This window comes from Gastrolobium bilobum, unplaced genomic scaffold, assembly GCF_033153095.1.
Source record: "Gastrolobium bilobum isolate Gb01-03AN ecotype WA unplaced genomic scaffold, APGP_CSIRO_Gbil_v1 utg889, whole genome shotgun sequence".
Classification (NCBI taxonomy): domain Eukaryota; kingdom Viridiplantae; phylum Streptophyta; class Magnoliopsida; order Fabales; family Fabaceae; genus Gastrolobium; species Gastrolobium bilobum.
The window spans coordinates 201082-272720 of NW_026898706.1; the positions used below are offsets into that span (position 1 = coordinate 201082).

Sequence of the window (71639 nt, forward strand, 5' to 3'; positions counted from 1 at the left end):
GTAAAAAGGTTTGGAATATCGGTAAAATCGTTTTGATGAAGATTTTTTTTTGTAAAAACACAAAATCAAGATGATAAATCGAGATTTTAAGAATCATACATGTGAGTATTAATATATTTAATCGGTCGGTCTAATCGATCAATCTTTTAGTATTATAAAGATAGACCATGTGTGAAGTTGATATATGCTTATTATTGTAGTGACTTCGGCAAGTGCATCGGTCGTAAAAGTAAAAAAGTGTACTGAGTATGAGATTGTTCCCACGAGAATTGGTTTTCAAGCACTAATTCACTAACAACGTTTTAATTGGACAATCGAATTTGAGATGAAAAGAAAGAAAATCAAGAACAAGCAATATGCAATTTCAGAATTTAAAGCAAGCAAAGAAAAAGAATTTGATTTTGAAAATCAAGAAAGAGCGTAGTTAAGGTTTCGATTTTTCCCACTATCATTTTTATGTTATGGATTAAACAATTAAATAACTTCCCTTAATATAATGCCAATTGATTCCTCTAAAGTAATTAAGGTTCAATCCCTTGTTACCTTAATTCTATGTAATCTCGAAAGAATCCTAGTTCCCCGGTTGTTTCCCAAGAAAACATGCATTAACAACAAGAATCCAAAGATTGCATAATTACCCTATGTCTATCCCTAGATCACAAGGGTTATGATGAATTTATCAAATCAGGATTCATGCACCAACATCCTTATTGTCATACAATTCCCCTGAATCAATCTACAAGGAGCAAACTCATATAAAGCATTAAACATAGATAAATTCATTCAATTAAAAAATGGAAATTTACAAAGAGAATTTAATCCATAAACATAATAATTCAATTGGGTTTCATCTATCCTTAACTACATAAAAATCTAGCCTAACATAGCTAAATCAAAGACAAGAGAAAGTAAAGAAAATCTCCCAAACTCCATTGATGTGATGGCATGAAGAATCCTCAAAATCCCTAGCTTGTTCTTGAATGCAAACAGCTCTCGATGCTCCAAAACTTGAAAGACGTGTTTCTCTCTCCAAAGTATGATTTGCTCTTCTCAATTGTTCAAAAGCTTCTTTGTTTCTGAATGAGCCCCTTATTTATAGTACTGAAAGCATATCTTTTAATTTCCTATAATATTTTCAATGGAATCTTTTCTATAATCTCCAATAATATCTTTAATCAAATCTTTAAAATCTTCTATTTTATATTTAAAGGAAACAATTTCTTTAAAAATATTAAAGAGAATCTTCAATAAGATCTTCAATCAATTATATGATTCAAAAATTCTAAACAAATCTTTAATAAATGTTGTTGCCATTTACGGACAGAATAATGTTGTTTATATGAACCATATATCATTAATTTATGTTTTCACTTAAATGCCCATTGTTAATATTCTTAAATGTTTATGTCAATATTTGTTAGGATCCAATTCAACCCAAAATCTTAAAGTATTGGGTGAATGTCTTTTTTAATGATTTATATTATTTTCTAATATACTCCCTCACGCAAGAGCCCTTTAGGCTCGAAGTGCGAATATTGCACAGGCCTAATTTTTTATTTTTCTTGTGCTTATTAATTTCCACTAGAAAGTGGGGAGAGGTGAGGATCGAACTCGTGACCTTGAGGTCACTGAAGCTCTGATATCATGTTAGTAACTAATTCAACCCAAAACGTTAAGGTGTTGGGTGAAGGCTTTTTTAATTGTTTATATTATTCTCTAATAATATTTATAAACTTGTAAAGTTGGACATCAAGCACACCCTCGTGAAAAAAATAAAAAAGAAATTATTCTCTCCTAAACACAAATATGTCTAGCTCAAAGGATTAGTAAGTTTCTTTTGAATTTAAGTGCTCTCTCTAAGATATCTATGAGTTAGATATCCTTGAATATAACTGTGCACAAGTAAGAGAAAGACAGCTTTCGCCAAAGGAGTGATGTATGTGCACAGTGACAATATAACAGTAAAAAGAGAGAATGAATCATACTTGTAAGTTTTACCTCTTATTTATGGAGTTTACTTGTGGGTATGAGAATTCTGGACCTTTTATGTCCCCTGTAGAAGCTCAAGCCCAAGTCCAATGTTGTCGTATTAGGATTAATATTTTAGATTGATATTCTCTTTTAATTATATTAGATTCTTATTATTATTGCCATGTATTGGGCTTTATATTGGATGGATCTCATATATGTCCATAACAGAAACAAAAAAAATAAACGAAGAAAAAAAGTTGGCCAACTAGGCCATCATGCAATCTAAGTAATAGTTGAATTGCCTAGAGCCTGGTATGTAGTAATATTGTTAAAGCAAAAATGAATCAAAAGAACAGATTTTTTATTAGTGCTTTTGTAAAAAATCACTTCAACTCAAAATTTTAAGGTGTTGGGTGATGGGGTTTTTAATATTTTATATTATTCTCTAATACACCCCCTCACGCGAGAGCTATTTGGGCTTGAAACGCAAATATTGCATAGTTCAATTTTTATTTTTTATTTTTTATCTTATACTTATTTAATTCCACAAGAAAGTGGGGGAGGTGAGGGTCAAATTCGTGACCTTGTAGTCACTGAAACTCTAATACCATGTAAATAATCACTTCAACCTTAAAGCATTGAATGAAGAATTTTTTAATGATTTATATTAACAGTTTCCACTCAAGAAGCTCCAATCGAGTGGTATCTTAATTAGAAGATATACTAAAAAAAACCATACGACCAAAATGATTTCTAAGAAGCTGTTGCCGATCTCCTTTATTTAAAGAAGTACTTTTTATTTATCCACAAAAGAGAGAGAGTACTTTTTATATTACCACTTTTGATAGGTCTTAATTGCTTGAAGTTGTGTGGTAGCTATTTTGGTTTTTGGATTCAAATCTTTGATTATCTTTCTTTCTGTTATTTTGTTCCTTAGTGACAAATATAACAACTTCAAAAAAAAATTATCAATGAAGTTACATTAATTAAGCAATATGTGAGAGTTTTTATTTTTTATTTTGTTGAAAAACAATAAAAGATAGAAAGGAACATAGAAAATTAAATTTGATTCCTTATTTCTCCTCTTCTTGTAAGGCATTCTATAAGCATATGTCCTCATTGAGACTTGTAACTTGTTCTAAATTTAAAATGGGATGGCCTAAACATTTCTGTTGAAAATAACAAAGAAATCACCATAAACAATTTTAATAAAAGATAACTTTGTTAGAAATCTCCATGATTCTAATACATTAAAATTTATTTCTGTTTTCTTGATATGATATATATAATTACGTTAAGATTTATGTAGGAAAAAAAATCATTTAATGCAAGATAAATTCCTATACACGCCTCGCCAAATATTAGAGCTCTTCCTTTCTTTAATTTTGGGGATAACATCAGTATATCATAATGATAAATGATACTTGGATCTAAAGCTTACACCGCGGTGAAACCTTTTTGTTTGTGAACACATCCAATCTTCATCAGGCAGGCATCACTCTTCGCTTGAGATTTTCATTCTTAGTTCTATAAACTTCGTCCTGTTTGCAATTAACAAGTGGCACCTTTTCTAATACTTTGGGACAACCGAGATAAAATTGCGACTAAGCTTCTCCACATCTTCATAGATTCCTCTATGATTAAGTTGCTTGCATAAAATGAAAAGGTAAATACTCAAGAACAAAGTTTCATTTTGTGTGGACAGTGGGAATTCATAAAAATCTTTACGAGCTTATCATTTATGTGAATTATAATAGTTAACTAAAATATTACTATTACATCTGGTTTTTCTACACTCTTTGTTTGAAAATGGGGAGAGAGAAATTTGCTTCTTCACCTCCCCTTTTTTATATTAAAGTAAGTGCTCTAAGAAAAACGTGCAAATTTAAATGTGAGTATAATAATTTTAGAATAATTAAGCTGCTTGTTACTTTTTTTTCCTCAAATTAAAAGTTACTCATATGTATTGTGTAAACTTGGTTTTTGTGCTTTCTTTCTATGCCTATATTTTATGGTAAAAAGTAAAACAAACATGCTCTTTATATCTCTCTTTTATTTTCCCCCCATAAAAGACAAGTGTAAAATTGGAATATACTTTGTTTTTTTTTTCTCCCAAAACTCCTTGTGTTTACTAATGTTTAAAAGATTTTCCTTCTCCTTTTTCTTGAGGTATAATTCCTTTGGCTTTTTAATTTCGTTTCTTTTCTTTTATAAAGTTATTAAATACTTTCTGAAGAACATAATAAATACTGGGTTGTCGTCACCCACCAGCACAATCCTAATTGAAAAAAAATGGCAAAACAAGATAATTCAACAGAAAGAATATATGGGACACTGTACTATGCAGTTTGCGTTTCACAATCTACTAATTAATTGAATGTAATTATTTTCACACACATATATATAGAGGATATATATTTTGACTCTAGTGTAAGATTTAGTTGTTTTATTTTCTATTTTAACCGTCGATTTCTATCTATCTAACGGTTATAGTTTATTGAGTTATATCAATTAATTAACTATTAGTTTTAAATAAACTATAATCTTTATATGGACAAAAATTAACGATTGAGACGAGAAGTAAGACTTCTAACTCTTTCTCTAGAGTCAAAAGATTCCTCCTTTTATATATATATATATAGAGGCATGATCCTTTGACACTAGTGTCAAATTTAAAGTTTGACACCTCATCTGAGAGCCGTTAGATCAAAAAAGATCAACGACTCTAATTTGTAAGCATGTGACACCATTGATCTTTTTATATCTAACGACTCTCAGATGAGGTGTCAAACTTTAAATTTGACACCAATGTCAAAGGATCCTATATATATATATATATATATATATATATATATATATATATATATATAGGGGAGAGATCTTTTGACTCTAGAGTAAGACTTACAACTCTTACTCTTCATCTCAACCGTTGATTTCTGTCCATCTAACTGTTATTATTTATTTGAATTTAATAATTAATTAATTGGTATAGATAACCGTTAGATTGACAGAAATCAACGGTTGAGATGAGGAGTAAGAGTTGTAAGTCTTACTCTAGAGTCAAAAGATCCCTCCCCATATATATATATATATATATATATATATATATATATATATATATATATATATATATATATATAAAGTGGATGAATGAACACTAACTGCACCTAAGGATTGGTGCAGTCACACACTTTAACTATGTCTTATCGATAAAACATAGTTATAATATTAAAGTTTTTTTTTTCACTCTTCATAAATTTAACTATGTCTTATTGGTAAGACATGATTATAATATTAAAAATATTTTTTTTTTCTCTCTTCTCAGTAACTTTTCAAAGACTTGTCAACTGACGTATGAGAGAGAAAAAATAACTTTAATATTATAACTATGTCTTACCGGTAAGACATAATTAAAGTGTGTGACTGCATCAATCCTTTGGTGTAGCCATATTACAAATCATTTTGATATATATGGGTAAGATCAACTTACACCGGTATAAGAATATAAATCTTACACCAAATTTTAAATATTGATTCCCGAGAATCTAATAGTTATAATTTATTAAAATCCAATAAAATTGATTTTTTTCTCTCTTTACGTCAACCAACAAAAAATTTCTGAATAGAGAAATTTTTTTTTTTAATATTATAAATATATACTACTCGAAATATACAATTATAGGAGTCACAACACAAAACCTTATATCCCGTGACATGTCAAACAATCATTATACATGCATATCTCTCGTTTTATTTCACTTTGATCTGGGAAGCAAAATAGTACTAGGAAGGAACAATATCAAACAAATGTAAAAAAAAAATGTTTATAAAATTACAAGAAAAAATTTATTTGTTATTGAATTTAATGAGTTTAGATTATAATATTTTGACTTAGAATAATTTGTAAACATTTTGAGTTAGAATAATTTATTCTAAACAAAAACACCCCTGTAAGCAAACTCCCCAGGCAATTAATTTGCAATGCACAGGCAGTGTAAGCATAGAAGGTTGAGACAGATGAGTAAATAAGCAAAGATTCACTTCACCAAAAAAAAAGAAAAAAAAAGATTCACTTCACCATACCACACAGATGAAATTTAAAATACGATATGACATTCTCTCTCTCTCTTTCCTTTTTCTTTTATTTTTCTTTCTCTATACAGCATTTATACCAATAGTCCCTCCATAAATGCTATTACACCCGCTCAATACGCTCTGCAATAACTCCACACTGCCACATCCTCTACACCTGTTCTTCTCTCTTCTCCCTCATCTCACCATCTCCAAAAACTTTCTTTATTCATTTTATTTTATCTCCTTTTTATTCTAGTTTCTTTTTCTTTTTCTCTTTGCCCCACCACTTGGTTCCTCCTCTTAGACCTTATTATTATAACACTAGTGCAGGTCTCAATCAACACTGTCCCAGAACAACTCCTCCAGTTTCCTGATTCACAAACGCAACTTTCTCCCCAGTGACCCACAACCGTTTCATCCGTCATCATCCCTCAGGTTCATCCTTCTTCAACCCACAAGTGATCTTTTCTATGCTTTTTGTTTTGTTTTGTTTTTTTTCTAACGGCTATTTCAGCTTTCACATGCATATATTAAATCCCGGTTTCAGTTACTTGCAGTGAGCGTAAGAGAGATGAAGGGTCAAGGGTTGAGTTCACTCTCCTTGATCTCGCTCACCCAGAGCGTTACAATTCTCTTTCTCTTACTTCAAGCAAGAAAATCAACGTTTCACACTACGTCAACATTTTTTCTATTTTGTCTTTTTCTGAATTCTGCTTTATAAAAATATATATATTATTATTATTTGAACGTAAGAGTTTTAAGTTTAAGACCACCAAAAGTCATTTGTCCCCTCTTGCAGCCTTATAAGAACCTTATTAACTTAATTTGCTCATTGTCCTGTGTGATGATATAGTGGATTTTGAAACCAACTCTCTCCGCAAGCGACACTCTCACTTCAATTTCAGAGCCAAATTAAAAACCAAGCCTAAAAGTCAAGACTCAAAGAGTTATAAAGTGGAGAAAGAGAGTACAAAACTTTTACTACTGGAAGAAGAAGATGGTTTGATCAGTTTAGGGTTTGAGTGGTGGCCGCAAAAGAAATGCATCATCAAGGTTGATCAAAATCAGGTGTGTTCTTCCTTTCTTTAATTTCTTACTCTTTTTCTCCAAAATTAAAATAAATTAAGTACATTATTCTACGCAGATTGAAGCTTGCAAGACTACAACAGAAATTTGAATGGAAAGAAACTTTAACATTCTCATACTATATATAAAAGAAATATTAATAGCCTACCAAAAAAAAATTATTAATAGATATGGGGAGAGAATCTAGCTAGTTCTACAGCATTATATGGAACTTTTTTCTTTTTCCTACATATGAATTTTTGCTTGAGAGAACACCCATCAATTGTAACTGTTGTCATCAAGGATTCAATTGATACTAATAAAAGGGATATTTTTTATTTCAATTTTGTAAAATAAATTAAAAGCTTTTCAAATGAGTGCCCTCTTGGCAGCTAAACCACTATTTATTTTTTAGAGAAAAGTTCAAATTTTTTCAGAATCTAACTATGTTCTTGTGATTTTTTTATCACATATGTCTTTGTGATTTGTAAAATATAAAAAATCACAAGGATATATGTGATAAAAAAATATACCCTTTTTCAAAGTATGTGATAAAAAAAAATAGGCATAGATGATTATGGAGTAAACCACGTAGGCATTCTTAAATTTTTTCTATTTTTTATTGTTAAAAGTAAATAAAATCATTTTCCCCCTATGCTTCTGCACATTTGTTTCAGTTCCAGACATGCATGTATGTAGAGTGTTTTTGACTTCCTTTTTTGGCAGATTGTAGAATTGCTAGACCGTGGCTTCTGAAAGACAAGGATTTGCTGCAATGTTTAACCCAAACGTGTTTGATTCTCAACAACACTTGCTTGATATGTCATCATCTCACAAGACTTCCTCAGAGAGTGATGATTTCGAGATTACACCCGGAAACGACATCATGGAAGCTCCTCCTTCCGGTGACGACCAAGATCCGAACAAACCACCCAAAAAGAAGCGCTATCATCGCCACACACAGCACCAAATACAAGAGATGGAATCGTAAGTGTCACTGTTCTAATGCACCCCCCTTTTTATCTTAATAAAATTAATATCTTCCCTTGTTTAGTTTGCTTACATGGCATTAATTTTTTGAACTCTGCTCTTATCAGTTTCTTCAAGGAGTGCCCTCACCCAGATGACAAGCAAAGAAAAGCACTAGGCCTTGAACTCGGGTTAGAGCCTTTGCAAATCAAGTTTTGGTTCCAAAACAAGCGAACCCAAGTTAAGGTAAAGGACAAAGCCTGGCCTCTAGAACGTTCCACAATATTAATAGTTACATTGGATTTTAATGTACTTATAATTGTTAACATTTTTTTATAATTAAAGAAATATTTAATTATACTTATAGCTTAATTGTCTTAAATAAAATATAAATTGCACCATTATGTAACATTTATTTGGTCATGTGTATACAGACACAACAAGAACGCCATGAGAATAATATGTTGAGGAATGAGAATGAAAAACTTCGAGCTGAGAACAATAGGTTCAAAGAGGCACTAAGTAACGCTACATGCCCTAACTGTGGAAACCCTGCCGCTCTTGGGGAGATGTCATTTGACGAGCAACACTTGAGGATTGAGAATAATCGATTAAGAGAAGAGGTATCCTTAAAAGATCGCTTTTTTTTTTTAATTATAATAATTTTTGTCTTTCCTTTTCTTCTTGGTTGAACTAACTTCTCTCTCTCTTTATTTATTTATTTATTTATTTTTTTAATACCTCAGATTGAAAGGTTGACGTCAGGAATGGGAGCAAAATATGGCGGAAAACCTGGGTCTTCTTACTCTAACATGTCATCACATAATCACATGGCTTCTCGCTCTCTTGATATAGGAGTTGGTAACTATGGAGCACAGTCAGGCATGGTAGGGGAAATGTATGGAGGCAATGACTCTCTTAGGTCACTCCCAGTTCCTTCTGATTCTGACAAACCCATGATTGTGGAGCTTGCTGTTGCAGCAATGGAGGAACTAACAAGGTTGGCTCTGGCTGGAGACCCTTTATGGGTCCCTGCCAACCACTGTAGTGAGATTCTAAATGAAGATCAATACTTGATGAATTTCCCTAGGGGAATAGGTCCAAAACCCATTGGGTATAAATCAGAAGCTTCAAGGGAATCCGTGGTGGTTATCATGAATCATATTAACCTCATTGAGATCCTTATGGATGTGGTGAGTAATATTTTAATTTGTTCCCAACATATATATATTAACCTCGCAATAATATTAATTAATTAATTAATTAACCTCTATGGTTGAGTGACTTTGATGTATATATTAATTAATTTTCAGAATCAATGGGCAACTGTGTTTTGCGGTATTGTTTCAAGAGCAATGACACTCGAAGTTCTGTCAACTGGAGTGGCAGGAAACTACAATGGAGCCTTGCAAGTGGTACGCAAATTTTTTCTCCTTTTTTTGTACTCAAATTTGTTAGAATTGAATTTAGACAAGAGAAAATTGCATTTTCATATCTAACAATTAAAACATGTTATTTCAGATGTCAGCTGAGTTCATGGTCCCTTCGCCACTTGTTCCAACTCGTGACAACTATTTTGTAAGATACTGTAAGCAGCACCCAGATGGGTCATGGGCGGTGGTTGATGTTTCCTTGGATAATCTGCGACCAAGTACAATCTTAAGAAGCCGAAGACGCCCTTCTGGTTGTTTAATTCAAGAATTGCCAAATGGTTACTCAAAGGTGTCATTTCAAATTAAACTTGTACATTGATATATATATATATATATAAATCCACATTAATTGTTGCCGAGAAAATAGAAACTAATTAAATTAAATAATTTTTGAAACCAAATTAATTTTTATTCTTCAGGTTACATGGGTTGAACATGTAGAAGTGGATGATAGCATGGTGCATAATCATTATAAACTTCTAGTTAATTCTTGCCTTGCATTTGGAGCTAAACGATGGGTGGCTTCATTAGATAGACAATGCGAACGTCTTGCTAGTACAATGGCCACCAACATACCACCGGGGGACCGTTGTGGTATATGACATCTCTCTCTTCATTTTTATTTTTATTTTTATTTTTTAGTATTTTGTTCCATTCATTTTTAAGATCGTGTTAAAAAAGTTATATATATATATATATATATAAAGCCTTAGACTCAATTGCATAACTAACTATATATACGACAGTGATAACCAGTGCTGAGGGAAGGAAAAGTATGCTGAAGCTGGCAGAGAGAATGATAATAAGCTTTAGTAATGGTGTTGGTGCTTCTACGGCACATACTTGGACAGCACTATCGCGACCTAATTGTGATGATGTAAGGGTTATGACCAGAAAGTGTTTGGATGATCCGGGGAGACCTCCCGGTATAGTTCTCAGTGCTGCAACTTCTTTCTGGCTTCCAGTTCCTCCAAAGAGGGTTTTTGATTTTCTTCGAAATGAAAACTCAAGAAGTCAGGTATGTATAAATAAGATTACGTTGACAAACCTATGTGGAATCTAGTATTTTCACTAAAACTTTCGTAGAAATAGTAGAGAGTATTTTACATTAAGAGAGAGAGAGGAAGGGTTATCCTTATTATTATTATTGTTATTATTAGCAATTCTGGCTTTGATAAATTTTCACCTCATGTTTCTTGGACAAGAAATCTAATAATATTAAGTTTCCATATACTAATTCTTTGCAAATGGAATGACCCAACAATAATTGCTTGCTCATAATAATGCTTGATTTTTGGCATTGGATGGAAGCTTGGTAGCTATTGTTCATCCTTCAAACTAACAAACTATTTTGATGAATTAACAGTGGGATATTCTCTCCAATGGGGGTCAAGTTCAAGAAATGGCACACATAGCAAATGGTCGTGATCCTGGTAACTGTGTCTCTTTACTTCGTGTCAATGTAAGTTTTTGATTAAGCATGCTACAAAGGTGTATGTCAATTGGTTTAGCATCATAGATTGTACGCATCTCATTAATTAATAAAATAACCTAACATACCTTTTGGTGAATGTCAATTGTAGAGTACAAATTCCAGCCAAAGCAATATGCTTATACTTCAAGAGAGTTGCACTGATTCAACAGGCTCATACGTGGTTTATGCTCCTGTTGACATAATTGCTATGAACGTAGTGTTGAATGGGGGTGATCCAGATTACGTGGCCCTGCTTCCATCGGGTTTTGCCATTCTTCCAGATGGGCCTGGGCTGAATGGAGGGCCCATAGTTGAGGTTGGAACCGGAGGGTGTCTTCTGACTGTTGCTTTTCAGATATTGGTGGATTCAGTTCCAACGGCAAAACTCTCCATTGGTTCTGTCACTACAGTTAACAGTCTCATTAAGTGCACAATAGAAAAAATCAAAGCTGCAGTGAGTGATGGGTGACAGAACAGAAGCTAATTGCAGAGTCCTCCAATAGTAAGTTAATTGATCACTTTATATACCTAATGAAATTAATTAATTTACATTGGCAGTTTAAGAGTGCTGTTCATTCGCTTCAAGTTTGACATATGTTTTATGCTGAAATTAATTTATGTATTATTTTTCTGTGTTGCAGTTAGAAGAAAGGCAGAGAAAGATGACAAGCTGGGAAGGTGGAGCATACTTAAGTGTTAAGATCAAGGAGAACAAGTCAATGAACGCACCTTAGAGTATCCTTTCAATGTTAGAACTTGTTAGGCACTGAAGAAGCCAGAAACTTATGTCAGGATCGTAGGTTCGGGCATTGACTTTCCCTAATGACGACGAGAGTAGTTCCATCAGACCTTTATATATATATATATATAACTTTAAATAACTTCGAATTTCACCTTCTGTCTTAATTTTTGCGTAGACCTTTTATTTGTTGTGTTGTAGACTTGACAAAACTTTCTTCAAGTGTTTTCTAATGTTGAATTTTCTTGTTATATCGTAGACTTGAGTAAATTTCTTCTCCTTTGTTACAACCACAACTGCACTAATAGCTTTTTGTGATGAGTTCGAGCGACCTCAACTAAATTTGTACTTTATTAAACTAAAATTTTGTACCATTGTAATTGGAACTTTTCAAAGATAACTTGATCAGAATTCAATGAGAATGGGCAGGTGAAACCAATCAATGCAATAACAAATAAGATGCAATTAGCGGGCCCTTAAGTTGGGTGGTGTTTATTTAAGAGGTGTGGCCTACCAATGCAAGAAAGGGATTCAGCACCTAAAGATATGGCAAAAGTTAATGTAACTTCTGCCACTTGCCCCAATGATTTTTTACCCATTTATCAAACGCTTAATTTGTTAGGTTAGGTAAAAATTCGGAAATACTTATTTTATTTCCAAAGATGACAAACAGAAGAAATATGGAAAATTATAAGTGTTTCAATCTCAAAAAGTGACGACATGTTAGATTGGAAACTAATCTTTAGTTTCACTTGCTGGTCTATGTGGTTGATCGAATAAGCTAGTTGTTTAGGGAACGTACGGATAATATTGCAGGAATCAATCAAGTGGGTCGATCTATCCACAGCAGCAGTAGATTAAATGTTACGTGGATGGCTATTCTGCGACTAGATATAACCCCGGAATTGCTATAGTGGAATAGATGCAGTGCCCTGCACTGCAGAGAAAGCTCAGATCAAATATTGGAAATAGTACAAAAAGGATGCGGTCCGAAACATATTGGTCCTTTGATTTGCCTTTCCAATTAATGTTCCGGGAGGAATGGCTTTTGATGGAAACTTATTCAATCAGCAAAACCAATATTCATATAGGGAAAGGAAATGTGTGAGAAAGTAAAGAAGTGAAAGAAGAAGAAAACAAGTACTTTTCTATCATTGTTTAAATTTTTTCCTCATTTCATAATTAAATTTTAAATTTCTTTTGAATTTTAAAAAATTCAATTATGATCATAGTGGATCTCTAAAATTGCGCATTTTGTTCTTTGTCTTAAGACTTTGGATGCATCTCACGTGGCTGATCTTTGTTTTGAAGAGATTGTCAAATCTCATGGCATTCCAAAGACCATCACATCCAATCTTGATACCAAACTTATGAGTCTTCTTTGGTGAGAACTCTATCGAAGAAGTCAAGAAGCTTATAGCTATCCTTAATTAAATTCAGTGCCTCGTCTCACTCCCAAACTGATGGGCAAAAACTGAAGTTGTAATTAATCGAAGCTTGTGTAATTTATAAAGGTCACTAGTGAAGGGAAAATTAGACAAGGAGATCTTAAACGGCCACAAGCAGAATTTGCCTACACTCCATCTCAAAGCAAAACTACGAGTAAAAGTTCATTCAAGGTGGTATATGGATTTAATCCCAACTCCGCTAAACTTAGATCATATTCTAACTAACAAAAGAGTGAAAGAAATTCAAAGCCTGCACCACAAGGTTCTAGAGATAGTTTTTCAGACCACCGAGCATACAGATCAATCAGTAGGGAATTGTTTTAAGTTAGTAATTTCGAGTTTGAGTCTCTGGAAAATATATTTGTGTTAAAACTTATTAGGAAGAGTTTTACGGCTCATATAATCCTACCCGGCTTAAATTAAATTATAGTGAGTATTCATGAACCAATTGATAATACTCAAAAAAAAAAAAAAAGAGATAATTTTTCAACAAAATGAAAAGCATAAGAAGTAAGTTGATAATTCCGGGAGCTAGCAAGTTTCACAAATGGAGATCATGAATGAATAACACATTTGTGATGTTCCCTTTTGACTAGCCTTGGAATTAATTTGTCATATGTTTTATATATGAAAAAATACGTTTAATTGTGGTTAATTTCCAATAATCGAAAATTGTGTAGACAGTGAAAATGTCAACAAAAAAGATAAGCCGAGGGGGTTGCACCACTACTGTAGAGGAATTCAAATGTGGGTGAGATGAAGTCTCACACTGATTAAAAAATAGACTAAGTGAGCATCATATAAGTAGAAGGACTCGTGCACCTGATATCTTAAGATTTTGAGTTTAATTATGATGTCTAAGCTCACTTAATCCATGGATGGAAGAGAGCTAATGGTGGATTGACATATGATGATCCAAATATTTAAAAATATGGGAAGCTAAGGTGTCAATGAGTGTAGCTAAACTTTGATGGAAGAGCCAATTGATTATTTGAATGAGTTTTTTGACACGGGCTAAAATTAATGCCTTGAGGCATACCCTCATATGAGTTGATCAAAAGATAGCACACCGCCGAATTGAAACAATGAGTGTTGCTGCGATATCTCACCGTTCCCATTCTTCACTAAGGAAGCGAGCTTCTCCATATATATATATATATATATATATATATATATATATATATATATATATATTCATGATCAGCTACACCGCATGCACCCTCGGTCACAATTTACAATGATATCAGATATATTATCAATGCATTCGTCAAGGTGATGATGGTTAAGATTAAATCAGTTACGTACAGATCAAATCATAGTTAGTTAGCTTCAGTAATCATTGGTGAAATAAAGTTTTGTGGCCAATATTTTATGGCACTTGTACTGTGCTGCTTAATTTCAAAATTGACGGTAAAAGAGAAAAACAGAAAAGAAAAAAGAATAGTACCTTCTGCTCCTTCATCAGTATCACGATGAACGTTGACAATAAGCATGAGGAAGATAAGGCCTCGAGTACCGTTGGAAAGAATTAACAGCGTGTGGTTGATTTGGAATGGCAAAAGTTAATATGGTTTTCTCGTTCTTCTAGGACTTCTTCTGCTTCACCTTTTCATACTTCTGCTGTGGAGGACGGAACCACATATCAAGGTGATGATGGCTGCATAATGCAGAGCCCGCCTTTGGTTTGATGTGCTTTTATTAAATTCAAGAGAGAGAGAGAGAGAGAGAGAAGATGATAAGGTTAATTTGCTTGGCATTTTTTTTTTTTTTTTTGATAACAATTTGCTTGGCATTTTAGGTTTTTCTAAGATTACGACGTTACTCCAGTTACGTCCATTATATATATATATATATATATATATATATATATATATATATATATATATTTTTTGGAATTCTTGAATGAGTCGGGTTTCTTTTTTTTAGTATATATAGATGTAAAATTAATTTTAAATTAAGCGTGGGACAATTGTTTAATTTTGTTTTTTATAATCTATTCATATTTTGATTTATATTGTCACTCGAGTTAACCCTGGCCAATCATATCCATATATATTTAGATCTGATGTTGTAAAGTATCCATTAATTTCGAAAGAATTTGGATTATCTGGTATGAGTTATCTTATATTACCATTTTGAATGAACTTCCAACTATTTGATAATTATATTATACATATCAATTACTTTTTGAAAGCTTTTACATTCTTTTAGTGGAAGGAAGAACTTTTCTCTTACTAGGATGATAACTCATAAGTTTATCTAGACCTACACTAACTGTTATCATCTTCTTCATAAAGGAAAAATTTTCATCCAAAATGAGGAAGAATTTCTCCGTTTTGTATAGTTACTCTTTTAAATGAAATAAAAAATTAGGGCATGTTTGGTGCATAGTATAGGATAAGGCCTGATAGTATAAGGTCTGATTGTATAAGATCTGATTGAATTTTAATACTATCCAGCGTTTGGCACGGTATTATATAAAATAATATATTGTATAAGATAATATCATCTAGTATTTGATAATGCACTGTATAATACTATATATGATAAAAATAAATATTTTTACTAAAAATATCTTTTAATAAAGAATTTATATAATTCTTCAAAAAATGTCATATGATATTAATTTTTATAAAAATTTATTGATCAGTGTGTCCAAAATATAAATTAATTTTTGTAAAAACAATATTCAATATTTTAAAAATTAATATATTGAAAAAATAATTTTTATTTTAATAGATTAATATTAAAATAATACATTAATTTTTGAGAATTACATTGGTAAACGATGTTAATACATCAATTTCTTATCAGGCCTTATCTCTCACTCTTAGGCCGGATTAAGTTATACGTCGTTTTGATGTATTAAAGAATTGTGCTGTATAAGCTTATACTATACGATGGTCACACCAAACAACTGAAAATGTCATAACGTATAGTATAAGCTTATACTATCATGCCTTATACGTCTCACCAAAAGGCCCTTATTTGCACAAAGCATCTGTTGAAGGAGACTCTACATATGCTTTGCAACTATTTCAGAATTGTGAGGAAGGGCATCCGTTATTTCATTTAGTCCAGAAGATTAGGGAGCTCCTTAGTTGGCCTTGGGTGGTTAGAGTTTAGCATGTTCTGAGAGAAGAAAATCAAGTAGATGATTGGCTTGCAAAACAGAGAATTGCTCATGCCACGGATATGCAAATTTTTCTTATTGCTCCTTTGGGATGTAATAGCCTGATCCATGCTGATCAGAGGGGAATAGCAGTTCCCAGACCTGGTTAATTTGGAGTTTTGTTTTTATTTTCTGATGTATTTCCAAAAAAAAAAAGTAAATAAATAATTAACGTCATCGTATGACTTCAACTAATAAAAGTAAATAAATAAATGAAGGAGATAAAATTTATGATACGATATATGTATACACATATATACGTGATAAAATTAAGATTTCTGTATGTATTAAATAAAACATATAAAAGTAGTTATAATTAAATTATAAAATCATATATATATTTATATATAGGGCTTATCATTTCTCAAGTTGCTTGAGATAATTTTATCTCCGATTATTAAATTATAACCGTACAAAGATGGATCAACGGTGATAAAGGAAGAAAAAGAAAATGTGAATCATAACCATTCAAAGGTGAATCAATTAATATAAATACATAAAATGACGTAGTTTTGGACTGACTGGAGATAAATATATCTCAAGTAATTTGAGAAATATTTATATATATATATAGGGGTTTACATTTCTGCAGCAGCTGTACGTGCAGCAATCAAATACTTGTCATATATATGCTTGAAAGCATTAAATGCGGGGAATCATAACCATACAAAGATGGAAATAAATATAACTGTTGGATCAACATAATCGATCTAACGGTGAGATTGATTGGTAGTAACATGGTAGTAACACAACTTGGTTGTTACAATATTTTTTCCTATATATATATATATATATATATATATATATATATATATATATATATATAAGCTCATTTTTTCTGCAGTCAATGTAAATAAGTTATCTACATTGAACCCAAAACGACGTCGTTTTGGGACGAAAATTAAGATATTTTTGTAGTTACAATTTATTTTAGGGATATAATAGTCTTTTTTATTTAAATTTTAAATTTTTCAACCTAAAACGACGTCATTTTGGAAGTGAATGTAGATAATTTATCTACATTCACTATAGAAACATTAAAGCATATATATATATATATATATATATTTATTTATTTATATGGGGTTTGCATTATACAGCTGTTGTACGTACAACAATCAAATACTTGTCATATATATACTTGAAAGCATAAAATGTGGGGAATCATAACCATACAAAGGATAAAGGCATTAACTGTGGGGAATCATAATTATACACATGTCGTTGCTGTACATAAAGCGGCTGCAGAAATGATTTTACCTATATATATATATATATATATATATATATATATATATATATATATATATATATAGGAAAAAATGTGTGTCATTTTAAAGGATTTAAAGTTATGTCATTTTAAGAGAGAGAAAAAGATAGATAAAGGAGGAGAGAGAGTTGACAAAAAAAATAAAGGTGTGAGTCCTACCTCTTTGTGAAAGTAAAAAGATATAAGTTATGTCATTTAAAAAGATAAATATTTTTCTTATATATATATATATATATATATATATATATATATGCTATACTGTTTTTAAAAGGATGTGATTAATTCGGTGAAAGATGTAAGTGGAGAAAGGTTGAGGACTGAGGTACACCACGTGAAGGCTAATAATTTGACTGCAGCTGGTCCTAAAATTTGGGGCTGTAAAGTTAAATCTTTTGATATACGGTTCAGTTGAATTTTATTTTTTGATATCCCTATTATTTGAGCTAGTTTTTCCGTGTCCCACACTTCGGACGGATAAAAAAAATTCACATAAATATAAAAATAATTCCAAATCAAACGACGGGAGAATTATAAGAAATTAAGAATTCTAAAACGTAAATAGTAGGAATGAAAGACGGAACGAACGTGTGAAGTCGCATATCTGCTTAGATTTTTCCTGGGTATTCAGAAGCTTCCTATAATTGAATCTCAATGATTAATGACTATGTGAAAGTACATTTTTAAAAAATCTATATATGACGGTAAAAGGTTAAAAAACCAAAGGGACGAACTCTTTAGATCCAGAATAATGAGTATTTCTGCAAACAGGTATGATCAAGAAGTACGACGCGCTCAGTTTGTTGTCCTGGTAGATTAAAAGATATATCCGTATCACTTATAATATTCATTAAAATTACTTTTTTGGTAATAAAAACTATTATAAACTTTTAATGCTTCAATATAAATTTGTGATTTTTTAGAATATAAGTGACATTAAAAAAACTCTTTTAATTTGTCCAAAATTTATTCGCAATAGCTCCCAGTTAAATTTTATCTATTAGTAAACTAATTCATGTTGTACAGTATATATGGACAATATATCTAAGATTACAAAAGTGAACCAGCCAACCGAGAAATATGTCGTGTATGATTCATTTAGTTCTCAAAATACGAAAATTAGTTAAAAATTGGTAAGGAAATAATCCAATTAGTATAAAACCATTGTTATAAAAACCGGATCGACCCGGCGGGTCGACTCAGAAACCGGTGAACCGGTCACGTAACCGGTCCGATTTTCATATTGGACCGGCCATGTTACAGAACCGGTGTGACCCGGTGCAATCTGGCCAGTTTTTGTAAAAATCGGTGACCCGGCCCGATCTATAAAAAAAAAGGAATTTATTTTCATAGATTAATGTCTTCTTTTTTTTTTACTCTCAAACACAAATGATTTGTTTTCTTGTGAAATATTTGAGTGATTTGTAGCTTATTAACTTACATAGACTATATATCTACAACACTAATATTATCTTGATTATGCAATATGTAGAGAATTTTGATTTGATTTATAGTTAGAGATGTCGTTTACTGAACCTGATACACTAGTATTACAAATATTATATGTTTGATTAATCTTTTGTTGGACAACGATGTGTAATTTATTATTTTCATATTAAAATATTTGAAATTGACATATATTTTTACAAGTATTTAAGTATATTTATAATATTTTTAATATAAATTATAGATTTATATATATTTACCGGAATCATGCGGTTGAACCAGTGACCCACTGGTTGAACCAGTTATCCAATGACTCAGTACCTCGACCGAGTCAATAATCGAGCCGAGTTTAATAATATTTAAACCGACAAAATGGGTAAAATTGACTGTTTATTGGTTTAAATTATTTTTTAACTCAACTAATTAAAATTATTTTTTCAAACCAAATAAAGGCTTAATTAATACTAAACTACAAAGGCTTATATATGATTAAAGCATAACATAACTTGTCTTAGCTTCTTTTAGTTTTATATATTTTGTATGTTTATATGTTGGGAAAAAACAAATATTATGTTGTAAGAAAATAATATCACTTTCTTATATACACACAAAAACACATCGGTCCCACTTTTTTTATTTTTTTTCACCACTCTTTTCTTTCACCTCTTTATGTTTGTGTGTATAGAAAAGGGTTATAACATAACGAAAACACACCCCTTAAATGTTTCATTCACTTTCTTGGTGAGATTTGTACACGTAGTCTCCTCTTAGTTTTTAATATATTATATGCTTCAATATTTTATTTATAGGGAATTGTTTTCTTATCTTACCTAAGATAAAAACAATTTTCTTACATTTAGATATAAAGAAATGGAATTAGTTTATACAATTTCTCTCTCCTATATTCTCTCTCCTCTCTTCTCTATATATGTGTGTAAGAAACTTGTTTTAACATAAGAAAATCATTTTCCTTTATTTATTGTCCAATGTTGAACTTAAAAACTTTAAGCAATATAATAATTATCATTTCTTAGCTTTATTTCATGTGGCATTGATTGATGGTTACTATTTAGATTCTTATTATTTGTTTTTAAATCTTCCAAGACATCTAATACATTCTTTTATATTAATTAAAAATTTAACAATCTAATTTATTATAATTTTGTGTAAATTTATTGCTTAATATATTACAAAATATTAAAAAGAGCGTTTAGTGTTTTCCTGTAATCCCAAAATGATATTGTTTTAAGGTTTGAAAAACAAATGGGAAGATTTACATTACAATTTGCAAAAGAGAAATAAAATTCATATGTCCACAAAAAAAAATAGAGAAATAAAATTCTTAAAATGCTCCCTATGTTTTTTCTCAAACCTCAAAACCATATTGTTTTATGATTTTTGATTGTATGAGATAATTTTATCTCACATGACACAAGAATTTTTTTTTCTTAAAAGTTATCTAGGTATCTATGTATCACATGCAGTTTACTTAGAATTAGACTAGCAAACCGTAAATCAAAGTCTTCACTAGTTTGAAGACCTGGATCATTTTTAGAACGTTAGATATACAATACATAAGTAGCTCAAAGCTGTTAACTGAAAGCTTCAAAGGTGTATGAGTCTGCAATCCCAGTGTGTCATGCAATTGTAGGTGCTGTAATAATTGAGACATGGTCCGCTATTTACTAAATAGTTGGATGCAGCATTAATTTGAGCTCTGAGACAAGGGAAACAGATCGTGCATATGGCGAGAGCAGAGTTAGGACCACACCCATATTGTCCAATAATGGTCACAAAGAGGCTATTGTTGCATGGGTGGTGAATATTGGTGAAGGACGTCGTTCAGAAAAGAAGAAAAGAAAGAGACTGTGCATGGAATATTTCTTCGGCTACCCATTTTCATTGCTTTTAAATCCTTAAATAAAGCGTCAGAAAATTACTATCCCAATTTAAAACAAATAGTGAAATCCTAATTACGATAAGTAGATAACTATCCTAATTCAAAACAAATGCTGAAATCCTAACTACTTTTATTAAAGGGAAAATTTTATTTAGTGGTTTTGTAATTTATCATTTGATCACACGTGATTTTAAACTTATCAGTTAAATCCACTTTGCTGAGGTTTTTTATCATTTAACCTCCTATGCTTAAGTTTTGGACTTATCAGTATTTATAGTTTAAAAAATATTTCAAGGTTTTATTCTGAAATTAATTTATAAATTATCTTAATTTTTTTAAAATATATTTGAAATTAAAAAAATATTATTTAACATAAATTAAATATGTATTATCAAAATAAAATATTTACTTTCTTTAGATAATTTTATAATGAAATCGGATAAAAAATAGGTAAAATAAAATAATATTAAAAATAAGTGAATTTTTTAAAAATTTACTTTTTATTTTTTAAACCCTAAATGCATTACGTGAGGAAATAAAATAAAAAAGAGAGAACATTTATTTTAAATATTTTTTTTTGTAACCACAAGTGATCTAAGTGAAAAGTTTTCTAACCACAAGATGTCTAAGTGAGAGTTTGAAACTACGAGAGTTAAATGACAAGTCTAAGTGATAAGGTTAAAACTACAGGTGGTCAAATGATATATCACAAAATCACAAAATAAATTTTTTCCTTTATTAATTAAATTGTAACTACTGGTGAGGGTAACTATTCAAGTCTATTTAAATATTCAAAAAATAATCCTTTAGTTTAGATGTGTAGGGCTTGCTTTTAAGACGCATGGGCCGCTGCCATGGTCCTGAAAATATGCCTTGAGTTACTGAACCCATATGGGATGTGTTGGCATTTATTGGGCTTGCAACAGGTGGGGACTTGACTCTAATGCTCTGGGTCTGGTATTTGCTATGAATTTATACCAGAAAGGGACATGATGCTCATTGGGGTTGACGTAGATGATTTTGGATTGGAGCATAGAGAAGTAGGTGTTTATCACGGACCTATGAGTGTCAACAATCATGTTTAATGTTTATTCAGATTTCATGTTTCTATTACCTCTCGCTTTATTTATTTTTTTGAGTATATTTTTTTCATATTACATAAGATAACATGAGAGTAAATTTTTTTATATTAAAATTTCTCATGACCTGGTTATATAAAAATTGTGTATCTATCTCTCTCTCTTCATATACATTAAATAAGTAAAATTTAATTATCATTAATAAAAAAAGAAATAAGTCTAGTACAATATGAGATTGTCCCCTTCCTTTTTACCCTAGAATTCGGATCTACAAATTATAAGACCCCACTGCATTACTGCGGGGTAGTTAGTAACACATGTATTTTATATATCAGTTATTGATATTTGTACACCTTATCCTGATGCTAGTACTAGTTTGGTACAGTTTTTTTTTTCTCTCTAAAAAGAACAAGTCGAATCAAATATTTTTTTAAGGGAAAGAAGTTCTTAAATAGGAAAACAGTTTTTTTATGAAAAAAAAAACTTCTTCTAACTTTTTTTTTCTTTTGGTCAAGGAAAAAAATATTTATCCTTTTTTTGTTTTTTCCGTCAATCTCAAGTCAAGACGGCACTGTGCCGGTATATCTTATCCATCTCCTCATAAAAATAAACATCTCCAGAAAAAAAATTTAAATCAACCCCCCTCCCCTTTTTTTCCACTCAACGGTTAAGATTTATTGAGTCAAATTTATTGTTAATTAATTAATAAATTTGACCTAATAAATCCTAACTGTTGATTGACAGAAATCAACGATTAAAATCTAAAATGATATAATGTTATAACGTTAAATCTTTATAAAGGACAAATGTTTTTTCCGTTGGTTGATCACCAGATTCGGACTTTTTTTCTCTGAAAATTCTATCCTTTTGTTTCATAGACCAATTTTTGGCTTCGTTCATTGTTTTCAGGAATGACCTTTTGCCAGTTTCCAAAAAAAAGGGAATAACCTTTTGCCCCGGCGACGATCTCGTTTTGATGACATGATTAAGATTTAATCATGTACCAAACTATTGTCTGTTATCACTATGCTCACCAGAGATGGCGGAGCAACTCGAGAGTCCCGTCTAGTGACTCGTATTCGAGCATGGTTAATGAAGGATTAGGAAGTTCAGCTGATCCACTCTTATAGAGAGAGCAACAGATGTGCGGATTGGCTGTCAAAGTACCCTCTAGATCATCCATTAGTTAATAGTTTTAGTTCCTTCCCGTCCCCTCCCACTAGGATTTGGTTATTGTATTTAGCTTATTTCTCTGAGGTTTGCTCTTTGCGTAGAATTTCCTTGTTTTAGTCTCTGTGGGGTTGTTTTTCTCCTACAGATTACCAAAAAAAAAAAAGTTTGTTGCGCTCAACTCTTAAAAATTCATGATGGAAGAATAATTTAAGCGAAAAAAGAATCATTGCTTATATTTCAAAAATCAACTCTTAAAAATTCATGATGGAAGAAAGGACATAAATATGTCTATTATATCAAAATGTCTTTTTTTTTAAATTTGAACAAAAGAATAGGTATTTATAAAAGGATTTCTTAAAATGTTTTTAAAAATCATGTTATTTGAACGAGTTGTATGTACATCTGTTGTACTTGTACACTTGCACATACGCTGAATTGTGAGTTTAGTAAATTTCACATCAAATTCCGCATGCAATTATTATGTATCAGGAGTATTATGTTGCTCCACTAAAAACATAACATTTGGCAATTCATAACTTAGGTTTTTAATTAAAAATATAATAATATTACATTAAATCTGGACAGTTAGTAAATTGATAATTGATTTCCCTAATCAGATATTAGTTTCATGAGTCTTAACCCCACTCAAGAACTAAATGGGATGATACCCATCAAGCAAGAGAAGGGGTTACCCTGGACTGGGTCCAGAGCTGACTCGTTTAAGGACAGTCCGCATGCCCAATGCCACTCTGCAGTGCTGCAACAGAACAGAAAGCTCGTATGGCCTAAAAAAGAACTCCATTTACTCATTTTCTTTGCCTTGGTCTACCTTAACTTTTTATTAGTGCAGCGATTACAAATGCTCCGTCAACTGGAGTTTTCTTACGCTGGCATGGATACCCTTGCTTCTTACTTATTATACCTAGTAGTTAGCTAAATGGTTGGATCTTGATGTCGTTATACTAATAAGGACAACCCGACTCTTCAATCAAATAATTTGTTTTAGTGCACAACAGAAGTTCCGTTGACACAAGGAACAGACATGTTAAATCTCATCCAACAATTTGACCCGATACATGAACGCAATGGCATCTGGAATCAATCTTCCTAAGACCTTTAAGAACTTCGTCATAAAACTTCAATATTAATAAATATATAAATATTAAAAAAATTAAACATTCTCTCATCGTCATATCAACTCAAAACTATTTTTAATTTCTGAAATAATTTTTCAAATAAAATGAAAGTAATTAACAATTTTCCTTCTTTTTTTCACCTCTGTTTTCATTCCTTGAGACAGCAAAAAACTAAAATGACAGCAATTGAAGAAAGAGGGAAAAGAAATAGATATCAAATCTCTGCAGTCTGCTCTCATCTATGCATGAGTTTGATAAAATACAAACAGTAAGCGCTTACGGATACTAGCTATATGAATTACCCGCTAAATAACAGCAACTGTGGTAATTTACAGATCCAACAGATAGCATCTCCGCTCCATTGTTTTAAAATCCTGTGCCCCATCCCAAGAATAAAAAAGTACTAGTAATAGCTTTTGATCTGAGGACAAAAATGTCGGACGAAATAATTGTAGGTTAAGATGTAACCTTTGGCTGCAAGAAAATATGCATGTTACTAGTCCAACTATACATATACATAACTTTGGTAGGAAGCCATGGTATTGCAAGATTCAACTCTACTTACAACATACACTACTGGAAAATCATAAGTTACAGTGCACAAAACTTGATCAATTTTAGTCAACTCCGCATTCGTTTTCTTTGAGAACCCTCCTCATTGGCACCCTACATATAAAGTAAAAAGAGTAGGAATAATATTTACTGAAGACGGCTTGAAGCATATGTATAATTACCACACGGACAAAAATTAGTGACCAAGGAATATTAAAATGAAACAAAGAAACTAAAGTGGTAGACAATGATCTCGTCAAAATAAAACTGAAGGTAAACTGCATAGCAGAGACAACAAATTTGAGAAACACATACCCCTTCATCCAACCGAAATTCTTCAGAGGGGGCCATACTTGACTCCGATCTGCATTTAGCATGAATAATCGGGCCTAACTGTGACCTTTCCATGCCTGCTGTTGCTCCTGTCGGTGCATTGAGGTATACAGCTCCTCTATACATCCATTCCTCCATTTCATCACTGTAAAACTCATCGAAAGGCTCTCCGCATAATGCACATGTATTCTGGTCCTCTTCTGCTGGCACTGCCAACTCTTCATGATCTTGCTTTTCCTCTGTGGTTTCAATTGGCAAAAAGCCCGGAACTGAATCTGTGCCCAATGCCTCTGCACCACTAAGCCACATCCTGTCACTCACAAACCACTTACGAGAGGGCTTCTGCTTACGACTTTTAGACATCCGGTTCTTAGTCACATGCCAATCCATATGACTACTGTGCTCCTCTTGGCATTTGAATCGGAGCCCACAAGTTGTGCATTGTCTAGGGAGATCGCCATATAAGGCACTGACTGCAGACTCATGACGAACCTTCAGAATATCTGGATTAAACTCAGTTCCAACAGAATCCTAAAAGCAAATGATGAAATCTTGGGTTGCAAAATCAAATCAACGGAGAAAGGAAAAAGAAGACATAAATGAACTTTTAATAGATATTTATTAGATACCTGTACAGGGGACTGGTTAGCCAATGAGATCACCCCTTTCGACATAAGTGAATTGATTAAATTAGTATATCCAACAGTTGGCTGTTGGCTTGACACAAATGGACTAGCATTTGGATGAGGCATCATCTGTGATGGAGCAGGAGGGCGACCTGAAGGTAAAGGTGGAAGGGCTCCCCCCTGTAAATGTAAAGGGTTATTTGCAATACTTCCTGGTAAAGAGAATTGTATAGCAGGTCGTGGATTTGACATAGCTTTACTTATAGAAGCACCATGCCCTTGCAAAGAGCTCCCATGACTAAATTGAGAGGCTGAAGGATCCTGAGATGGAAAAAACTGTAGTTGTGGTGCTTGGCCACGGTTCCTCTGGTTGGACGAAATCAGTCCAGCAAACTGATTAGGCAACTGATGTATCTTTGCTTTACTTGCATCCTTGTTCTCAATACTGTCAAACGACTGTTCGGGCATAAACGAGGGTTTATTTGGACCATGATTCACAATAGGGTTACTAGTATTTATAGCTTCGAGCTGACTCCTAACATGTTTTTGCAAGGGAAATATTGGATTTAAGGTGGGAGGATGAGTGGCAAGCACATTTACAGAAGGCCTTATTTCAAAAGATGCTGGCAAAACTGGTGAACGAGCCTCCATATTAGAGGGTAGACCAGAAACCATCCTTGACACCGCAGGTCGAATCCGATATGGGTTTACATCTGTATTGGGAATATTATCAATAGGAGGCATCAGAAGACTCCTTGCTCGCCCCCTATTATTAAAGAAATGTTGTGAAGAATTAGAAGGATGATGAGAAATCTTCCAATCATCATGAGGTTGACAGGAGCCAAGACTATGATTTATTTGATTTTGGAATCCAGATACCTGACCCAGGGATACACGACCATACTGCAGAAAGAATATAAAAATTTTCAATTATACTAGCAAGATATTGGCAAATCCTATCTCCTTTCAAAGTATACTATACTAAATTAAGTCCCATATAGATAATGAAAAGGAGTCAACCAAATTTAAAACACTAGAAGGAAAACATCAAGACCGCTAAACAAAAGCCATTTGCTGTGACCAATATATGGCTAAATTGTTACATACAATATTTCTTATGAAAACAATTGAGCTCTATTGAGGAAGCTCTGCCTCAAGCACACAAGTACACAAAATAATTTTTCTCTTTGATTATTTTTTATTCCACATAATGAAGGTTTAAATAACAAAATACGAATTTAAAATAATAACCACCCATTACAACAAGTCAACAACAACTTAACAAAATAAAACAACCCACTGCTATGATGCTTATCTCTAAAACTACCAAAAACTACACACTAACATATCCCTAACATAAATTCTAAAAGGCAGAAATTTACTGTGGAAAATGTTACATTAGTGAATATCTGTGAACTAAAATAATTAGAGACCAACTGCCAGACAAGTATTAAATGAATGTCAGACATTTCATTGGGTCTACTCAAACAAAGCTATGAAGATGCTCATCTCCAGAAAATTATCATTAGATCCACAGAAGCATAAACGGTATCTGACTAGAGGAACAAATTTAAAGGGAAAATGCAATATCATAGATCATATTAAAACAAGGGGAGGGTTATATTTACAAACTTTTTGTTTACAAACTACACTATGTACTCCCGGAAGTACACTAGGTTACACTATGTACTTCCAGGAGCACATAATGTAATTTGTAAAAATTTGTAAAAAAAAATTGTAAATGGATCCTTCCCCTTAAAACAATATACAGTTGAAAGAATAAAATATAGAAGTTGAGATAACATACAGTCGAAGAGGCAAATGCATCTTCTGCTATAACAGAGGAATCATCTACTTGAAGAAGCTGAGGTCCACTAGACCAACCCTTTCCATTATCTTCCTCTGCCAAAGTTGCATTAGCTGCAACAATAACAGGCCTATCCCGGGAGAAACCATTTGCTGATGGAAAAAAACCATTATTCCTACTATGGTCTACTAATGTTGGACTCATATCTTCCCAATCAAACTCCTTCTCTTCAGTATTCTGCCATGATGTTGACAACAACTTGTTGTCTATACCATTTCTATCCAGCCGTTCAACTAAGAAAGGCTTACTGCTTGGAGTTTCTTGTCTTTTGTCACTGCCATATGCATCAATTAGAGCTCTTGGACTTTGACGATGATGTCCATTACTAAGGCTGTATGTCATAGAAGTTTGAAATCGATTTCGACCATCAGCAGAATACTGCTTTTGCTGCCATTTACTCAACTCTTCATCTCTACCTAATATTTTGGCTACTCCATAATCAACAACAGGATTAGGAGACTCTCTCTCAACTATCCTGCCAGCAGAATTGTCAACTGCATAATCATCCATAGATGCAGATGAAGGCATATCAATTCCAATTCTTGAAGGTGATGAGGATATTCCAGGCCTACTACTGCTGGATACAAATTGATGCATCTTACTAGCTAGGCCAAAACTTGTATTACTAGCATTTCCTGATGAGTCCAACTTTTCACCACCAACCTGTGAGGATATAACCAAATACTGCGTCAGAATGCCACTGTATCTGTTTACAAGAATCCCCAATTAAGGGATAAATATGTTTTCTATTGAATGCTGAATATTTAGCAGTAGTCCCTTTTTAGCATCAAAGGATACAGTACTAACTCCTTCAACCCCCAGACATAAGCTAAAGAGAAAATTGGATAAATTATGTTTGTCTAATATGTTGCTACTGATACTAACAGATAAACAGAATCTTTTTGCCATTAATAATATGGAAATTGGAGACTCTCAGATGGAGACACGATCAAAAGCACTTACAGCCCATTTGGATGAACTTTTAAAAATAGGACATTTATGACTTGCCTTTTTTAGAATTACTTTTTTTAAAAGTTGAAGTTACGTTTGGATGGAATACATAAAAAGTACATTTAAATAAAAAACTTATTTGGATGTGAAAATTAATAAGCACTTTTTATCTATAAAATTAATAACAAGGATATGTGCTGGAAGTGGTGGTAATGAAGTGGAGTGGGGTTGGGGCAAAATTGAATTTTCCAAAAAATATTTGACTTTTGACTTCTGTTTTTTTTTTTTTTTTTCAGAAGCAAGGAATCTTGACTTAAAAAAAAAGCACCATTTTAAAATTTTGCATTTTTTAAAAGTTGCTATCCAAACACATAAAATAACTAAAAAGAATTTTATTTTTGAAAAAAAGCCCATCCAAAACACCCACTTAATCTGTCATCCAGGTCTTTCCCCCTCGGCCTCAAGTGCACCAAGACTTGTAATTTAGAGAGAAGCATCAGGGAAAAACAATCCCATGCTTATTAGAGTCAAGAACAAAAAAAAAAGCCCTAAAAGATTGCAGTGCTAGAGCTTAGTCATAAAAGCTTTGAAGGAAGGAAGAGGAGAGGGGTGAGCCAAGACGGAAGGAAAAAAATACAAATTTCACTGCCTCCTTTGACAACCCATCAAAAAATACCAGTCATGTCTATATTGACACCTCCATCCTCCATTGCTAAGCTTAGCATCAAATATGTCTTAAGTACACACAATGTTCAGAGAACATAATTTATCAAAAAAAGAAAAAGGAGAAACATTGTTGGGAAGAGAGAGAGAACACAGAAAGAACATGATGGACACGGAGAGATCCTGACATCTGAGATATAATAAGAATTTTGCCACAAAAACTACATCTGGTTAGGGTTACATCTAAACAATAAACAACTCAGTTAATGAAAAATACAACAGTAGAATAAACAAGCCTCATTCTAGTCCCTGTATAGAGATGTCATCAAAAAGCTTACACTATCAACAGTTGAGCGCTCCAACTGCCGCAAGTACTTTGGATTAACATGTATGCCATGAGTTGGTCGAGGAGATTCAGATGCCCTGATGGGATTGATGGTGGATGATTGAGTATTAACTGCTTGAGAAAATTGTAATTGAGCTTCAATCTTGCATAGGACAGAAGGTCGAAAGACTTTGGACCAGGTGCCAAAGAGATGGCGCATAGCAGGATGCAAACTAGGCTGAACCTGCCTGTATGCCTCACAGAAAACCTAGGGAGACAATGGAATGACAGGTTTCAATAACAGAATAATATAATATATACGAAAATAATAAAGCAACTCTGATTGACCTACTTCAGGCAGACGTAAAGAGAAGTATCTAACATATTCCTGACCAAAATTCTTCACAATACTGTCCAAAAGATAGAGTGAAGGAAGCTTTTGATCTGGAGGCACCTGCAAAAGGATATCTTCAAAAATTTGAAGCCCATATGAACAGTGGCATAGCCAGGCATGTAATTCAACAAGAGAGATTCCAAAAGTAAAAATACTAACTTTCTACAACTCATTAACAAAAATACACTATGAACTCAATCATAAAAAGGTTGTAATTGTCTTTACAATATATTATATAGTTATGGCATTTTGAGAGATTTGTTTCCTTTTTAAATGATTCTAAAAATGTATTCCCAAGCCTAAGTAATTAATGGAGAAGGTTATACTTACTACCATTTTAGACGTACCATTGTTACTACCTGTTTGGCTATCATTGTATCAATTTAAAATCAGCCATTGAAAAAGAGAAAAGATTAACTGTCATTGACGTCAAATTAATCAAACTATAACCAAACATGTAGTAAGATTAATAAGCTTAAAATGGTGGTAAGTATAACCATCCCCATAATTAATATTTGTGCACTCACCAATTTATTTATTTATTTATTTATTTTGCAGATTTCAAAATGAATTCATTTCAGCAAAGCTGCAAGTAACAACTTTCCATTTATGGCAGGCCTAAATCTTTTCAGAATAAATAGTATTTCAATTTGTATACCCTTAGACTTTCCCGAAATTGAATTAAGCACTCAAAATGTCGCATACTAGCAACAAAGCTTCACAATTTGTAAGGAACTCCCATGTGCTAGTCATTTAGATTGTACTATTTCCTGTTCTTTAAGTGGCAAGTAGTACCAAATTGTTTTACATTAATACCCATAATAACGGTGAATTTAAAAACCCTGTCTCTCTCTCTCTCCTTTCAGTGTCAGAACGAAAGAAAGAAATTAAAACAAAATCCGAAGAATTAGAAACCAAATTGTGACATTCGAAGTAGCGGAAATTGAAACAGCAAAAAGAGGGATAATTTTGACCCAAATAAGTAAAACAGTAGCTTCGATCCGAATCCGAGGATATTTTACAAATCTTGAGAGTAAAAAAAAAAATTAATAATAATAAGAACTTTCTGCGGCTACGGAGACGGACCTCAAGAATCCGATTGCAAATTGCATCAGCGATGCCCTTGGCATGCTCCCTCTGCTGTTCGGCAATGATGGTGAGATCGGTGATGATGGGCTTCAAGTTGCATGTGAGTTCCGACAAGAGCAACTCGTAAATCTGCACGATTTCGTCGGTGGTGGGCGGCGGCACGGGGGCACCGGAGGAGGCCCTAACGTCGTCGTCCCTTTCCTTGAGGAGAGCCTTGAACCGGCCAACGAGAATTGAAGGGGGAGGCTTCTGGGCGATGGCGATCTCATTGCTCATCGGTTTTGAAGAAAACGTCAGCGATCTAGGGTTTTCTGGGGAAAGTATCAGATTTTGAGAGTACATGAAGCTCACTTTGGAATATGCAAAGAGAAATAGACAGATAGCTAGAGGAATGAGGGGTTAGGGTTAGGGTTTCGGTTTTATTAGTTGGGGCAAAATGACATAGGGTGATTGAGAAGTGCGTTACCGTTTTTAGCTTCCACCGTGATAGGAAGTAGTAGGAACCGATGCCATAGAGATAGAAATTGAATTTTCGTTTCTTAATTTGCAGAGATAGAAAGAATGAAAATGTTGCCGGGAGAGAGGAACACGTCTTTTAATCGGACGGTGTAGGAGTGACTATGTTACAAGCAACTCTTCTTGTCCCAATTTTGATTGTCGAAAATCACGCAAGATGCCATCAACGAGTTTTGAAACCTTTAAAGAGGACCCACCAAAATCATCGAATGGAATTATTAGTATTTTCCTTTTTTGTGCCGTTAAAGATTTTGTAACCTAGCTTAGTTTTATGGATAACAAAATTTTAGATTTTTCTTCTGATATTAATACTTTTTTTTTTATCAATCCGATTTAAATAAGCCAAGTTTGAGCTTTTATTTGTTTTGATTGATTAGCTCGTAAGCTCATTATATATATATGTTTTATGTGTGATTTTGATTTTTATATTATTAAACACTCACTTCTAACTTGGATATACGGAAATCAAATAAAGTTTTATTAAGTATAGGATTTGAGTTGGCGCATCAATTCCAACCAGTTAAATGAACTAAAAATGAAGTAGGCTCACTTATGACGGCTAGTGTTCGAAATTACCTAACGCTAAAGGAGAATAAGGTACTTCTATAACTCCTTATATAGCTTAGTATCAAACGTGTCCATCTAGTTCCAAATTTAAGAATTGAACCCTGAAAACCTATATGCTGTGCATAGTTTGTGATGGACCACTTCAATCTCAACTCTAGGTAGTTAGACTTTTGAACTTTTGTTTCAATGTGACTTGAAACTTCGTCCTATATACGTGATTCTACTTATGCATTTTGTTTATTTAAAAAAATTTATTCTTCAAAAAAAATTCACTTTTTATTTTGTATTGATACATAGATCCCATTGTACTGTCCCTGATATGGCCACTGGGTGCCCCCCTTTTGCAATTTAGAGGAGTGAAAAAGAGAGAGGGGAGATAAGAAAGAAAGAAAAAGTGAACATGGGGGCTAAATCACCTCCACATTCCTCAAATGTCCCTGACATTAATATATTAATAAATTATAAAGTCATCTAAGAATAGTATGCTCGATGATTGAAATTTGATAGAAAAAATATTAAAACATTCCAAATTTAATTCAATATTGTATATGATTAGAGTCATATCATTTTAGATTAAATTACACTCTCAATCTTAGTTATTAATTTTTATTTATATCTAACGACTTTAATTTATTAGATATATGAACCGTTAGATATTGATAAATTAATAATTAAAATTTAGTATAAATTTTTTTTCTTACAACCTGCCTCGATTATTATTCAATTCATATATTTTATTATTATTAAATCAGGTGTAATATTCTCATACTATATGAAAAATTATTTTAAAAAATTATAATTTGATTCTCGTACTATCGTTGAAACTTGAGAGTATTTGATTCCATGATCAATTATTATTTGATTTTAAAAAATTCATTATAAAATAAACACAAGCCATAAAAAGCCATTTTTTAAAAGTCATCCAAATAGGTTAAAAGTTAAATATTTTTTAAAAAATTCAATATTATCACAACCCACTTCAACCACTCCATCTCATTACCATCATCAGTACTCTTATATATCTAGTGATTTTATATTTAAAAATGCTTATTAATTTTAATATTCAAATAATATCTTTCTTTAAAAATATTTATTATGTTGGTCTGAATCTATTATATGCGAAATAGAGGCCTAATTCCAAAAGGCCTAGAGGACTCCTGTAACATAGCTGCAAAGGTATATCATCCCGCAAAGGAGGCATGGATCTCGCTGAATACTTGGCCACCACCAAGAACCAGTGAAAGGATGACAGATCCTGCTTGCCACCACACCTACTGAATCTACTATTGAGCCTAGGTTTGCCCCAGCAAGGAATAGCCTGAGAGGCCACCCTTCTCCACCAATAAACGTGACAATCGTCTAATAAAATATGGTGAGAAACAAGACACTCAGTCACTATAAATACAGAGACTTTAACTCCAGGTGTGATAACTCTCTTCGAATACTTGAACCTCCTTGAATACTAAATTGTTTGAGCATAAGAGTGATTGAAGTATCCTCAATCACTCTCAAACTGCCTAGATACGCAAAGGTGTTGCCTAACTATCTCGCAACACATTACATCACCTTGCCAAGCATCCCAGCATCTTGACAACAACACATATATCCTTCATTTTTCTTCATCAATATCCTTATCTTCAATTGTGTGTGATTAGAACCAGTCCAATTGGTGTTGGACCGATCATATGTATTTCATCCAAATGTAAAATAATTTTAACCTTTAGAAAAAGTCATTCTGAAAAAAAAAATCATAAACAATTATTTTAAAAAAAAAATCACCCAAACGGACGCTAAAGTGTGTTTTTATATTTTGGTTTGAAGCAAAATACATTATTAATTAAGCAGAATAAAACAAAAAGTATAAATATTTATTTTGTTTTTTCGTAACAAAAATTTCAGAACAAAGTTTACTACTTTACTTATTCAATGCACACAAGTATGGACCTTGAAAGAATCGGCTTAAAATGAATAGCCCAATGTGTATGGCCCAAAAAACGATCCTAAAATCTAAACCCTAAAACAAAACTCATGTTCGTTTTATTATATCAGTTCTTCCGAGTTACCTCAACACACTAACCTTGCGAGTGCTTTCTCCTCAAAGCAAAGCTAGTGCAGCTGCCGCACCCGCGCCAGTTTCTTTCAGGCTTGGTAAGATCTGCTTCGCACTGTTTCATTTTCCTAGAAAACGCTCTATTTATGAAATTGGATTCTAGGTTTCATTGCTTCGCTTTATTTTCCTGTTTATCTCGCAATTTACGATTGGAAATGGATCCAGAACATGCCCCTTTGAGATTTAATTTATTGTCTTTGGGTATCTATTTTGTAGTAATAGCCAAGATGGACTTGTTGCAATTTCCATTCAAATTATCATTATTGATTAAATGACGTGTTTCTTGAACAAAGATAAATAAAGGTTGAAAGATGTGGTTTTATGACTGGATGGAAAAAGCTCTTCTAGTTTGAGCTGTATTCACCCTTTAATTTTATAGGTTTGAGATTACTGCACTAAGAATAAAATCAAGGGTGGATACATCTTTCATTACCTACTTTAGAGATAAGCTCATTTTAAATAACGTTATCCTGATTGCTGATTCTTTTCACCTTTTTGTTTAGCATTTGGTTTGCACAGCATTTGTTTTTGTTTGTTATGATGAATTTTTGTTGAAACTTGTGACAGTGACTATGGTGAGGGTTAGTGTCTTGAATGACGCTCTCAAGAGCATGTACAATGCTGAGAAACGGGGGAAGCGCCAAGTCATGATCCGGCCATCCTCAAAAGTGATTATAAAATTCCTTTTGGTGATGCAGAAACACGGTATTTTTCAGTCTTTTTCTACAAAAAATTGCCTCAACTTATTTATCGTTTGCCTCCTAAATATTTAATTTTTGTCATGATCTGGTATATTCTGGTGGTTCTAGGATACATTGGGGAGTTCGAATATGTTGATGATCACAGGGCTGGAAAAATTGTGGTAGAGTTGAATGGTAGATTGAATAAGTGTGGTGTTATTAGTCCCCGCTTTGACGTTGGTGTCAAAGAGGTAGAAGGTTGGACTGCAAGGCTGCTTCCCTCTAGACAGGTAAGCCTAAAAGCCGCCTTTACTTCTTTTTTCTCAATTATGACATATTCTGGTTCTTTGACTCTTCTATAGAAGACCATAAACTGGTTAGTAATTTGATAATTTAATTGACCATGATTATTTTTACTGTACAAACTCTCTGACTTTGTTGAAGACGTTCAAGATGGTTAAGTTCAATACAATGTTGTTCCCAACTCACTCTCATGGTCATGCTTTTCCCCCGAATTGCTATAGAAATATTGGTCTCAAATATGAGCTTCTTTCAGTATTTGATTGTTGTATCATTATAATATGAGGATCGGTAAATTGATTTTTGCTTGTGCTGCTTTGGTACTTGTAATATTTTGTTTAGTTGGTTCACTTGGTTGTTTGAAAATGGGTTGGTTTTATAGAAGGGTCAATTTATTTCTTATGTAGGTGTGAACTGAACTTACTGAAGGGTCTATCATCAGATAGACCATTGAACTTTCTGTTGTCTGTTATTCTGTTGAATCTCGTGACTTTTCCTGTGACCCCTAACCATTGATTGCACGAATCATGCAGTTTGGGTATATTGTCTTGACTACCTCTGCTGGTATCATGGATCATGAAGAAGCTAGGAGAAAGAATGTCGGTGGTAAAGTGCTGGGTTTCTTCTACTAGGCAAGAATTTGTGTGAAGATCGCACCTGATTTCAGTTTTTGAGAGACTCGTCGATTGTAATGAAAGATGTGCTAGTTTTGAAGTGATATCAGTCACGGAAAACAAGAGATGTGCTTTAATATTTTTTGCGTGGTTATCAAAATCTTTCTTTCTTAGACTATAAATCATTAAAAGCGATTGAAAACTCGTCATAAGTCATTTAAAGCGAAAGAGTTACAGTTTTATGCCTTTATTTTATGTTACATTAAATTGAAATTTGTGCAATCTTTTTCAGCGCAAGTGGGCTTTTTACATCTGATTTACACTAACATGCCATGAAATACTAATTAGTAAACTAATAATTACCATTTGTTCAATGATGTTCAGCCTTTATGATATGGGGGTCATATGAGAATATTTTAATTGTCTATATGTAAATTAACGGTGATGGTAGAATGTATTAGGATAAATGATGAAAAAATCATTGATTTGTATCTGGACATACGAGATCTTTTTATATGATCTCATGTCCATGTTAGACTGATGAATTATTGTGTCAACCGAGCTAGATGAACTATATATGGTGAACCAACACTCAATGGCAATCAATCTAGGATGCAAAATGGTGGTCTATGTGCAGGTGGAGTGCGGTCACCTACATAGTACTTAAATGCTTGGAGAGAATGTGTGAGGATGCAATGCGTGAATGGTCAAAGGTCCTATGGGGCAAGTTTGCGACTTATATAGATAGTTGTGAAAGATTCCAAAAGTGTGGAGTGATATTGATGATTTTGCACGTGAGTGAGAGTGTACTCGTGGGAAATCACCTAATAACAATGGTGGCGGTTATTTGGAGAAAGGGAGAAAAATTCCTTGGTTTGAACATTTTATCCGGTAGTAGAGAATGAGAACATTTGGTATATATACAAAAAAGAAAAGAAAAAAAAAGAACATTTGGAATCATTTCTTTATTAGGTAAGATGTACATAAAGATTATGTTCTTTTCCATTATTTTTTAAAATAATTTTTATTTTTATTTTCAATGCTTAAAAGGAATTTTTGAGAAAAAAAAATATTTGATAATTTTCCTTATTTTTATACATAAGAGAGAGTATATTTAATAAATAATGTGTACTTAATATTAATAACATATTTTATGTTATTTATATTTTGATCTGGAATAATAATATTAATATGAGGGCGTAAATGAACCGAGCAGCTTGTCAAAGGCCCAAAGTTTGGCTTACTTTAAGTTTAGCCTGGCTTATTTAATAGATAGAACAGACTCAAGCTTTAAAAAAAAACTTGCTTAGCAAACAAGGCCAAACCTAATTTAATGAGCCTTGGCTTGAAAGGCCGTGAACTGACGTGATATATTATTATAATAAATAATATATTTTTATATCACTAAGGGCTCGTTTGGATGAGCTTTTTTCTCTCCAGAAGTTGCTTTTTTTATTGAAAAAAAGCACTTTTCATTTTTAGTTCGTTTGGATGTCTGCTTTTAGAAAAAACACAAGTCACAAAAAAAGTCAAAAACTTACTTTTTTCTGAAGCCAAAAATTTTAACTTCTAAAAAAAGCAGAAGTCAAAAGCCAAATATTTTTTTCAAAATCTAAATATTTTTATAAAAATATAAATAACTTTAACTTTTGCAAAAGGACTTGTAAAATAAGGAAGAGATAAAAGTTACTTTTTTAAAAAGTGCAAACAAACGGGCTCTAAGTCATTAACTCTACTTTTTTAACCCTACTTTTACTAATGACTATTGACATTTTCTCACAGTCACAGTTTCAGAAACAAGTTCTCTACTACTGGTCTTTCCTTTCCTCCCTCGGTCACTCATATTTTCACGACTTTACCCCAACCTTCTATAGAATTTGATGCATTCATAGTCTCAACATTTGGACGTATGTGAGTTTGGAAAAAATACATTTTATAATTATAAATTAGCCAAACCAAGCTCAGCTTAAGCCTTTAATTTTTCATAGATTTGACTCGTTTAAGCTAAAGCTTAGCTCCACGTAGCTCATTTACACCTCTGGCCCACATAATACGAGGCTCCATTCAAAATCTTCTCTCTAAAAGCAAAGACCAAGTCAACAAATGTTGCTACAGTTGTTGCACATCTCAGCAAGCTCCTCAACATACTTCACCACCAAACAAATTCATCACCAAGGCACTAATGCAAACATTATCTCCAAGCCACCCACAAAGACCAATGAGGACAGCTTGCCGCCTCACAACTTGCAATCAACTTGGAGAGCATCTCTCCACAAAGCTGGTCATCTTTCCATCAAATTGGATATCATTCTACTATAATACATGTGTTAACCAGATGTACATATTTTCTTTTACATAAAAAATCTGCTTCAACCAAATTTGACTTGAGCTCCGGAATGTCTTACAGTTACATTCCCCACCTTGTTCCAATAAAGACCTATGGATTGAAGCTGCACCAAATCACTTTGGGACATTTGTGTAGAGGAAGATCATATGGTCAACCTAGATAAAAATGAAACTGATCATATTTAATACAAAATGTATCAGAAAAATAATTTAATTCTTAATTTTATTAATTTATATTTTCTGGAAATTAATTTTATCAAACATTATTTTTAATCAATGTTTATGAGACGCACCATCCTATTTAATCCGTTACACCAAATTGGCTTGAGACATACGTTGTTAGGTATAATACCTTTAATTTCTACTGGACAATTGTCACCATCTCATGTGATAAGTCTCTCAAATATTAAGTATAGACCTACTAGAACAATTAAATAAGGTGGCGTTTGTTATGCAGATTCTTTTTGTTTTGCTTGAAAAGTTGGGTGAGGAGAATTTGATATCTACAGATCCACCTTTGATAGCAATAAAAGTTACACTTTTTTGGGTAACATTTTTGCCCCTTTTTTGTTGTTAACGTGTAACTCTGGTACGGACACATTATAAATTACTCCATCGATAAGTTGATATTTTTTTGCCCGAGAAGTAAAAAAATAGCGAAATAATTTAGACGAAATTAACCCTGCTTTTTTGTGTACTATCTGTAAAGTTGGGGTTATTTTTGTAAAATAACCTCACATTCCTATTACTATTTCACAATCAACCAAACATCAACTCATAAACTTATCCAAATATTTTCAGGATAAATTTTGGTCAATCAAACATATTTTTGTAATTTACTCACAAAAAAATATTTCCCTATGGTAAAACTAAAGGAAATATAAAATTGTTCCCATTAACGCCGCATAAGAAAAAATAAAAAAATTCAACCAACAAGTATTTTATGCATTGAGAGGGTATTTTTAATTCAAGTAAAATATAAAAATAAATTAAAAAAAAATATAAAAGAAATATATAAAATTAATTTACGTAACATTTAAATGTATAAATTAAAAAATAAGCATAATTAATTTAAATAGTTTAAACTTAAAATTTTAAAAAAATACACTAAATTTTTTAATAAAAACTCTACTTTAATATATTTAAGAGTTTAATTTAATATATACTGGTGAATAGACATGTAACCATGCATGGAAGGAAAGAGACTCCGGAACAGCTGTCCTCATATGCATACACATATCTGATACTGAAACTTTGCCAATCCTTACCGTTGCAATGTCTTCCTCAGTGTCAGTGTGCTGTCTATAGCTTCAAACTTATGCTTGAAGTAACAGTAAAGCACATAGCGCAACCAAAGGTGGCAAACCATTTTGCTATAGAAGGAGTCTTGCTCTACCTCCACTCTACACCTCTCAACTTACCTCTAAACAATGGTGTTCCCTAAGTTCTCTCTGCTCTTCTGCCTTCTCTTTTCTTCCATTCAGTTTCTCTTAATAAATTATCCAGTTAAATGTGACAATGGTGAGTTCTTTTTCTCTTATAGGCATACTTGCACATTCACATCATGCATAAGCATACTCACTGAAGTTGTCATCTTGAGACTGCACTTACCTTTAATATTATCCTGCAGATGAGAAAGATAATCTTTATCAGGGAATCAACAAGTATCGAGCATCATCAAACTTGAAAGCTCTAACAAAGAACGAAAATGCAGATTGCCTTGCTGATGAAATAGCTGACCAATTCAAGAATCAACCCTGTACAAATACAACAGGTGCTAACACAGTACCAGGCACAGAACCTCAATTCTCCAACTACCCAGACCTTTTAACTAAATGTCACTTGGCTATTTCCAACACAAGGGATGGAACTGTATTGCCTGCTTGTGTCCCTGGCCTTGTTCGGAGCCTTGTCCTCACTAATTTCACACAGTCTCTCTACTCAGATAATCTCAATGATACAAAGTATAAAGGAATTGGTATTGGTTCAAAAGGTAACTGGATTGTTGTCGTCTTGACCACTGACACTCCTGCAGGAAGCTTTGCTCCCTATAGTTTTAGTGGTGCCAATTTGATTTCCAAAATTGGTTTCATTTACTGCTCCATGATCTTGTTAGTTGGTAACGTTTTCCTGTTATGAGAACCTCGAGGATGGCTCTTGGCAATGCTTCATTGTTACAATTTTGTTACCAATCAAAAGCCCACCCATAAAAGTATTATTTGTGTCAGTGAAAACTGAAAATAATGAACACAACTACTTTTAGTGGAAAATTGAGAGATCCTTGTGTAACTCTTGTTTCAGTATTGCGCTTGTCTATAGAATGCAAGGCTAACACGAATAGGAGAAAGAAAACGTTCCCAAAGGGCTGTTATTTTATTCTTGTCATTATCATCAATAATATCAATTTTGAGCTTGGAAGTTTTGATACAAATCACAAGTCCAATTGGAGGTGCATAACATAGAGCTAACAGAAAACAGGCTACTTCTATTAACAAGGAAAAAAGCATATTAGATGAGACAGACTCCATTGTTCTGAATTTTCATTTTTCGCATTCCTTCTTTAGAAACACAATCTTAACCGCCAGCAACGCTCATATTTCTTGCATCTGCCACTATTTTCCTCCACACCAGACAAAGTCAATTATAGCATATTCTTGGATGAGAAATTATTTAAAATATACTCATCACAAATTCAAGCTGCCTTCAATTTGGGGGGATTGACAGACAGGTATCTTCCAATCATGAGCATCAGAATCCATGTGGACTTTGTGATCTTCTCCTTTACCATCATAAGTAATGCAGAGCTGAGAACAGTTTTCAATATTTGCGCCTGTAATCCATTGAAAAATCCCAACAGGCCTTCTCTTCTCCAAATAGTATAGATTGCTCCAGAGATTGTCCTCCGTGCCTTCTTCTCAGCTTCTGTACTCTTATCATCATCTGAATCAGCAGCCTGAATCATCACCTTACACCTATTGGCAATTTAAAACAATTTCCATTAGGAGCTCCACAACATAGCATAACCAAAGAAAAAGCCAATGTATCACTTTAGTTATTTTTCACAAGATACATATCCATAAACCATAGATCTGCATAAAGTTAAATAAATTAGTTTTTTTCCCTCCATTTGCATAATATTCACTAGAATCAGTTATGCAAGTAAAAATGTCTAGGGGGAAATAATTTAAATTGACCATCCACCTGATAGCTGGGTATGTCAAGCACGTAGCAGCACATTTCGAAACTGCACCCAGCATGAAAGCAGAAAATGCAGAAAGAACTTCCGGGGATGACTTTGTTCCTGTTTTCTTGCTCATCTTACCCTTTAGTAGTCTCTGTTTCAGCTGATCAAATGCAGTGTACTGTTGGGGGAAAAATAAATTCCATGTCTGAGTTTGGGTAGTCTACTAGTTCAACCTAATCTGGAATAACAGATCCTCTCTAGTTTTCATTTGCATAAATATCCTAAGAGTGATACCTGAATAGATGGGTTTGATGTTAAAAGAATAGATATGCCAAGACCGTCAAATGCCTCACTCCATGTACCCTCTGAAAGGGTCTCCCAGAGTCCTTTGGATTTTCCAAATTCACTTGTCTGCATCCTTGAGGATGCTGTATCTAAGGGCTATAAAATACAAGCAGATATTACTGAAGATTGTGTGCCTAACAACAAAGAAAGCATGGGTTTGGACATTGAGATCAAGCAATCAGGGACCGGTTTGTTTCTTTTTTTGCAGATATAATAATAGAACAATCTACTTGAGAGAACATACAGCATTAGTAGATCATATTCTTTTTTAATCTTCTTTTGGCAGATAAGGAAGTTGTTGCCATGAACCTTGAAACTCTACCCAAATCCTCACCCACAATAACCAACGCAACTACTAAGCACAGGTGACTCTTAGTTGATCACGTACTAGAAATGACAAACATTAAACTTTTCCAATGTCGTGACGTCTACATACAGCATGGCAATTACCCTCAATTTCATGCTAAATTATGGAAGCTCCCTCAGTTAACAAATTACAACAAGCAAATCACATGTAGGTATGTAACTAACAATAATATATGTCTGAAAACAATTACAATTCTGACTTGCCTGTGTTATTACTATTGTACAGACCCCAGCAGCAGTAGCAGCAATCAAGTTTGCTGCTGTTCCAACGGTATTGTTTCCAGTTTTTTTCAAATATAGCTTCTTAAAGTAGCTGTATCCATAGAAATAAATAAACGACGAAATAAAGGACTGGACGTTTTTTGTCCCAAGGCCTTGGTACAATGAAAGCACCTGACGATTAGAAATTGCTTCCCATAAAACATCAGAAATTCTCCTACATGGAACAAACCAACAAAATCAAATAACCATAACTTACTAATAACTTTCCAGTTAATCTTGCTAAGATAAAAGCAAAAACAGACCGTAATATTAGCAATTGGAATGTTAAGATTTCCTAGTGTTGAGAAGAAATAACCAACTTTACTATGTTTTGACTTCATGACTCGACATTATACACAACTTCCACCATGTTTTCTTAAGGGCTCTCTCTTGAGCTTTTAAATTATGCTTTTCAATATACAAAATAAGCTAATCCAAACGCATACTTAAACCAAATTTATTCAATTTTTGGGTTGTGATCATATATAACCCATCTCTCTAGCAAACGTCTAGTAAATAATGTTACCTACTGACAGCAATATAGAATAAGCTAGTTTACATGGAAGATGGACAAAAGGCTCAGATCATGCTTACCAAAATTATCACTTGCACATGGCAACCCAACGCAACCCATGAAATATAACAATTAGTACATACATGTTAAAATACAATTAAATTGGACCCAAAAAGAAAACTAGATGAACAATTGAACCTGTATTTTCGCTGATGGTGAGCTTGAACTTCAGCTTGATATTTGGTCTTGCAAGTATCAAGTGGGTACAAGACGGTGGTGCTAACAAGGGATCCAATGGCACCAGAAGTAGCTTCTGACAAGGACTCCAGATCGAGTTGCATCTTAGCAAAACCCAAAGAAGCAGAGAAGCGAATGAATGAACACAAAGTGAATAGAGTAACAAGACACAAACTTTAGAGTTATTGGACAAAAGGGTGTTGGGATTTCAATGACATGAGACAAAAGCTGCTGTCTTTGAGAGCTTCAAAGACACCCATGGATTGAATAAGGAAGGGTATGAGTTAAAGGACAACGGTTGTATGTGGGTGTACTCGAGCAGGAAGGAAGGGTTGGAGACCAGAGAGCAAAGAAGCTAAGTGAGGCACAGAAAGGTAAGGATTGGGTTGAATTGAATGTTTAATTCGTGCTTCAACCTTCAATTCAAAGTTGAGTTGAGTATATTTTTGGGAATCGAAACGTACGGGGTTTTCTCGTTCCTTTCCTTTGCTGCTTCTGTTACTCATAGCACTAATCAGGAAATGGATAGGAAATTATCGTATAAAAAAAAAGGAATTAGAGAGAAAAAAATAAATAATAAAAATTATATGGAGAGTGAATTTTTTTAATTTAAATTTTAAATAAAAAATGTTACTTTTAACTATTTTGAGAATTATTCTTAAAGGGGCGTTTGGTACAGGAGAAATATTTTTTTGTCCGGAATCTCGATTTTCAAAAATACGATTTTTATATTCAGTTTACAATAATATCCGAAAATTAAAAATTTAGAAAAAATTCAGTTTCCCAGAAATTCTGGAGAATGACGTGTACATAGATTATTTTCGAATTTCCGGGAAATTAAAATTATAAATTTTCAGATATTATCGTAAACTAAATGTAAAAATCATATTTTTGAAAATCGAGATTCTCGGACAAATAAAAATTTCTCCTGTACCAAACGCCCGCTAAATGAACATTTTTTTCAAAAAGAAATTCTTGCCCGTAAATTCTCATTTTCAAACGTTTTATGTCCAAATCTACCAAGATACTGAGGTAGCTTCTTTCTTTTTCTGCCAAATAATATTGTAAGTTGAATTATATATTTATTTTTTGAGTAAATATTCTTTTTGGTCCTTAGCAAATTTCATGATGCCCGTTTTAGTCCCTAGCAAATAAAAAGGCTCATCGTTGTCCCTAAAAAATTCAAAATGGACCTATTTTAGTCCTTTTGAGGATTAATATGGGTCTTTTTTGAACTTGTGAGGGATCCACGATTTCAACTATATAAGTCCATTTTAAATTTTTTAGGGACCACAATGGACCTTTTTATTTCCTAGGGACTAAAACGGACATCGTGAAATTTGTTAAGGACCGGAAAGGATATTTACTCTTATTTTTTATATCTCCACATGTCCATTGTCGATGAGTAATTCAATTCGAGTTTGGTCAAACTCATATAGCGATATCACAAGATTAGGAATTCTGTTTCCTTTAATTTCTGTTTTATAAAAAGTTATAAATATTGGGATAGATTATTTTATGAGTTTGATGTTTGTCCTTTTAAATGACATAAATTATGTCATTTTAGAAGAAAGATAGACACAAAGGATGAAAATCATAGAAAAAAAGTGGGTTATATTTTTTAATATAAATTTTAAATAAAAAAATATTATTTTGTGTCTATTTCTCTTTTAAAGTGACATAACTTTTTATCATTTAAAATGACAAATATTTTTATCTTTATTTTTGCACTACTTTCCAACATTATATTAGAATCTTAATAGGAGAGAGAAATAATAAAAAGATAGTTAAGATTCTGATCTAAAGGAGAGTAATAGGGCTTTTTGACCCTTATAGCCCTTTATTAATTATTAATTATTAATTATCAAATTAACCTTCATCTAAAACTATTTCAAAAATTTAACTTCCCCAACAAACTTAACATCAATCTGCCCATATTTGACCGTTGACCACGAAACCTACCCGGGTACACCCCTCCCTATCCGGGTATTTTTTGAATTTTTATGCATACCCGGGTAAGGAGGAGTGTACCCAGGTATAGTTCTTGAGTTCTGGGAAATTGCTTGAATTATTTACCCGGGTAAGGAGGAGTGTACCCGGGTAAATCGCATAACCCAGCAGCCCCATTTCGAAACCCAACAAAGGGGTACCCGAGTAGAGCTGCTGGAGGTGTGTTGGTTGCGCGATTCTCACACCAAATCTTGCTCAAATTCTTCGTTTTTATGACCATCAGTTCGCGCACGTGTGAATCTCTGCCTTCAACCGATTGAATCTGCAGCCAAGGTTCATTTTTTTTTCACGGTTATCAAATCTGTTCTGATTTTGATATGTTTGTCCCTCCCTCATTTGAAATTATTGCGTTTTTGTAGTTTGCATGGTTATGTTATATGATTTTGACCGATTAATTTTTGAAAGTACTAACCCTAACCCTAACCTCTATGTTTCTGATTTTGGTTTTTTTTTCAGTTTAATAGTGTGACGCAATGAGTTCTAGACGCGTTTCAAAGTTGCCGGTGGGGAATACCGAGAGAAGAACCAAGAGTCGACACGATGGGTCGTCTTCCTCTCAGCCCCAGGCTGCTGTGAGTCAGTCTCCGGACTTGACGTTCGGATATTTGTTTGAGGATGACATAGTTGCTCACGAAAGGTTTTTGGAGCGTTTCAACATTGTGCCGCTTCTTGAGGAGACACATTTACTTGTCCTTGCAGAGATGCAGTGCCCATACTCGGAGGTTATGGTGAGAGCCTTCTACCAGAGCCTTGGCTATGCGCATGGCGAGCTGACTTCCCGTGTCTGCGGGATTGATATCATCATGACTGCTCCTATCTGGACAGAGCTACTGGGGTTCGATTTTGATAGTGTCACAGGAGCAGCACTATATGATGGAGACAACCATCATATATTTGGTGATTATGATTAATTCCGTGTCTTTCGGAATCGCATCCAACCATGAAGCAACTTCAGGATTATTCTTGATAAATTCCTTGTATCTAATATCAAAATTTATCTTTGAACATGTGTACCCTGCAAAACAACCATGACACATGCAATTGGTTAGTTACGATTAAATGGTTGAAAATGTGAGTAATTATACCATACATTACCTAGTTTCATCAACGTTTTCTTCAATTCCACATTCCTAAAGCGGGTATTGAAGTTGCTTCCGCTGTGACGTAGACAAAATACATGATAAGCATGTGGAGGCTGCCACCTAGCGTGATCTTTCACCGCCCTTATGATGCTTTGATGACGATCGGATACTAGACAAATACCTTGCCTATGTGTGACATGAAAACGTAAAAGGCTAAGAAACCAGGACCAATCATCCAACCTCTCACCTGGAGGAACAACAGCAAAGGCAATAGGGAGCAGAAATCCATCTTCGTCCTGAGATGTTGCAATCAAGAGAGTACCTTTGTACTTCTATACAGATGAGTGCCGTCAATTTGAATTATAGGCTTGCAGTATTTGAATGCCTCGATGCATTGGTGAAATGTCCAAAAAACCCTGTGAAATACGGCCCTGTCAGTATAAACCCGACGTTCATCAAAACATTGATTTGTATCAAGCTTGAACACAGATTCACCTGCGTCATATATGTCAGCCAATTGGGCAAGAATCCATATGATTTCTCCCAGTCACCATACAACTTAACAATGGCCTTCATTTTTGCCTTCCAAGCCTTCCTGTACGATATGTTGTATCCATATATTCCCTGTATTCTCTCTTGAATCAGAGGGGGTTTTGTAGATGGATCTTCCTTTAACATATCTGTAAAAAAAACACAACTTTACCATATTCTCAATAAGAAGTTCCACTAAGTAGACAATAGAATACATACTCATTATAGTCGCACAAATGACATCTGAATCCAACTGTCTATGATCTTGTGACAGGCCCTGATTCAGGCATGTGTGATCTTGACCCCATTTACGGACCACCCAATTAGCTCCCTTCTTCGGCTTGATTGCCCTCATGTACCAGGGACAACCGTCGGCATGGTTTTTACACTTCATAACAAATCTTGACTCGTCGCTTTTTTCGACTATGGCTGTCCTACGCCTCTTCATACAATGTATCTTCACAGCATGTTGCATTTCTGGTTTGGACCCAAATTCTTGTTGCACAAATAACGGATCTCCTAACTTCCAACCTCCGTGCAAGTCATCATCGCCATATAGGATCTCCAACTCGTCATTAGGGTGCGCCCAATTAATGAATGAATAATGTTGGCTTTCATTCCAGAAAGGCTCCACCGCAGTCCTTGCATCTAAAGATCAACTCTTATTTGTCTGAATGAATACCACCACAAATAATAAATTGTCTAAAGCAAATGTCCAAATTTAATAACTTACCACTACTGACTGGGTCGACATGAAGTGGTGACAAGGATGGGGTACCCAGACTTACGACGCTCGTGTCAGCGTCAAAATTTCCCTCCACGTCAGTGTCTGACGAATCACCTTCTGGAATAGCACTTTCAGGTTCTCCCTCATCTTCGCTGTCCACATAGTCCTCATCTTCATCCTCATCCAATGCTACCTGAGGCGGTGCAGAAGATCGTACAACTGTATCTTCTTGACCAGTACAGTGTGCAGTAGTGGTTGTATGCACCGGTAAAGATGAAGATTGACCAGCATCAACTTCAACATATATCTCAATATATTTTAATACTTTCCATTCAACAAACGCATCTGTTACGAACTCCACATCTTCATCATCATTTATATCGTTACCAATGTAGTATATTGTATCCATATCCACTACAGTCTCTAACCTGGCTATCATGCGGTGGATGGATTGTATGCCTTCTAACCCCATTTTTTGTAGAATTCTCTCCTTCAGTTCATTGCATGTAGTGCCCAGGTTGATTTTCATCGTTTTTGTTTTTCCTTCAAATCGGACACCGTTCAGACCTTCAAAATGCCTCCTATTGTAGTAAATAACTACAGGAACCATGTTTGGACTTGAACTCATCTTTCACACAAAAATTAGATCTAGGTTTTGGGTTTGGAGGTTGGTTCGGATTTTTGAGCACAAAATGGGAGTGTGGAGATGTAATCCAATGTCCCACCAAGATTAAGCTTTTTGAAATGATGAGATGAAATACGTGTGTGATGTTTCAGAATAGAGAGGTCAAACGAGAGATTTGGGGGGCAAAAACCCTATACCTCGCAACAATGACCAAAACTCATTGATATTAGGGTTTCTGGACGCGATTTACCCAGGTACACTCCTCCTTACCCGGGTAAATAATTCAAGCAATTTCCCAGAACTCAAGAACTATACCCGGGTACACTCCTCCCTACCCGGGTATGCATAAAATTCAAAAAATACCCAGGTAGGGAGGGGTGTACCCGGGTAGACTTCGTGGTCAACGGTCAAACATTGGCAGATTGGTGTTATGTTTGTTGGGGAGGTTAAATTTTCGAAATAGTTTTAAATGAAGGTCAATTTGATAATTAATTATTAATAAAAGGTTATAAGATTCCCTAAAAATTATAATTATTATTTAATTTTTAGAATCAAATTTAAAGAATACATTTCAGTTATTTTTATTTTAAGTTTTAACTTTTTTTTTTAAAAAAAAATACAAAAAATATTGATTTCATTAATTATTTAAAATTAAAAAAAAAGTTACATAACTCAATCAAACATTCCCTTAGGGGGCGTTTGGTAGAGGAGATAAATTTTTTTTACCAGGTAAATACATTTATCAGGTATATGATAAGAAAATAAGTTTGGTAAGAAAGTTTACAAAAAGTTGTTTGATTGGTCAAAATTTTATTAGAAAAATTAGATTAAATTTTATGAGTTTGTGTTTGGTTGAAGTAAAAAGAGTGATGAAAAAATAGGTTGAAATGACAAAAATAACCTTTATTATTATTATTTTGAAGGTAAAAGAACTAGAAGCATGGTTCCAAATTTTTGAAAGTCACCATGTATTGTCCACTTTTTGAAAGTCCACACATGTACTGTCCAACGAGGGTAAAAAATTCACTATACAAGTCCACTTTTTTCCATTTGCATAGCTTTCTACAAATACCATATTGCAATTGGCAAGGTTGAAGAGTGCATTTGTTCTCTTTTTCACATGGTTGATGTTTGATAGGCACATGAGTTTGTAGGCTAAATTTATAAAATCCTCTATCAAACAAGGACAACAACATTTACCAACGATGAATGACTGAGAATATTTTCGAAAAACCTATACCAAACACTACCTTATGGGGTGTTTGGTATAGAGAATTTAATAGGAATGTTGAAAAAGTAGGGTAGGCAAAATATGTTAACCATGTTTGGTATGTCTTGAAGTTATAAAAAATCGGTATATTTTTCTTCCCATGACTTTTGTTTTGAACTAGGCAATGGAAAAAAAATGGTCATTTGAAGTGGGGTATTTTTTAAATCCAAGAATGGAGAAACACCTTTTACTATTTGTAGACAAAATGCCCTCAAAAAATCTATATCAAGTACAAATTGTCTGAAAAAGTCTAGATAATTTTGTAATTTTATTACATATTCCCATCAATATTTCATCATCAACCAAACAAAGCATTAGTAAAAATAACCTAACTTTTTCGGCAAATTTTTCGCCTACCAAACACCTTTTTGTAACTTACCCGGGCACAAAAATTTCTCATCATATTCCAAATTTTTTTTTTCCAATAATAAAAAATTTCTCCAATACCAAATACTCCCTTTAAACTCGAGATCTTTTAAGAAAAATAAAATCATTTTCACCTGAACCAATTGTTATTGTTGATATATGACAAAAATTTCCACTCGTCGTATTCATTCCTCCTTGTTAAATGGCGTGATTATTTAGTGTATGTATTGAATAGATTTCATTACTTAAATCTTATTAAAGGAAGACCTTCACTGAAAAAAAAGGAAGACCATTTTAATATCTAATTTTTTTCTACTGAGTAGGGGTGTTCATCAACCGATCCAAACCGATTCAAACCGCAATAACCGAACCGAAAAATCGATAACCGAAAACCAAAAAATCAAAAACCGAAAAAATCGAAAATTTTAATTGGATTGGATCGGTTTTCGGATGGGTTAATAAAAACCGATCCAATCCAAACCGATCCAATATATTAATTTCTCTCTACCTACTTGAGTTTTTTTTCAATCATAGCCCAAAAATTTCTAAACCAAAGATCCATTAACCATCAACTAAACCCAAGAAAAAACCTAGTCACATCTCATTAACAAAATTTAATTTGTGTAGAGCTTCATATCTCATTGTCCAAAAAAGAAAAAACTATATTATCGTCTAATGATGCTTTTGTATTTAAAAAAAATAAAATTACAAAGTCAATATATACAAAAGATGTTATTTGCACAATAATCATGAAACAAATTTTAGGATTTTAAAAAAACCGAAAACCGATCCAATCCAAACCGAAAAAAATTGGATTGGATCGGATCGGATTTGAAAAAAAATCCAAACCGAATGGATGATTACATGATCAAACCGAAGGGATTGGATCAGATGATTTTTGCTTCCAAAACCGATCCAATCCAGACCGCGAACACCCCTAATACATTGTCATGGAAAAGGCCATTAATGGCAAAAGAAAAAAAAATTAAAAAAATAACTTTAAAATAGTGGGGCCACTCATGCTCGTCCAAGTCAAAAGTGAAAATAAACAACCGTTAGGTTAGGAAGCACAAACATCATTTTGAAAAGCTCATCATGTGGTTCCTTTTCCCTCCTTCAAATTTTGCATTTGCACATTCTTTTCCCAAATGAACACCAAACCCTGCCCATAACCACAAGCCTCTCTCTCTCTCTCTCTCAGATGCAAGAGTTTTTCGGCTCCGTTCGTCGATCCTTTGTTTTCAGACAAAGGGACGATGGAATCGCCGACAAGATTGGCTCTGCCATTCGAAAATCGCGATTAGGCCTCAAGCCTCTTCCTCCGCCACTTCCCGCCCCTCCCATCCGGTGGCGCAAAGGCGAGTTGATTGGTTCCGGTGCCTTCGGTCGCGTCTACATGGGCATGAACCTTGACTCCGGGGAGCTTATTGCTATCAAACAGGTCTATTTCATCGCCTTTTCTTTTCTCTTCGAGTGTTTGCGAATTGTTGAACCTTTTGCTTCTTGTTTCTTGCTTTTTTTAGGTTTTGATCGCTCCTGGTAGCGCTTCCGACGAGAATACGCAGGTATAGATAGGATTTTAATTTTATGTGATTTTCTAGTACTAGTTTCCTAATTTATGGCTTAGATTCTCATGTTTTGGTTTCTCTGTTGAGCTTCTTGAAAGTGCTTTTTTATCGGTCATTTTGTGACTTAAGTGATAATGCACCAGTTCCTGTCCTATATATAAAGAAGCAGTACTATTCTTATTTCATGTAAGCTGGCAGTGTATTATGTTGATATGACAAATCTCTTTCTACCTCATTGAATCAGGCAAATATTCGGGAGCTCGAAGAAGAAGTGAAGCTTCTCAAGAATCTCAAGCATCCAAATATTGTAGTGAGTATAGTCTTATTATGTGAGTTTGAGTGATTTTGAATGCTTGCTGCTATATAAAATAATCAGTTCCCCCCTTTTCTTTGTTATTTATTATAGAGATACTTGGGAATTGCTAGAGAGGAGGATTCCTTAAATATTCTTCTGGAGTTTGTACCTGGTGGATCTATCTCATCACTCTTGGGGAAATTCGGATCCTTCCCCGAGTCCGTAAGTGTTTTTAACTTTATGAAACGCATAAAGACTCTAATGGGTTGTAATTCTTTTGCTGCTTTATGTTCAACTCTTTTTTAACAGGTTATAAAAATGTATACAAAACAGCTTTTACTGGGCCTTGAATACCTTCATAATAATGGCATTATTCACAGGGATATTAAGGTACTATGCTTTTATTTTTAATTTTAAAAGGCTCTCTGTCTTGGTCCCTCTCTCTCTCTCATATTGGTCGATGCATTGCTGTATATAGGGTGCAAACATTCTAGTTGATAACAAAGGCTGCATCAAACTTGCAGACTTCGGTGCATCCAAGAAAGTTGTTGAACTGGTATGACATTGTTGATGTTGTTATTTCATTTTGCTCTCGCAAGCTTCTTGTGTAACTTTGTTTGTGGCCATGACATATGAAGTATGTGGAATGATACACAGGCTATAAATGCTGCGAAGTCAATAAAGGGTACCCCGCATTGGATGTCTCCTGAAGTAATTTTACAGACAGGACATACAATGTAAGTGTATAACTACTATTATAAAAAAAAAGGACCACAGTGGCCAGATCAAGTACTCCTGAAGGTTCATTTGTCACAATAAAGTTCCTTAGTGGAAATACTTTAAGGATTTCGTATGATATGGTTGTTATAGGAAAATTTTCAGATTGTATTTGTATTTATATTGAGGTCTGCACTGTTATGTCACAACAATTACAAACTTCAATTCGTTATAATATTTGGAAATTAGAAATAGAAAGATAGACTTAAGGGGGTTAATGAATGTGGTAGGTTACGTGAGCTTGTCCTCATATTCTTTCTTTTGCCCTTCAATTCTATGTATTTAAGGACCGAGAACTTTTCTGTTTCTGATAGAGGTGTCAAAATGGGCTGAAGCCTGCGAGTCAGCTCGCAAAGTCTTATATTTGGCCCTAACCCATTAGTGCATTTTTGTGGTAGGACATTTTTGTGGTAGGGTCTTTTTTAGCCCTAATCCTTAAAGTCCTATAATTTAGGGCCAAACTTTTTTCTTTATCAAAATTTTAATTATTTAAAAAACTAAAAATTATATAAATTTTAATATTTATAAATATAATATAAGTAAAATTTTTTGTGAATTTGATGAAGAATATAAGATAAAGTGAAATATGAAAGAAAGGAAAATAAAGTGTAGAAAGAAAATTGAAGGAAGAATAAGATAAGAACAAATATGAACTCTTGAAGGTAATGAAATATTATTATATTATGTATTACCAAATATTACTTTTTCCATCTAAGATACGTCCTTATACAGGACTCTAAACATAATTAGGAGAATAATTACAATTCAACACACCATTAGTGTGATGGTTGTAGAATACATCAAAGGTCATGAAAAACAAAGAGTCATCTATTATGAACCATGTAAAAGGTCATCCATAACATTTTACAGCACTCCCCCTTGGATGTATTCTACAATTCAACACACCATCAGTGTGATGGTTGTAGAATACATCAAGGGTCATGAAAAACAAAAAACAAAGAGTAACATGTTATGAACCATGTGAAGGGTCATCCATAATATTTTATAACACTCCCACTTGGATGTATTCTACAATTCAACATGGTGGTGATGAGGGGAAAGGAAAAAGAGGGTGTGGAAAGTGAAGGTGGTGATGAAAGAAGAGGAGGAACAAATATACAACTTTAGTACCAGTGAAAGTGAGGATGAAGAAAACTACTTAGAAGATGGTGGCAATGATGATTTTGAATAATTCCTTCCTTGCATTTGAAATAGACTATGGAAATTCGTATTTGACAATATTTAGCTCATTCCTTATGGTCCTTGAATTTTGTTAATTTAGTTCTTTTTAATGAATTTATGTTCTTTGAATCCTTGTTTGGAATCAAAGTGACAATAAAATTAATTATGAATGTCTTTAATTTTGAGTAATTTTTGTGGACTTGGCTATAGGGGTTCTACCGCTATAGCATGGCCGCAATTAATAACTATGTTTTGTTAATTTAGTTCTTTTTAATGAATTTATGTTCTTTGAATCCTTGTTTGGAATCAAAGTGACAATAAAATTAATTATGAATGTCTTTAATTTTGAGTAATTTTTGTGGACTTGGCTATAGGGGTTCTACCGCTATAGCATGGCCGCAATTAATAACAATGTTTTTTTTTCTTTCCCTTTTCAATACATTTTCTTTGAATCAGGGAAATTTTGAACTTCGTAACAACCCCACATCGGTTAGAAATGAATAAAGTGAGAACCGTATAAGTCAAAAGACTTGCAGTCTTAAGATTTTGAATTGTTATGTGGTATCAACCCACTTATTTTGGTTTATGATTTGACCCATTAGTGGAAGTATCCCTTGCAAAAGAGTTTTGAGCTCCCTCGTACCATTCTAGCAATATGTACCTCTACCCTTGTTACATTTCACATGCTTTAATAAGCCTATTCAACAGGGCAAAAAAAAAATTAATATATTGCTTTTTTGATAAATAATTACGCAAATGTAGTCGTTTTGAAACTTTTTATGCAGGTATAGCAGTCAAACACGCCCCACATGGGCGTGACCGGTTGGAGAGAGACACTTCTCATTTGGGCGTGACCCAGGAGAGAGACACTCCCCATTGGGGCGTGTTTTACCAGGTGCTGCCACGTGGCACAGAAGTCAACAGTTTGACCGTAAAACTTTGGAAGTCCATAACTTTTGACTCGAGTGTTCGAATTAGGTAATTTTTTTTTATTCCACATAACTTTTCGAGATCTACGTAATAACACCTCATTTGGCATATTTTGTCTGTCACAAAAAAAATTTGAATTTACAACAATGATACAATAAGAACGTTTAAACCCAAATTAATAAAGAGAAAACCACTTTTTAATTAGGAGAAAGGAGAAGGTTAAAACCCAAATTAATAAAGAGGTAGTAATTATAACCTTCTCCTATCTTTTAAACTTTCTTATTAATTTGGGTTCAAACGTTCTAATGGTATCATTGTTGTAAATTCAATTTTTTTGTGACAGACAAAATATGCCAAATGAGGTGTTATTACGTAGATCTCGAAAAGTTATGTGGAATAAAAAAAATACCTAATTCGGACACTCGAGTCAAAAGTTATGGACTTCCAAAGTTTTACGGTCAAATTGTCGACTCTTGTGACACGTGGCAGCACCTGGTGAAACACGCCCCAATGGGAAGTGTCTCTCTCCCCAATGGGAAGTGTCTCTCTCCTGGGTCACGCTCAAATGGGGAGTGTCTCTCTCCAAACCACTCATGCCCCTGTTGGGCGTGTCTCTTGTATGACTCACGCCCCACATGAGCATGTCTCTCTCCACTGGGTCACACCCCATGGGACGTATTTGACTGCTATACCTGCATAAATAGTTTCAAAACAACTACATTTGCATAATTGTTTATTAAAAAAGCAATAAATTAATTTTTTTTCCTATTCAATAGACCTAAGTTAAGCGTGTCTATCTCTTTGGTAAATATCATTTCCCAATGGAAAAATGTAATCATTTCTAATGGAATAGATCCCATAATTCTCACGTTTTTCTCAAGTCCTAGGGCATATCTTTGAAGTTATTTTGGTTAAAAGCAAGAGAAAAAAGAAGAGACAAAGCAAGCTTGTAAGAGAGACCATACAGAGTGTGGAAGAATTTCCTTTAGAAGAGTATTTTCTCTGCTTTTTGCGTGAAGTGAGAGGGAGTAAATAAAGCCTGATACTGGCCTTAACTTGCGGCTTAATGTTCCATACCCTCCCCACCATGAACATCCAACGCCACCTCTAATCACTGCATAACCTATTTAAGGATCTACATTCAGGACTAAACTTCCATATGTAACGATTCGAGTTTTTTTAAAATTGTCTGACTCACGAAATATGTGTTTAGAAGTTTTTTTTTTTTTTATTGGACATGAATTTTTGAGGAAAACAAAAACATTTGAGTCAATGTGTGAAATTGTCTTGCGCTATTTTTACTGAAATTGTTGGGGAATCATGGTAAAAGCCCGGCAAATGGATAAGAATCAAACTTGTAAATGTTGATTGTAGGAATAAGTTTCGTCAGTCCTGTTTTAATTATCGAAAAACCTGAACTATGCTACATAAGGAATAATGTTTGATAATTTCTCGTAAACTTCAGTTTATCTATTTGATGGAATTTGTGATTGTGCTTTAAACCCTATCATTTAATAGTGGACAAACTGATGGGCCTATTTTCCTTCATTTGGGTCTTTAGATTTTATTAGAGATATAAACGATTCTTGGGATTGCATCTAACTTGTGATTTCTTAGCTCTACTGATATATGGAGTGTTGCATGCACTGTGATAGAGATGGCCACAGGAAAGCCTCCGTGGAGTCAACAGTATCCCCACGAGGTACGTGCTTGAAGCCTCTTAAGTTGATCTCTCTCTCTCTGATTTGGTTCTTTGAAATGTTTTTGCTTAAATTTCTCTTTCTTTCAGATTTCGGCTCTTTACTACATTGGGACAACTAAATCTCATCCACCCATACCTGAACATCTGTCTGCTGAGGCCAAGGACTTTTTGCTTAAATGCTTCCGGAAGTACGTATATATTATGCTTTTACCATTCTTTTTTTATGATGTCTCTATTTTATTCTGACTGCATTTGTTTTTGAAAAGGCCAGTGATCCAGTTTGACATTTAGGTTGAGGGTGTTAATATAAGATAATTTGAGTTTTAAAACCATCAATTTATGGTGGCAGGGAACCAAATTTAAGGCCTTCTGCGTCAGACTTGTTACTGGTATTTTGCACATTTTTCTCCTATTCAGCCAACTTAGCTTTAAATTATGATGTACATTCAAATTCGTTTGCTTTTTTAACTTGGCTTAGTTTTTCCTTGATAATCTCTAGTGATTCTTTCTATTATCTGCAGCATCCATTCATCACCTGTGAGTATCTGGAATCTCATTCAATGTTACGCAGTTCAATCAGGGTTAGTGTCCCCCATTGTTAATTTATATGATGGAAACATAGAGCATAACTTTTCTTACTTTTTATGAACTGTTTATTTTTCCGCTGTCAGGACTCTTGCAATCAGATGGCAACATATGGGATGAACTCTAGAAACTTGTAAGTATATCATCCGTTGTTTGTGGAACTTCTCATGGATTTGGAGGATTAACTTAGGGTACCATATTGGTTCTGCAGTTTGGATTCTGTCCGGAGATCAACCTGCACGGGCCTTAAGGATGTCTGTCGGATGGATAACTTACGGTTCTCGACTGTATATCATTCAAATTTTCTAAAAGCAGGTTCCTACCAGGGAGCAGACAACTATGATGATGACATGTGTCAGATGGATGATAAAGATGCTTTTTCGGTTGTTTCATCAGTAAAATCTAAATCTCTATTTGCTTCTGATGATATAAAGGTGCCAAGTTTGTTTTCATTCTTCCACTGTTTTAGATGTTTCAAGAGTGTTTGTTTAACACTGGGCTGATATATTCGCTGGAATAGAGTTTCACTCCTATGTGCGAACCTGTGGATGACTGGCCTTGCAAGTTTGATGAAAATCTAAATTTGGAGAAAAGCATAACGAACTTGTCTCCGGATCAAACTATTGGGAAAATTATGAGAAGTCACGAACCATCTAAGAAGGCGGAGAATGAATTCTCATTTTCAAGTGAGCCTCTAGGAGCTGAAGAGGATGATGAAGTCACAGAGTTCAAAATTAGAGCTTTCCTAGATGATAAGGTTCTATTTTTGTATGAGACCATATATTTATTGACTTTCAAATTTCAATATAGTATTATTAGATGGTCATTATTTTTATTTTGTTTGCCTTTTTCTTTAAATCTGGCATGGTTAAAATTAAAAACAATTGTTTTTCTTTAATGAATCACATTAGGCCTTCGAACTGAAGAAACTCCAAACACCTCTTTATGAAGAATTCTTTGGCATATCAAATGCAGCCATTGCTCCTGCACCTGTTGCAGTTGCACAGAGTAAAATTGTTTCCGATGTCTCCAATTTAACATCAAAAGGCAGGTCTCCAAGTGAGGCTTGGAGACGAATCTCAATCGCTGGCAGTGCCAATGTTGCAAGCCTTGGGAGTCACAACAAATATCAATCAAAGCTTAGTAGTGCTCACAGTCGACCTTTGCAGGAAATTCAACCATCTGAGCTCAATGAATCAAAGGAGACTCTTCACGATACTGAGCTGGAATCTTTTAGTGTTAGGTATGTATCTGGTGCTTGACAGTGGCTGCACCTTTATTTAATCTACCTGCATACCGAAATTAAAGACAATGTTTTTCACCTGCAGCTCAAGCTTTTCTGAGAGACAAAGGAAATGGAAAGAAGAACTTGTTGAAGAACTTGAATGGAAGCGAGGTGAGTTTTTCGTTTTCTCTGACAATTGCAAAAATGTAATGCCTTGTTTTTCTGCAGGTATGAGGACTGGTATATTTATTTGTCCATTTAGAATAGCCTTAGGGGGGTTTACAAATACTAGATCCCCATGCTTATAACATATTTATGTAAATACTAAAATTGTCTTAAAAGAGTCTATATTTCTTTCCTGCTATTTGGTCAGCTGCATGATGAGCTATCATTGAGCTAGCTCTAGGGGTGTGCACTGTGCACAGTTAAGTTCGTTCGATTTTTTTTTACCGAATTGAACTGAACCAAAAAAAAAAAAAGATCTGTTTGGAGAACTGAACTAGTTTATTTTTTCAAATCAGTTCAGTTTAGAATCAGTTTTGTATTGGTTTTGAATCAGTTCAAAATTTATTTTTAAAATCAGTTCTGAACTCAAATGAAAAGTAAAAAAAAATTGAAGGAAAAAAAGATTAAAAATATATAAATGATACTAGAAGTTAAAAAAAGTAATAAAAATTAAAAATAAAGATAAATAAGAGAGAAAAATACATAAGAGAAAAAAGAAAAAGAAACTAAAGAAATAAAGAAAATTAAAAATAGAAAATAAATAAATAAGAGAAGAGAAATAAAGAGGAAAAAAGAAAAATAAATGAAAAGAAGAGAAGAAAAATAAAACTAGTTCGGGCTTTAAATTCGATTCATGAACTGGTTTCATGAAAAGTAGTTCTTTTAAGTGAGTGCAATTCAGTTCACAAAATAGTTTAGTTCTTTTGGTTTTTTTGTGCACCCTTACTTAGCTCCAATGACAGATTAGAAAATAAACCTGAAGAACTTTCTTTATCTCTTCTCAGCAAAGAATGGGGCAGGCATTGGAAATGTTGAAAAGAAATTGGAAGAGATTACAAAATTCATGTCCATACCAAATGAACTTGGCCCTATGAAATTCTCAATTGAGAGTTTGACTTTCTTATTATAGGGCGTTTACCTTTTAGCCTAAAGGCCAGTCCTAATACAATAAGTTTTCAGTTTAAACTAGTTTTTGAAAATTTTGGACAGTTGAACTGAAGGGGAAATATTAGAGTACAGAATATCTGAAATATTCAATTTCGTTAAAGAACCAATCCATCAGCTGGAGTGCAGGTGGGAGTTTGGAACTGATTACATTTTTGGTTTGTATTCCTCCTAGATGTGCAAACATCATTGGGTGTTGCTCACCTTGCACAAACCTTCCAACTTGTTAATATACTATAAATGGATCTTTAATTACTAATGCACAAACCTTGGATGATACTCACCTTGCACAAACCTTACAACTTTTTAATATACTATAAATGGATCTTTAATTACTAATGCAACTTTTCTTCAGCATTTATTCTTTTTATGTCAATTACAAGTTACTCGCTTTAATTTTACACTTACAGTAAATTACTCCCTAAAGTTTTAGTTTTAGCAAATTGCCCAGAACTTTAAGCATTTAGCCGTTTACTATTTTGATTCATCTTTTATACTTTAGTACTGGCAAACTCATAATTATGTTTGTTTTTTCTTTTTTCTAACCAAATGATTCCTTGTACGAAACTTGGTTATCGTAATAATAAAAATTTGGGGAAAAATAATGAAGGACTTAAAAAACTTCAAGCAAGTAAATTGCCAAAATTAAAACAGAGAGGTAATTTGCAAAAAGGGTTAAAGCAGGTGCCTTCTTTATTACTAGAAAAGGATCTTCTGGACTTATTTTCTTTCTTTTGATTTGCTAAAAAAAGAAAATTCAGATGTTCTATTTGAAACGCACTGCAAAGCACATGTGTCTTTGCTAAATTTTGCTGACAATACGTTTTATCTTGAACTAGATGAGCATATTTCTGAATTTAAAGCAGTTTAAGAACCATGACTTGTAATTTGTCATGCCTTTCTTAATTTCTCTCTTTATTTTTGTAAGAGTTAATATGAATTTTAAAATGTAGTATTTTCTGGAAACCTGATGATGGTAAATGTATATTGCAGAGATGATGCGCCAGGCAGGATTAGGAGGGAAGATAACATCCCCAAAGGATCCCAATTTTTATGGAGATTGATCGCTTACTCTTTGCTTTTCCAGGCTACTAATTTTCTATTCATCTTGACATTTTCCTACAGGGAGAAGGAAGAACTGTGCTTGCTTTGGTGAAGTTGTCATGTATGTAACATCATTATTGATACAAAGTGCAAAAGCGTACCACGCCCAGTAACCTTGCAAAGTCATCAAATTAGATGTTGCAACAAAGAGTTAGAAATATTGTTTCAATAGGAAAATGTAAAATAAGCAGTATATTATATTTCTTCCCTCTTTGAATGTTTTGTCAATTTCATGTAATATTGCGGGATATGCATATAGTGTACCGAGTTAATATATAAATATATCATCTTAATAGAAAGAAGCAAAGAAAATTAATATGCACATGGTGTACTCAGTCGAGCATAAACAGCTTTTTATGCGTGCTTCTCATTTATTTTGGCTAGATGGACCCCTTTGCGGGTTGGTATTGTAATGGTCAGCATTAGGAATTGGTTAACTGATGTATGTCCTGTAAAGAGGGCCACTTTGTGGATTGGTATTCAGGTATTGTAATGGTTAGCATTAGGAATGGTTTAACTCATATTCATATATGTCGTCGAGCATTAGAGTTCATGTGTTCTTTCAATTCATAAATTATCAATTAATGTGAGACTCATTACATTTGAATATTCTAACAATTTCTCCTTAAGTGTAAAATTTACATTGCTGAGTGAAACTTAACTCTGATATTAGAGTTAGGTAGGCTAGGAAGCAAATGAGTTTAACATTATATTTCAACCCAAAATCTTAAATTATTGTCACTTACATGAATTTCACTTAGCTTATTACCAACTAATGTGAGACTTTATCACATTTGAATATTCCAATAACAACAAGATGAAAATTAGGTAAAATGTCTCCGAAGTGCAAAATAACGGCAGCTGTGGGCTTCATTCTTTTCTTTACAAGCTGTGGGCTTTTATAAAACCAGGGAAGCTACTTGAAATATAAGTATTTGACATAGAATATAATTTTTTTTTTGGATACAGCACATAATAGTTTATACTAGAGTAAAACTACTACTTAATCATGTGACAAATTGTTAAAAGAGTGATATTTTTGCTCTTTGTGACTTATGTTTGAGTGAGAGTGTGAATGGTTGGATCAAAATTAAATCTTTTGCAAAATCAAATGCATTTTCACGCTTAAAACATAAAGGGATGTCACTTTGAATGCATTTGACGTTCCGATTAGCAGCATCTATGCTCATGTAGATGGCCAAGTGTCACATTTCTGAAAATTATATGAAAACCATTGCTTTAGACATAAATCAGGGAGGAAAAATTCCCTGACACCACCTAGCTGTTAACCAAGGAAAGGGGGTGGAATGTAGGAACTTGGCACAAGTGCATTTAGTTCACGTTTAAAACACAAAGGGGTGTCATTTCATTGGACTTTGAATGCAATTGGTTGTAGGCATAGTTAGCTGCATTTTACGCAAAGGGGATTCCTAGCTATGACAATTCTGTAAATCAAATGGAGACAGAGAAAGATAACTTCCTGCCACTTAAGTTGTTCCCATGCTCACTGTAAGGAAGGACAAAACGTGAGAATGTGCTACACGCTCTTTGACAATCATATATTTCTCACTGTAAGCAATTGCCATGTTTTTTTTTTTTTGATAAGTAACTTGGAGGTATCTTCACTCAATCTCCTCCAATCACTTTAACCCTCGGAATACTGCCCTAAAGCTAACTCATTCTCGAAGGAAAGAGTGTAATGGACCACTATTATCGGAGGAAGAGTGAGAGTAATCCCCTTTCGAAGAGGATATGATTTTCCTCTTGTCCTCAAGAAATTCCAAGAAATTACTTTAGCCAAGGTTTGAACCCTTAAGCAAAGCAATCCCTTGAATACTCACTTGACAAGTGAGCTACCCTTCCAGGTTTGAATTGCCATATGTTACTTGCGAGTTACCATTTGATTTGTCAATGTGCTTCCCAAATTAAGCACAATTTGGGCCATTGGACCCTGCTTGCCTTGATTTTCCATGAAAAAATATCATAAAAGAATCCTAACAAATTCTTTTTGTTCCCCAGAATAAACGGCGGTGATCTTTTTCTTTCCATATTGGTTGCTGAGGTCAAAAAAATAACAAAAGATGCACTTTTTTTCCTGTTATCTTTTAATTACACTGTTTTAATCAAAGTTTTCACCAGGATACCGGAGGGAGCCAACTCGTCTCAAAAAGGAATAATTAGGGTTGAGTAACTCCAAAAAAAAAAAAGTTTTCAGACCCCAACAATGAAAGAATATGATTGGAAGGCAAAACTTTGGGAACGAGGGGCTGAATTTTGAATTATAAGAACAGGCCAAAGCGAATGAAAAGATGTTTGTGCTGAATGAGGCCAGATGGCCATGTCTTTTCTCTTAGGTAGCTCCTAACGTGGAAGACTTGGATTCTGGGGGATCAACATGATTATGAAAAAGATGCATGAAAATATCATTTCAGGATAGGAAGAGAGAAATCAACGCTAATAAAGATGAAAAACTTGTTACTTTCAGTGGGAGACCAGAAGAAACAAAAAATATATATAAAAAAAAACTTTGGGCTTTCAATTCTAAGAGTGGTTGTAAACAACAGATTCAACCTAAAGGTTAAGTCAGGTTAGGCCGATAAGTGATAGATTTTTAATATTTTTATATTATATTTTTCTAAAACACCCTCTTTATAAATGAGTGTTTTGGTGTTTGAAACATGCATATTGTACAAATTCATTTTTTATTCTATCTTGTATTAATTTAATTCTACTAGAAAGTGTGGCATTGAGAATCGAGTTTGTGAATTTGTAATTATAATGGCTCTGATGTAACATCTCAAGCGCTAACGAAGGCGGGAAGTGATCGCCGGTGCGAAAGGGCATGGACAAGGAGCGGCTCCTGACAGTCTTCAAGCGGGTTACATGTACGAATGAATCGAATCGACAACCGAAAAAGAGGGATTCCAAAGACTGTGCAGGTATGAGAGACTGCACAGTTTGTGATAGCTTATAAGAATTAATTGGTACTATGCATCTATTTTTCGGTAGCCCGGAACGGAAGAACTCCATAGTTAAGCGTGCTTGACTTGGGGCAATTCTAGGATGGGTGACCTCCTGGTAAGTTTTCTCAAGAAGTGTGCGAGTGGGGAAAAAGCACACTGAAACGTCTCGTGTTAGTATGTGGGGATAATCATTGATTCTTGAAGCGGCCGGACATTACACTTGATACCATGTAAAATAATTAATTCACCCAAAAATTTAAATTGGTAAATAATGAGTTTTCAATGATTTTATGTTATATCTGCGATAATTTCATATATGGTGAAAGAGTTAAGTCTAAAGCATGTGAGAGATTCATATGTTTATATAAATGGAATTTACTATAAAATATAATAATTATGAAAGATTAGTCTATATTGATTCCTGAGTTCAATAAGTTGGGGTGTTTGGCAGGGGGAAAGTGATTTTTCGGGATTCTATTTTTTTATGTATTTTTTAAGGAAAAAATTACTCTTATGTTACATGTGGTAAATTTTTCTCTTACACACCTTTTGATAACTGTGCCACATTTTTTTTTTCTTTTTTTTTTTCAGGTGGTGGAGCCCACAAATTTTTCTCTATGACATGAGATAACTTATCTTATTTAAAATGAGATTAATAAAACCCATTTTCTAAACCAAAATATCAACTAGAGGACGGTATTTTTGGAATCCCACTCGATGGGAAAATTTGGAAATTTTTTTGAAACTTTTTGGGACAAAATTACCCCCTCCCCTCGCTCTCTTTCTGTTCCTTGCATCAATGGAGTTTCGACCCAGCACATCATAAAGCATTTTGGTCGTGTGCTGGTGACTCATTTTGGTGGTGTGCTAATGACAAGGAGCTCGCACTTCTATACACTCTGGATTGTGGCTTATTTACGATGGCATCTGTGAAAAATTGGGGGACTTCTACTTTATGGTCCTCAAATTGAAGGTAAACAACGGAGAGAGGGGTATTAGAGAAATAAAAAAAAGACGTTTCTATAGAAAACTAAGAGGATTTGAATATGTTGTTATATTTAATGAAATGGCTGATAGCCAATATATACACAAGTCGGTTATACAGAATCAAGGAGGATCAACTAGAATAAAATATACTGTTCAACAAACTATACATAGAATAATAACAAACTATTCTTGCTAAAAACTAGGACTTAGTTGCTAAAGGATAAGATCAAAGGTGATCTTCTCCTAACACGCCCCCTCAAGTTGGAGCATGAAGTGACGAAATGCCCAACTTGCTGCGAAGAAAACTGAATTGCTTCATGCCAAGCGGTTTGGTAAATATGTCTGCGAGTTGCTGATCTGTACGAACATAGGTAGTAGTGATTGTATTGCTGAGAACATGATCGCGTACAAAATGACAATCAATCTCTATATGTTTGGTACGTTCGTGGAAAACTGGATTAGCAGCTATTTGCATGGCAGATTGGTTATCACAGTGCAACTGCATAGGGTGTGAATGTGGAACATCAAGCGAGTCCAGAAACGATTTGATCCATAACAACTCAGCTGTAGCTGCTACCATTGAACGATACTCAGCTTCAGCGGAGGAGCGAGACACTGTGGGTTGCTTCTTTGTTTTCCAAGAGATAGGAGAAGTACCCAACATGATAAAATAACCAGTAACTGATCGACGGGTGAGTGGACAGCTAGCCCAATCCGAATCAGAATATCCACGAAGAAGGAGATCATTGTTGGATCGAAGGAGTAAACCTTGGCCAGGATCAGTTTTGATGTACCTTAAAACGCGGATGACAGCATCATATTGAGCAATAGTAGGATTTTGCATGAACTGGGAAAGAACATGGACGGAGTAACTTAACTCAGGTCTCGTAATTGTCAAGTAAACTAAACGTCCTATGAGTCTTCTATAACGTGCGGGATCCGAGAATGGAGGACTTTCTGTAACTGCAAGCTTATGATTTGTTTCGAGAGGGAAGGCACATGGTTTGCACGCAAGGAGACCAGCGTCTTCCAATATGTCGAGAGCGTACTTTCGTTGGCTCAGAAAAAGACCTGATGGACCGTGAGCTATTTCGATGCCAAGAAAATATTTAAAAATCCCCAAATCCTTGATGTGAAAGCATGACTGGAGAAAGACCTTGACATCGGTGCATAAGGCATCATTGTCGCCCGTTAGAATAATGTCATCAACGTAGATGAGAAGAGCAACAAAGTGGCCATCTTTGTGTAAGGTGAATAGGGTGTAATCTGCCTTGGATTGGATGAAGCCATATGATTCAATGGAAGACCGCAACTTAGCAAACCAATTGCGAGGGGACTGCCGCAAACCGTAGAGAGATTTACGTAAGCGACATACTTGATGTGGTTTGTGATGATTGAAACCTTGTGGAACGCACATGTAAACTTCTTCGGTAAGGTCTCCGTGTAGAAAGGCATTCGTAACATCCAACTGGTATAGGTGCCATGATTTGGCAGCAGCTACCGCAAGAAGTGTTCGGACACTCACCATTTTGGCTACAGGAGCATATGTATCGAAGTATTCTTCTCCAGCTATTTGATTGTTACCGACAATGTCCAACCGTGCTTTGAATCTCTCCACTGTACCATTTGAGTTGTATTTAATGCGGTATACCCACTTGCATGGAATGGCACGTTTTCCTGGTGGCAAAGAAGTGAGTTCCCACGTGTGATTTTGTTCAAGGGCATCTATTTCTTTTCGCATTGCTACACGCCACCTTTCATCAGTTACAGCATCCTTGAATGTTTTTGGTTCAACACCAGAAGAAATGGCAGCAAGGAATTGTTGATGTTTGGGAGAGAATCTAGAACAAGAAACAAAGTTAGCAATAGGATAAGCCATACCTGAGGAAGGACTGGAAGAAGTAGAAGAAGCTAGTGGATTATGTGCGATGACTTTGGAGCATTCGAAATCTTGGAGATATGATGGAGGACGGCGAGAACGGTGACCACGTCCCAAAGGTGCAGATGGATGTGTGGCTTCTGGGGGCTGTTCTTGTCGGATAGAAAGCTCATTGGAGACAGTAGGGGCAGATTCGGGCTGAGCCTGTTCAACAGGGAGAGTGTCTTCAATTAAAGGGACAGGGTTGGTAACAACTTGGGAATCAAAGGATGGGCTTTGTGGAGCAAGGGTTGGTTCGGGTGATATGGGGGTTTGGGTCGTGAGGAATATCAGTGGTAGGAATGACTGTGGTTGGTGCAAAAGGAAAGGTGTTCTCTTCAAATACCACGTCTTTGGATACAAAAACAGTATGTGTTTCAAGGTTATAAAGCCTCCAACCCTTTTTGCCAAAAGGATATCCCAGGAACAGACACCGAGTTGATCGAGCTGCAAACTTGTCCAACGGTTTGGGACGTGGATGAGCATGGCAAAGACATCCGAATATGCGAATATGATCATAGCTGGGTGTGCGGTTGAAAAGACATTCATATGGTGTTTTTCCTTGGAGAAGAGGAGTGGGGGTTCTATTGATTAAAGGTACCGCAGTTAGAACACATTCACCCCAAAACTCGATAGGAAGACTAGCTTGAAAGCGTAATGCTCTTGCAACATTCAAAATATGTCTATGTTTCCGTTCAACACGACCATTCTGCTGTGGTGTGTCTACACATGATGTTTGATGTATAATTCCCATATCGGAATAAATCTTGCGGAGATTATGAGCACAAAATTCTGATCCATTGTCGGAGCGTATTATTTTGACCATGGTATTAAACTGATTACGTACCATGAGAAGAAATCGAGTTAAGTATTGGAACGTTTCAGACTTGGTGGTCATTAAATAAACCCAGACGTTTCTGCTATAATCATCCACAATTGTTAAAAAATATCTTGCACCGGTTAGAGAGGTAGTTTGATATGGACCCCAGATATCGCAGTGAATAAGATCAAAGCATGCAGTAGTTTTATTAATGCTAATAGGGAATACAGTACGAGTTTGTTGTGCGCGTAGGCAAATGTCACAAACTGAAGGAGAATGACCCCTATTTTTATTCACTGTAACAAAAGGAAGAAAGCTTAAAAACTGAAATGAAGGGTGACCCAATCGACGGTGCCAAACATCTGCATTCTGTTGAGTGTGAGCCGCACATGCAGTAGAGATGGATTTGTTGTTGGATGAGTCATGCACATAAACACCAGCTTGCAATCTACCCAGTCCAGTCTTGATCCTCGTTATGGGGTCCTGCAATTCACAGCCATTGTGAGTAAAAGAAATGATGCAATTTGTATCAGCAAGTAATTGAGCAACTGATATGAGGTTGCATTGTAATTTGGGAACATATAACACATTCTGAAGAGAAATATGAGATGTCAACTTGAGACTGCCACTGTGATTGGAAACAAGTTGATCACCATCAGGTAAACCTATTGTAGTGGGTGGAATAGATGTAACATTGGAGATTAAATGGAGGTTCCCTGTCATGTGTTGAGAAGCGCCACTATCCACCAACCAGGTAGAAGGCAGAGTGTGATTACCAGAAAGGGATGTAGTGTTAGCAGACGGTGTAGTGGAGGAAACAACCATGTTGGCAATTTGCTGTAGAAGCTCAGGACTCAGGTTGGGAATCGAGTTTTGGTTGGACACTATAGGTGTTGCAGCTGCTGTTTGTGATGCAGAAAAATTGAATGGGTTGGGACGCTTGTCATTAGCATTGATATTGACAGCGGAAGAATCTGAATCAGAATCAGCCATTGGGAAAGTGGATCGATACCTTCAAACTGATACTATATAGAAAACTAAGAGGATTTGAATATGTTGTTATATTTAATGAAATGGCTGATAGCCAATATATACACAAGTCGGTTATACAGAATCAAGGAGGATCAACTAGAATAAAGTATACTGTTCAACAAACTATACATGGAATAATAACAAACTATTCTTGCTAAAAACTAGGACTTAGTTGCTAAAGGATAAGATCAAAGGTGATCTTCTCCTAACAGTTTCATGCATAGTTAAATTTCGTTTTGAAGGACTTGATACTGTATTTAACGGAGTACTTTGAATTAAATTGTCTGGGTTTGGTGGTGAGTTTTGAGCACTTGAATGGTTAATTTTGTAAATTCGATTCACATTTCTAATAATATTTTACAATTAACCAAACATAACATCAGAAAAATTAATTCAACATTTTCAGAAATATTTTGGCCTACCATATAAATTTTTGGTTACATTCTTGGAAAAATCAATTCTCATTACATTCTCGGAAATCGTAATTTCCGAATAAAAAAAACTCTCCCGTGTCAAACTCCTCGATCATTTTAAGAACATTACTAATAGATACAACTCAAATTGCTTTATTATTTTTCACAGAAGTAAAATTCATAAAAAAGAATGAAATAAAATAGACAGAACACAATCATCTCAAAATCTTTTGGATATGGTCTTAGATGTAGGTTTACTTAAAGGTTTTTAATTTTTTTTTTTAATAAATATGAATATATATATTACTTTCATAATTTCGACTCAATGTGATGAAGGTTAAAGGTTTCCAAAAATATTTATCCAATGATCAAATTTTTGACCTTGGGTTTCTAACGGCAACTTCTTAATCTCTTCGACCAGCGCATATTAAGCAAAGATGTCAAATGTTAATTGGTAGGTATGCACTTCAACACAATTCTTAACTATAATTTAACATCTTAAAATGTAATATTTTAAATAACATGCCGCTAAGGAAATAGAAGAAACTTTACTTGTTATCTCTGTCTAGCTCCCGCCTCCTTTCAACGCAAAAAATATCTTCATTTTGCTACATATTTTATGTCATATACATCATATATAGTTCTTTGAAGACAAGTAAAGCCATAGAATCATATATATATATATAGAGAGAGAGACACACCCACACACACACGAGATTCTTATATTGTGCAGTTATGGTTACAATTGAAAGTTGTCTCTTTTGGTCCTTTCTTTAATTTTATTGTTGCAAGGTTTTCAGCTGTTTTTTTCTTATGGACTAAATAGATTTGGGGTATATTGTATTCTCCAACGCTCTCCAAGTCATTAATGAAATTTGAAAGCAACGGATGAGACAAAGACACGGTGTGGTGTGGTCCAATTGCTTGTTCGTGGAAGGATCAAAATCATGTACATAAAAGATTTGTGAGTACAATTTTCTATCCACGATCAAAAGGAAGGATTCTATACTATAGCGATACCAATGCATGGCCATGTGTGCATAAAACGCATGCGTATAGTTTCTCTTGAAAAAATGAATATTAGTGCCCCGTCACCCTCATATAGCCGCAAGCTTATCCATTTTTGTTAGTGAAAGACAGAAGCCTTATAAATTCATGCCAGACAAAAAAGGATCTAAACCTTTTCATTTTGGAGCAAAACTTTTGTTTTGGTTTTTTCAAACGATACAAATATAATAATCAATTTATGATACTCGCATTCTTTTTATGTGTTTTAAATTACATGGTCAAGAACATAGAACGTTCTCCGATGATATAGGTCACATATATATATGGGTTTTCACTTTCTTTTGTGGATATATGAATTCACGAAGGACATGATGTTATACATAGCCAATTAACGACTAGTTTAGTTGAATTCTCCATTTGTGTCCCCTTTGAGTGGGTGTGCTGTGTGTCCATGGTTGGGTGAATGTGGTGGTGGGGTCTAAGGGTTTTAAACTAAGGAGGATGATGGAATGCTTTTATGACAATGGTTGTTCCTTTTGTTGGGTGACGCCATGGCAGAATGGGGAAAGATCTCTTCTTTTCAAAGCTCAATCTTTCTTCCCCTTTCCAAGAAATCAAAGTTTAAGCCAATTTTTTTTTTTTTTTAAGTTGATTCATTTATACTAATCAATCTTTATGATGTTCAATTATAACACACTTTCTTTTCACTTAAAAATTATGAATGGAATTGCGTTTTTCATTCAAGAGTTGCATATTAATACTCATTGAATTGTCCATTTGTGGAAAAGTAAAAGCTCATCCATTTCAATCTCACCAAACCAAGAAATGAAAAAACTAATGCAAACGAATAAAAATGTGATAACATCCCTCCGATGGAATATTGATTAATACAAACTCACAATAGTTGGAACAAGTAGCCTCTCTTTTTAATCATCTTTTCTTTTGGTGCGAAAGGCTTTTCCGATACTTAACAAACAAGAAAACGAGCTGTTTCTTTTGCTAAGAGCCTGAACTCCACTGCGAAGTGCTTCCAATTGGACTCCCCAACTCATTCACTTATGTCATTTCCTTTTTACACATGGCACAATATTAATGGTTGGTATTTCGCGTTGTGGATCAGATCAAATCTAATGACTTCGTGGATTCGGAAGCCCACAAATTATCTTTATTTTGTGTTTGGTTTTAATCAATGGCATCAGCAGTTTTAGAGCTTTGCAAGATATCATAGTTTAGAACTTCGTTAAAAATTGAAAGTTATTATATTTGCAATTTATTTTGAAAAATAATCTTTTTTTATTTCTTTCAAAAAGTTGGAATTTTTCAACCTAATTTAAAGACATGGCTAATATGACATGTTAGGCTTTGTAATCTACACTTATAATGTAAAGTGAAATAAGGCAACTCACTGTCTACACCTCTTTCCCACATCGCCTATCTTTCCTATTTCATTAGTGGTTGATATTTTTTTACTCGCGGGATTAGGGTTAAAAAGAGTCTTTTCATAGCTCCTTCTTGTCAGAAAATCTAGGTTGAAATTTGAAAGTATCTTTTTTTTCTCTTACATTGTTCCTTTACCTTCAAAGTCAATCGACAGACAACTTCACACAACCAATATTGTTGTAGGTATAAGACATCTGCGATCTCAGTTCACAATCCTTCCAAGTAACGAGCAATCAAATTCAACAGTGTAGTTTTCAACTGACAAGTCTCGCTGCTTGAGGTTGTGGTACCCAATAAATGCCTCTCACCGGTAGCGAATAAGTAAAAAAATTTATATACACAATTTCTTCATCTTATCTCAACTTTTGATATTCGACTTCCCTTATCTGGTTCGTTACTTTTTAACATGTTCCCACCAAATTGAGGCATACTTCCTTAGTTTGATAGTAACTAGTTTGACCTTATGGTCTACTGTCAATTCTTTGATTTCAAAGACCCTTTCGATGGTGTGTAATCTGCCGATAAACTCATCTGAATGAATGGTGCCCTCAAATTCCAAGATCTCAATCTTCATCCTAATATTGGTAAAAAAAATATTGATTGCCAAGTCAACTTCGTCCATGTAGCTCTTGGTTCCAAAATGGATTTTCGCTCCTTTCTTCCATATGAGACGATCTTTCAACTCCCTTACTTCATCTAACTCGTCCAACTGCATTAGGGCAG

The 71639-nt window shown here is 34.1% G+C and overlaps 6 protein-coding genes across 10 annotated transcripts; 4 read left to right on the top strand and 2 right to left on the bottom strand.

Moving 5' to 3' along the window:
- Window positions 1–7885: 7885 nt before the first annotated feature.
- LOC133318513 (homeobox-leucine zipper protein MERISTEM L1-like) lies at window positions 7886–11738 on the top strand. The gene is made up of 11 exons (XM_061520512.1): window positions 7886–8097; window positions 8208–8325; window positions 8514–8702; window positions 8826–9272; window positions 9393–9494; window positions 9601–9801; window positions 9932–10106; window positions 10259–10530; window positions 10879–10974; window positions 11096–11488; window positions 11628–11738. The coding sequence occupies exons 1-10, from the start codon at window positions 7886–7888 to the stop codon at window positions 11453–11455; spliced, it is 2172 nt and encodes a 723-aa protein (XP_061376496.1). The 3' UTR covers window positions 11456–11488; window positions 11628–11738.
- Window positions 11739–24546: 12808 nt separating this feature from the next.
- Window positions 24547–31773, bottom strand: LOC133318520 (polyadenylation and cleavage factor homolog 4-like). 5 transcript variants are annotated; one of them, XR_009752480.1, is made up of 8 exons: window positions 31144–31773; window positions 30016–30117; window positions 29677–29931; window positions 27665–28387; window positions 25861–26760; window positions 25214–25762; window positions 24912–25012; window positions 24547–24820 (listed from the first exon to the last, which is right to left on the bottom strand). XR_009752480.1 is itself a non-coding variant. In XM_061520522.1 (8 exons), exons 2-8 carry the CDS (start codon window positions 31420–31422, stop codon window positions 24968–24970), a joined length of 2853 nt encoding a protein of 950 aa, XP_061376506.1. In that variant the 5' UTR covers window positions 31423–31457; window positions 31613–31773; the 3' UTR covers window positions 24547–24967. The 5 variants fall into 5 exon arrangements, 3 of the variants coding, with proteins under 3 accessions (XP_061376506.1, XP_061376505.1, XP_061376507.1); XR_009752481.1 differs by having other exon boundaries at window positions 24547–24842; XM_061520522.1 differs by having other exon boundaries at window positions 24547–25012; window positions 31144–31457; window positions 31613–31773.
- Window positions 31774–34276: 2503 nt separating this feature from the next.
- LOC133318544 (small ribosomal subunit protein uS8z/uS8w-like) lies at window positions 34277–36188 on the top strand. The gene is made up of 4 exons (XM_061520545.1): window positions 34277–34377; window positions 34907–35044; window positions 35149–35309; window positions 35853–36188. Exons 2-4 carry the CDS (start codon window positions 34912–34914, stop codon window positions 35949–35951), a joined length of 393 nt encoding a protein of 130 aa, XP_061376529.1. The 5' UTR covers window positions 34277–34377; window positions 34907–34911; the 3' UTR covers window positions 35952–36188.
- Window positions 36189–39568: 3380 nt separating this feature from the next.
- On the top strand, window positions 39569–40448 carry LOC133318519 (uncharacterized GPI-anchored protein At3g06035-like). The gene is made up of 2 exons (XM_061520520.1): window positions 39569–39800; window positions 39910–40448. Exons 1-2 carry the CDS (start codon window positions 39710–39712, stop codon window positions 40416–40418), a joined length of 600 nt encoding a protein of 199 aa, XP_061376504.1. The 5' UTR covers window positions 39569–39709; the 3' UTR covers window positions 40419–40448.
- A 197-nt stretch (window positions 40449–40645) lies between these two features.
- Window positions 40646–43682, bottom strand: LOC133318518 (peroxisomal adenine nucleotide carrier 1-like). The gene is made up of 5 exons (XM_061520518.1): window positions 43148–43682; window positions 42379–42610; window positions 41758–41904; window positions 41481–41641; window positions 40646–41251 (listed from the first exon to the last, which is right to left on the bottom strand). The coding sequence occupies exons 1-5, from the start codon at window positions 43288–43290 to the stop codon at window positions 40972–40974; spliced, it is 963 nt and encodes a 320-aa protein (XP_061376502.1). The 5' UTR covers window positions 43291–43682; the 3' UTR covers window positions 40646–40971.
- Window positions 43683–50998: 7316 nt separating this feature from the next.
- On the top strand, window positions 50999–60295 carry LOC133318553 (mitogen-activated protein kinase kinase kinase NPK1-like). The gene is made up of 17 exons (XM_061520559.1): window positions 50999–51238; window positions 51321–51362; window positions 51610–51675; window positions 51772–51882; window positions 51970–52050; window positions 52139–52216; window positions 52318–52397; window positions 56167–56251; window positions 56339–56439; window positions 56601–56640; window positions 56773–56832; window positions 56923–56969; window positions 57048–57270; window positions 57357–57593; window positions 57748–58079; window positions 58165–58232; window positions 60225–60295. The coding sequence occupies exons 1-17, from the start codon at window positions 50999–51001 to the stop codon at window positions 60293–60295; spliced, it is 1962 nt and encodes a 653-aa protein (XP_061376543.1).
- Window positions 60296–71639: the final 11344 nt, after the last annotated feature.

Coding starts and splice junctions, on each gene's coding strand:
- LOC133318519 (XM_061520520.1), top strand. CDS start 39,710: ATGGTGTTCCCTAAGTTCTCTCTGCTCTTCTGCCTTCTCTTTTCTTCC. Junction 39,801..39,909: donor TCCAGTTAAATGTGACAATG/GTGAGTTCTTTT, acceptor ATTATCCTGCAG/ATGAGAAAGATAATCTTTAT.
- LOC133318520 (XM_061520521.1), bottom strand. CDS start 31,488: ATGTACTCTCAAAATCTGATACTTTCCCCAGAAAACCCTAGATCGCTG. Junction 26,761..27,664: donor ATGCATTTGCCTCTTCGACT/GTATGTTATCTC, acceptor TTCTTTCTGCAG/TATGGTCGTGTATCCCTGGG. Junction 25,013..25,213: donor AATTTCGGTTGGATGAAGGG/GTATGTGTTTCT, acceptor CTTTATATGTAG/GGTGCCAATGAGGAGGGTTC.
- LOC133318544 (XM_061520545.1), top strand. CDS start 34,912: ATGGTGAGGGTTAGTGTCTTGAATGACGCTCTCAAGAGCATGTACAAT. Junction 35,045..35,148: donor TTTGGTGATGCAGAAACACG/GTATTTTTCAGT, acceptor TGGTGGTTCTAG/GATACATTGGGGAGTTCGAA. Junction 35,310..35,852: donor GGCTGCTTCCCTCTAGACAG/GTAAGCCTAAAA, acceptor CGAATCATGCAG/TTTGGGTATATTGTCTTGAC.
- LOC133318518 (XM_061520518.1), bottom strand. CDS start 43,290: ATGCAACTCGATCTGGAGTCCTTGTCAGAAGCTACTTCTGGTGCCATT. Junction 41,905..42,378: donor GTACAATAGTAATAACACAG/GCAAGTCAGAAT, acceptor TGTATTTTATAG/CCCTTAGATACAGCATCCTC. Junction 41,252..41,480: donor TTGACATACCCAGCTATCAG/GTGGATGGTCAA, acceptor AATTGCCAATAG/GTGTAAGGTGATGATTCAGG.
- LOC133318513 (XM_061520512.1), top strand. CDS start 7,886: ATGTTTAACCCAAACGTGTTTGATTCTCAACAACACTTGCTTGATATG. Junction 8,703..8,825: donor ATAATCGATTAAGAGAAGAG/GTATCCTTAAAA, acceptor TTAATACCTCAG/ATTGAAAGGTTGACGTCAGG. Junction 10,107..10,258: donor ACCACCGGGGGACCGTTGTG/GTATATGACATC, acceptor TATATACGACAG/TGATAACCAGTGCTGAGGGA.
- LOC133318553 (XM_061520559.1), top strand. CDS start 50,999: ATGCAAGAGTTTTTCGGCTCCGTTCGTCGATCCTTTGTTTTCAGACAA. Junction 56,252..56,338: donor GTCAACAGTATCCCCACGAG/GTACGTGCTTGA, acceptor TCTTTCTTTCAG/ATTTCGGCTCTTTACTACAT. Junction 56,970..57,047: donor GGGATGAACTCTAGAAACTT/GTAAGTATATCA, acceptor TTGGTTCTGCAG/TTTGGATTCTGTCCGGAGAT.